Below are 70,473 nucleotides of genomic sequence, written 5' to 3' on the forward strand. Positions count from 1 at the left end.
AAGGGCGGAAGACAGGGCGCTGCCTTTCCCAGGTGGGGATGGGGTAGGGGTGTGGGTGGGAGTGGTCTGGCGTTGGAAGCCAGACAGCGGGGAGGTGGGGCTCTCCTAGGGAGAGCAGGAAGAGGGAGCACCAGAGCTGGAGAGCAGATGAGGTTTGGTCTATCAGACATGAAATCGTCCACCCAGTAAATGACTGAGGCAAAAATCTCAATCAAAGGAGGTTTATTAAACCACGATTTTGTGGAGGTGCCTGGTGTCAATGGAAAAAAAGGCCAAACTCTGCAAAATAATTTTAATTTCTTTTCTTTTCTTTTTTTTTTTTTTTGAGAAAGAGTCTCACTCTTGCCCGGGCTAGAGTGCTGTGGCGACAGCTTGGCTCACAGCAACCTCAAACTCCTGGGCTCAAGCGATCCTCCTGCCTCAGCCTCCCTAGTAGCTGGGACTATAGGCATGCGACACCATGCCTGGCTAATTTTTTTTCTATATATTTTTAGTTGTCCAGCTAATTTCTTTCTATTTTTAGTAGAGATGGGGTCTTGCTCTTGCTTAGGCTGGTCTCGAACTCCTGAGCTCAAACGATTCGCCCGCCTCAGCCTCCCAGAGTGCTACGATTACAGGCGTGAGCCACCGCGCCCGGCCAGGATACGTATTTTTTAATGAAAAATTTAATTTAAACATAAATGTATGTTTTGAGATATATGCATATACATATTTTTGCTTGTGTGTATAAATGTCTATGTGTGTATATGTCTATGTGTGTATATATGTTTTAAATATACAAATATTTTATGTTATAAATATGTTTTATATTTTATCTCATATTTTATATGTTTTATGTGTTATGAACATGTTATGTTTATGTATTAAAAAATCTGTTGTTATAAATCTGTTGTATAATGTCATATGTTGAAATGTTCTGTGTGTATATATTTATTAAACTGTTTTGACTGTAGATCTCAATCAGGAAATCTTGAAAGCTACGTGTTTAGAAGAGGGGATGACCTTCATGTCCCCTCATTGCTGTATTCACCATTAGAGACCCAGGGGTCAGAACACCACTTTGCAGGTGTGAGCTCTAACCCCAACAAAGGCATGGGCAGAAACATACTGTGGAACTTTTCCAGTGAAGCAGATCTTGGTGTGATGTCCAGAGGCCTCCCTGAGTGGGGTCCTGAGATCAGCCCGAGATCCTACTGCTGTGCTCTGTGATGGGATGCTGGGCAGAATTTTTAACATTGAAGATCACTGTGCTCCTGCTACAGTTATGCCTCTGACCCTGTTTCCTTTTCACCTTGGCTGCTGGGAAGCTCAGATCCTAACCACTTGCCCCAGGCATGCGTGTGGGGGCTTGCAAGTTTCTTGCTTGCCTCTCTTGGCTCTGCTCGGGTCATAACTTGTTTGCTTTCTTCCTCCCCTTGCCTTCTGGGACCCTCTGAGTCTCAGATTCCTAGGGTTGTGGTCCTTAACCCCTTTGTGCATAGATTTGGTGACTTGACTTCTTCCACTTTCCAATTCCTGGCCCTGCCTCTGGGCTCCTGGGAAGAGGTTTTGCCCTTGTCTACCTCTGTCTGGGTGTCTCTGTTCAGACCCCTCTCAGTTACTGCTGACAAGGCTCCCAGGAGGAATAACAGCTGCACCCCAGGGACCTAGGCCAGCAGTGGAGGAATGGCATGTCCTCATTTTTAAGGCTGACAGGTACATGTGACTGTGTTGTGATTTTAACTTTGGGTTTAATGACATCAGTGTGGTTGAATAGTCTCACCCAGGCACACAACCCTCCTCATTCACTCTGCAAGATCAATCAAACACTTGCACATCAGGGAGCCCTTGAACCAGATACTTCAGTGCTTTCATTTTGTTCTAAATGTCCAGATTGTTATCATTTGAAATTGGCACATTTACCACACTGAAAATATTCTCTACCCCAGTGCAGAAATTGGTAACAAAAAGCATCATTGACATAGTCACACACATTAAAGGATTGAAAACCACTATCTAATAAGCCATGCTTAAAGAAGAAATCATGGGCCAGGCGCGGTGGCTCACGCCTGTAATCCTAGCACTCTGGGAGGCTGAGGTGGATGGATCGCTCGAGGTCAGGAGTTCGAGACCAGCCTGAGCAAGAGTGAGACCCCCATCTCTACCAAAAATAGAAAGAAATTATTTGGACAGCTAAAAATCTATATAGAAAAAATTAGCTGGGCATGGTGGCGCATGCCTGTAGTCCCAGCTACTCGGGAGGCTGAGGCAGTAGGATCACTTAAGCCCAGGAGTCTGAGGTTGCTGTGAGCTAGGCTGACGCCACGGCACTCACTCTAACCCGGGCAACAAAGCAAGACTCTGTCTCAAAATAAAATAAAATAAAATAAAAAAAAAAAGAAGTCATGTTGGGAAATAAAATATCTAGAAATAGTTTTGGGTGTGATGGCTCATATCTGTAATCCCAGCACTTTGGGAGGCTGAGGAGGTGGGAGGATTGATTTCTTGAGGCTAGGAGTTTGAGACCAGCCTGAGCAAGAGTGAGACCCTGTTTCTACAAAAAATAGAAAAATTAGCTGGGCATCATGGTGTGCACCTGTAGTCCCAGCTACGCAGGAGGCTGAGGCACTAGGATGGCCTGAGCCCAGGAGTTTGAGATTGCAGTGAGCTATGGTGATGCCACTGTACTCCAGCCTGTGTGATAGAGCAAGACCCTGTATCCAAAAAGAATAAATAAATAAATAAAAGAAAAAAATCTAGAAATGATTAAAACTAAGATACTACCTATCAAAACTATTGAGGTGCAGCAAAAGCTGTACCTGGGAGAAATCTAGCCCTATATACTTGTATTAGGAAATAAGAAAGGTTAATGTTTTTGAATTAATATCAATTTCCTTAGGTATTAGAGTGATATTTGGTAAGTAGGAGGGAGACATTTTTCTCAGATCAGTGCTGAAGTTATTTTCGGGGGGAAATGGTGAGAAGTCTGAAGTTAACAAGCTCAGAGTCCAATCTAAGTATTTCAAAACACAACTAAAAGGAAAGAGACAGAACTAAGAGTGCACATTAATATTTATAATATTAATGAAATTAATAGAAATTAATAGAAAACCAAGATAAAATCAATAAGGCCAAACCTGTCTCTTTGAAAGAACCAAAATTAGACAAATCTCTGGCAGGACTGAATAAGAAAAGAAGATCTGTATATGAATAACATGAATGAAAAATGTGGCATAACTACAAGTAACCCAGATATTTTGAAAAATAAAAAGATAAGTGTTTCACTTCCAGTTAGTATGTGGAAAGAGTATGAAGCCATCCATCTTATCATAAAAACAAGAACAAATGGAATCTCATACAAAAATCATCAATGCTTTCACGTGCTTTGGAAGGAGGTAGGTGCAAGTGTGAGGGAGCGCCAGTCTCAGGGTGGCGGGGAGCGGGCCTGAGTCCACCCACAGGTGGAGGGCAGGTCAGCGTCAGCTGGGGCTGTATTGGGGTGGGGGACCTGCCATTTCTTGGTTCTTTTGTACGTAATTTCTGGCACACTACCAAAAATTATAAGAAATACAAGAGTATGATTTTTGACCAAGAGAAAAACTACACAATAGAAGCAGACACATAGATAACCCGAATATTGGAATTAACAGACAAATGCTTTATAATACTATTGTAAATATATTAAATAAAATGGAGAAGAAGACAAAATGGATGAAAAGATGAAGAATTTCAATAGAGAAATGAAAGCTATAAAAATAAGTGCTTATTATTGAACTAATTAATGCAACCTGAAATTAAGAACTTATTGGATGGGCAAGGACCCACCATCTTGGCTCGTCTTGTGGCCGCCTGTGACAGGGTTTCTGTTTGCCACATTGGAGACACCAGTTATTCTACCAAGGCTTTGACTGTGATGACATATTTTCAGATATGACCAGACAGCTTTGAGGAAGTGAGGTTGACTTTATAGAGCTGATAAAAGCCCCTTGGAAAGACTGGCCTGGTACCTTGTCTGTGGTTCCCTTACAAGGTTCCTGACCTGTGTTAAGTAAAGAATGTCATTTTCTGACAGGCTCAGGAACCTCAAGACATTTAGGGAGCTGGAGAAGAGGGCAATTCACTCAGCTCGAGCAAGTATTACAGGCACAGTCTCATGGCAAATACTTGGCTTGGCTTCTGGCCTTGAGGCTTTTAAGAAGTCCAACTGGAAATTCTTTATTAAAATTACAGCAAAGCCAATTTAAAAAGAGCCTATATGGCCAACCGCTATTCTTGTTGCACTTTATGCAAATAATCAGGGCAAGTATAAAGAGATCAAAATTTATTTTGCAAATAAATTGGTCCTACTACGATTTATCCTTGGTAGAAATGGGGAGACTGGGCCGGGTGTGTGGCCCATGCCTGTAATCCCAGCACTCTGAGAGGCCAATGGGGGAGGATTGCTTGAGCTCAGGATTTTGAGACCAGCCTGAGCAAGAGCGAGACCCTGTCTCTACTAAAAATAGAGAAATAGCCAGGCGCGGTGGTGTGTGCCTGTAGTCCCGGCTACTCGGGAGGCTGAGGGAGGAGGTTCACTTGAGCCCAGGAGTTTGAGGTTGCTGTGAGCTATGATGACACCACTGTACTCTACCTGGGATGACAGAGCAAGACTCTGTCTCACACACAAAAGAAGGCAGTGGGGTGGTGGTATACTGGAGAGAGAAAAAAAATATGTTTACAATTTGGACTAATTGAATTATTTCCTGGCTACAAGAAGTCTCTAAAGAAGAACTGGGTTTTAATTTTCTTCATGATGCTTTTGATGGGCTCCCTAATGGAGTCAATTGTTGTTCTGGCATGCAAATTCTCTTTTGGGTGTAATCTTTGTGTGCGTTATATTTCTACTATTCAAATTATTAATGGTATGTATCTCGTGTTTTACTTCTTCCGAGGAGACCAAAATCATGGTGTTCTGGAGACTAGAGAGATTCAACAAAGCCTGCAGATCTCCCTCATTTGGAATCCCGCTGGGCCCGACCTGTCCTCTATTGCCAACCCACTGCTGTTAAAGTGACACGTAATGGAGCACTGTCCCCTTAAAGCCATGTCAGATTGTAAGAGCTGAAATTAGAGGACAGAGTGTGGAGTGTGGAGGCTAAAGCAGCTCTGATTAACCCCTGTGCCAGGAATCCCTCTAGGATTTCTACCTTATCTGCTATTACGGTAAATCCTGCCCTTAGATCAGAAAAACCTTGATCATAAATCCTGCCCTTAGGCAGATTCACATAGCATTCTTGCCTCTCCCCGAGAGGTCACCGTCACTTGTCCTGCCCATCCTTCCCCACGGTGTAGAAGCCCTAGGACTGAGGACCACCATCTCTCAGCCACCTGGGAGACGGCTGCTGTTTCCAAGTCCCTGTTAATGTTAAAAAGAAAAAAAACTTATTGAATGGGCTTAAGAGCAGGCTAAATACTAGCAAAAAGGACTGACGGAGTTTAAGACAGGTCGATAGAAATTATCCAAAATGAAGCACAGAGACAGGGTAGAATTAACCACACAGAGCATGGAGCTACATGGCAGTGAGCCACAGTTTAACATGTGCATATTGGGGTCCCAGGAGAGGACCCCAGAAGCAATTTTTTTAATAGATAATAGCCTGTGTTCCAAAACTGATGAGACATGAACCGACAGATTCAATAAGCGTATTGACTCATGAAGAAAACTATACTTAAATCACATCATACTTAAATTGCTGAAACTAAAGGAAAAGGGAACAATCTTAAACGCAGCTGGGAGAAAAGGCACGTTACCTTTAGGAAAGCGCGGCATGACGGCTGTCCCCTCCATAGACACTGGAAGCCAGAGACAGACGCTGGCAAGAAACCAAACCGCCAGCTCGGCTCCCACACCAAGCAAAATTTCCTTCACACATGAAGGCAAAGGAAAGGCGTTTTTCAGATCAGTAGAAGCTGAAAGGAACCACTGCCAACTGCAAACTGCTGGGAGGAAGCGTGGCTTGTTATAATGTGTCCTTATTTGGAAGGTAAGTGTGGGAGGCGGCTGCTGGAGTAGATGCCGAACTGACCCTGGTGTGGGTTGTGCTGGGTTGTCTGCTGTTACCCCGCACACTGTGCTGCACAACTGTACAGCTCTGAGTTAGAATTTTTTAGAGAAAACTCACATGGGCCTGACTTGGAAGGCCAAGCAGAGCTATTCTGTTCCTGGGGTGGCTGTAGTTGGGTGCCCATGCATGTGGGAGCCACACAGAGGTCTTCCTGGCGCTCCTGGGGACACTGCTGCCGCAGACTGAGACAGAGGGTGGAAGCTGCTCAGGGACCTTGGGAACTGCAGCAACTTCCAGGAAAACTTATTTATTTATTTATCTTTTATTAATAGACTCTATCTTTAAAAACAGTGCTAGCTTTACAGGGAATTGAGACGATACTACAAGACTCCCCGCTTATCCCTTGCCTTCTCACAGTTTCCTCCTATTATTAATATCTTGTATTAATGTGTATTATTTGTTCTAACCAATGAACCAATATTGTCACATTGTTTTTAACCCAAGTTTATAGTTTACGTTAGGGCTCACTCTTTGTGTTACGTAGTCTACGGGTTTGACAAACGCGTAACGTCATGTGTCCACCATTATGATGTCACAGGATAGTTTCAGTGCCCTAAAAGTCCCCTGTGCTCCTCCCATTCATCCCTCTCCATCCCATGACCCCCTGGCCAACCCCTGCCAGGAAAACGTTTGCGACCTCCTGTCGGGTGCTTCAGACTGGTTGTCCACTGTCTGGTCCTCTTACTGCGGAGGCAGCTTCCCCAACATCCACGCTGCCGCCTCTTCCAGCAGCCATGCAGCCCCCCAAGTCTATATTCAGCCCCTTTTCCCACAATACATAGAAAGCAAGTGACCTTCCTTTGCCCACCAAACCCTGATCAATACAGTGTCCATCTCTTGGTGAAAGGGTGTACTCTCAAAAGTCAGCCAGTCCTGTTTGAATATTTTGTAACATGAAGACTAAATTTGTCAATTTCCAACATCAACTCTTATATAAAATAACAAGGTAGAGGAAGAGTGATAGAAGGAAATAAGTAACATATAAAAACATGGCACTGAAGAAAGTTCATGGCCGCTTGGTGTGGCTGGGCGGTGCCTCCCCAGATCTGTATGTTGAAGCCCTAACCACCCCCTCGGCCCCTGCACCTCAGAATGTGACTGTGTTTGGAGATGGGATCTATAAAGAGGTGATTCAGGTAAAATGAAGTCATTAGGTGGGCCCTAATCCTATGTACCTGGTGTCCTTACAGGAAGAGGAGATGAGGACACAGCCACCCACAGAGGCATGGCCATATGAGGACAGGGAGAAGACGCCATCCACACGCCAAGGAAGAGAGGCCTCAGAAGAAACGAACTCTGCTGACACCTTGATCTAGGACTCCAGCCTCCAGGACTGCGAGAAACACATTTCTGCTGTTTAAGCTGCCGGGTCCGTGGTATCCGTTACAGCAGCCTGAGCCCCCGGACACACAGCCGGAGCCCTCATTTCTAGGATGTCACACAATGCTGAGTGCAGCAACAACTTCCTTGGTGCACCGTCCATTCCTAAGTGTTTTCCGGCAGGGAGGGGGCTCTTTCCTGGCCAGAGAACAAAGCCTTCACTCAAGGGTCTGGACTTCAGCAACCTTGTCTCTTTCCAAGGGCTGTGGCTTTCCATTCACTTTTTCTCTTGGACGTGGAAGGAATAAGAGGTCCCAGAGGTCTTTGTCCCTTCCCCACGGTGTGGCACAAGCCTGTTTCCTTGGTGAGCAGGGTTGGCAGCCCTGACTGGGATGATGTCATCCATTGGAGGAAGAGCTCAGAACAGTGAGGGGTCAACTTCAATTTCCAAATCACAGGCCCCTCGTGGTGTCCCATGGTGGGAACATTTCTCCCTGAGGAATGGGATATCAGGCCCAGCACAGCTCAAACCTGCAGGGAAAGGAATAAAGAACTCCGGGAGTGGCGCTGCTGCAGAGTCTAGGTTTTAATCTAGGCACAGTAGTTCTCTAGGAAATTATTACTTAAATGCCCTTATGTTGGCATAAATCCCTATAACAACCACTATGAAAATACAGAGTATTAATGTTCTCCTAAGAAATTAAATGAAGCAAGAAAATTTTGACTCCTGCCTATGTACTTAAGGAAATTACACCAAGATCATCACGCCTCTTTCTTAGATTAAAAACAAAAAAATAGCACACATCTCAACAGACAGAACCTGGAAAATTTTCCAGGACTGCAAGAACTCACTTTAGCCTGAAAGCCTGCTTCCTTGCACCTTAACACAACTGGTAGGCGACAGAGAGTCCTGATGACTGAATGACCCAGAACTGGGAAAACAGACTTATCACCAGAATTGTCATAGCTCAGAATTGGAGAAATAGAGTTATCAGCAAGAGATGCAGGTGTTTCGCTTCAATGTGGGGTAGAAACACACAGGTGCGCAGGCACAGTCCTTGGCTGAGAAGCTGATGGGGGAAGCTGCCATCAGTGGGATTACGCGGATGCCTCGGAGCCAGAATCCCTCTGGGCAGAGCCATGCAGGGCCCCTTGGGGCCCAGCTGCCTGCTGGGATGCACTTTGGGTACCGCTTGTCCTGGAAAACAGGGTGCAGCAGGAAAGGCTGCCACCCCCTCACCCATCACTCAACGCAGGTTCGTGGGGAACATGGTGCCAAACCATTTGTGGACGACCTGCTTCTATGTAGCTGCCTCTCTGTGATCTACTGAAAGTCAGCCCTCGACACAAAGTGTTGTAATAAAGTAATTTAATAAATAAAATATAATTTTAAAAATATTTTCAAAGGTTAAAAAAGAAAAATACAGGGTCCGTAGGACAGAGAAATGCTTTGACAGATCCCTTTCACTTGGGTGTTATGAAATTTCCATTTCATTACATATTTTAAAAGAGCTTAAAAAAAGGTACTTTTTAAAACTCATCTAAAAAGCCATCTCCATACCCAAGGTCATCTAGGTTTTCTCACATATTACCTTCTAGCACTCTGGGAGGTCGAGGTGGGAGGATTGGTTGAGGCCAGGAGTTTGAGACCAGCCTGAGCAACATAGTGAGACCTTGTCTCTACAAGAAAAAAAAAAAAAAAAAGAAAGAAAAAATTAGTTGGGCATGGTGGCTTCTTGGGAGGCTGAGGCTGTCCTAGCTTCTTGGGAGGCTGAGGCAGGAGAATCACTTGAGCCCAGGAGTTTAAGGTTGCAGTGAGCTATGATAACACCACTATACTCCAGCCTGGGTGACTGAGAGAGACCCTGTCTCAAAAAAAAAAAAAAAAAAAAAAGGTAAAAAACTCACTGAATTCTGGATTGCCCTAGGAAAATTTTAGCTGCTTATATCCACATCTATTTATACTTTCTAGCAAGAAAAAGAAATACAGATTAAAAAGGAGCCACAATAGAGTCTCACCTTTCTCGTAACCTCAGCATACAAAGAAGATGGAAAATACCACGATGTCATTTACCTTGATGTAGAATAACAACCACCAGATTCTGGCAGAGCTGTCTTTGGGGCCATGCACTGTGGAGACTGGAGGCCAGAAGGAGGTGTGAGCAAAGGGACTGAGACGGACGGAGAACAGACAAGAATCACCCTCAGAAAGAGAACGTCCCCATACTGGTGTGAGATGCGGGAGAGCAGGGCTGAGATCTGGCAGGTCAGAGTGCTGGCTTCAGGGATCCGACTCCAGAGTGTGGGAACCAGGTAGCAGGAGGATACGCGTCCCTTTGTGGGGGAGCATACAATAGGTAGGGGGTGACGCGCTTGGAGGCTTGGTGGCAAAGGGAGAGAAGCTTGTAAGAAGGGGAAATTAAGAGCTGCAGCAGCAAAGGCGTACCGTAACACTGGAAGACAAGCCAAGCCCACCACCACCAAACCGGGACATCTGCTGACGCTGCACTTCACCGCGCAGGCAGAAGAGGGCGCTCCCGACACTAGGGCTCTAAGCAGGTGCGACTCTAGCTGCTAGCTTAGGGCTGTTCACGCCATCTCGCAAATACTAATAGAAAGCGATGTCTTCACCCACACAAAACTACTGTAAGGAGAAAAACGAGAATAAAACCTTTCTGTTGATGAAAAATTTCACAGAAAACCACCTCTGAAGCAGAACAAATCTGTAATACCCGAATTAAAACACTTGAAGATATGAAAAAACACACGCTTGCATCAGAAATTCAATACCTCAGAACAAAAATAGACAATAAAAAGGAAGATATGAAATGAAAACTGACCAAATTCAGGAAGAAATGAAAACATAAAAACCAAATTAGAAATAAATACTAAATTACAGGCTTAAGAGAGAATATATTTGTAATTATAATTTTTAAAACTGTGATAAGGGACACTGATATAGGGAAGGAAACAGCCAAGAGAAGAAAAATGACCAATTAAGAAGGCTCACTTTGTTCCTGGAAAAATGATCCAGCATGGTAACTCCAATACTGTCCTATTAAAATTTTTAGGTTAAAAGATACAGAAATAATCCTCAGAGCCTACAACCAGAAAGAAATTGTATGTAAAGAAAAAAATAGGTGAGCATCAGACTTCTTAACAGCAATATATAAAGCAAGAAAACAGTGAAGCAGAAATGAGTTTTAAAAACCTAAGGAAATAAAGTTTAACCAAATATGTTATATATAGTCAAGTTGTTCTTTGAGTATCGGTGCTATAGGAAAAGATTTAAAGCTCTAAATTTTGATTTCAGTGAAAAGGGGTGCAACAAGTATGAATTAAATTCCCAACTCAAAAAAAGATTGGAGAAAGAAAAACAAACAGAAGATAGCACAAGGAAGGAAATAATAACGATAAAAGAAGAACTTAATTATAAAGAGAAAAAAGTGAGACAAATTAAAACCTTGGTTCTCTGGGAAATTAAAATAACTAGATAAGCAGCTAGCTAACCTAATCAAGGAAGAGAGAAACAGTACAAATATAGAAAACAATAAGTACCAAGAATGAATTAACTATTGAAACAAAGGAAACTTTTTATAATCACATGAGACTACCTCATATACCTTTATAAAAATACAAGTGGGAATTTATCAAGAAAATACAGTTAAAACAAAATTTACCACAGTAAGGCCAGGTGCAGTGGCTCACTCCTGTAATCCCAGAACTTCGGTGGGAGGGTCTCTTGAGGCCAGGAGTTGGAGACCACCAGCCTGGGCAACATAGAGAGATCTTATCTCTACAAAAATAAAAAATTATCTGAGCGTGGTGGTGTGCATCTATAGTCCTAGCCACTGGAGAGCCTGAGGCAGGAGGATTGCATGAGCCCAGGAGTTTGAGATTACAGTGAGCTATGATTGCACCACTGCGCTTTAGCCAGGGCAACAGAGCGAGACCCTGTCTCTAAAATAAACAAGCAAAAAATTCCAAACTTTACCACCGTAGAGATAGCTTGAACAAATCAATTTCAGTGGAACGTGTTTCAGAGAAACACATAAGCATGAGAAGCTATCCTAGAAAAAAGGGCCAAGGTCAGACTAATTTGCACAAAAAATTCTACAAAACCTTTAAAGACCAGATTTTCCCAATGATGCATAGATTGTTTGAGAACGTAAAAAATGAGAGAATATTTCCAATTTTTTAAATAAAGCAGCATAATATTGATAACTAACTTAATAAAAGCTATAAAAATAAGGAAAATCGCCTATCAATAGTGCTTCAATATATCAATGCAAAAATCTTAAATAAATATGAACAAATAGTATCCACCAGCACGTTAAGAAAATAATACACTATAACAAAATAGGATTTATTCCAGGACTTTGATGATAATTAAATATTAGGGAATTCATTAATATAATTCATCATATTAATAGATATATGAGTAAGTGAACAAAATTTGAAAATACCTTTGAATAAATTAAATATCCTTTCTTAATTAAAGATATTCAAAAAAGTCTATACTTTCTTAAAGTCAATATCTTACATAAGAAAAATGCTAAAAGCATTCCCACCACTATTTTAAATTCAGTCAGAAGTATTCATCAATGCAATTAGAAAAGATTAAACAATTAGAGGCATTAAATTGAAAAAAATATGTAAAATCAGTAAATGATATGATAGCATGGCTGGAAATTTTAGAGAATAAATAATAAAAATAACAAATTTGGAAAACGATCAGTAATGACTCAGGGTGCAAATAAACATAAAATTCAGCAGCCACCAGAGGCTTCTGTCATTGCAGAGGTGAAGTAGAGGGTGGCCAAACGCCCCCCCCACCCCGCCCCCCGCTGGGGTCAAGAGGAAAAAACCAGACAGATTGCAAATGTCATATGTAAAATACACTGGACAGCTGTGACTGGAACAGAGGTGGGGAAAACCATCTGAGGTGAGCTGACAACTGTTGTCCTTTTTTTTCAGAGTATTTTTTCATTTCAGAATATATCAGGGGTACAAATGTTTAGGTTACACATATTGCCTTTGCGCCACCCGAGTCAGAGCTACAAGCATGTCCATCCCCCAGTGCTCACTGTACCCATTAGGTGTGAATACACCCATCCCCTCCTCCTCGCCCCCACCTGCCCGACACTCGATCAATGTTACTTCTATATGTGCACATAAGTGTTGATCAGTTAATGCCAATTTTATGGTGAGTACATGTGGTACTTGTTTTTCCATTCTTGTGATACTTCACTTAGTAGAATGGGCTCCAGCTCTACCCAGGATAATACAAGAGGTGCTAGCTCACCATTGTTTTTTGTGGCTGAGTAGCTCCGTGGTATACATATACCACGTTTTATTAATCCCTCATGTATTGATGGGCACTTGGGTTCTTTCCACATCTTTGCAATTGTGAATTGTGCTGCTATATACATTCAAGTGCAGATGTCTTTTTTATAGAATGTCTTTTTTTCCTTTGGGTAGTGCCCAGTAATGGGATTGCTGGATCAAATGGTAGATCTGCTTTTGGCTCTTTGAGGTATCTCCATACTACTTTCCACAGAGGTTGTACTAGCTTGCAGTCCCACCAGCAGTGTATGAATGTTCCTATCTCTCCACATCCATGCCAACATTTGTTGTCTTGTGCTTTTTGATAAAGGCCATACTCACTGAGTTAAGTGATATCTCATTGTGGTTTTGATTTACATTTCCCTGATGATTAGAGATGTTGAGCATTTTTCTCTCAGGCATTTGACAAATACAGGCATAAGCAAGGAACAGGTTTGGCCCACACAGAATGACTCAATTCTGGGAAAATGAAACCAGTGAGGATCTTATGACCAACTGGAAACGTGCAAAGCCACAAGAAGCACATGTTCATTTTCCCACACAGAACCTATGCTAAGGTCAAGAAGTGAGAGATGACAACCTTGGAGGGACCTACAAAAAGCGAGAGTGAAGCTCCCAGCAGTCTCAAGATTCTTAGGAATCAAATCCCCACGAGAGGAAGGAGGCCTGCTTCAAACACACATTCGATCTTGCTCTGAGGACGTTTGCCAGGTTTTGAAGCTGCAGAAGTCGTGAGTGGGAGGCTTGAATGTGAAGCATGAAGACACCAGTGAGCAGAACCGAATCTCCCACACTGTCCAGGCTGAGGAGACAGGACTGGCAGAATCCCACCCCGAAACTTGGAAGAGCCATGCTTAGGAAAGGGGACAAATGAGAAGTGACATGAGTCTTCTTAAAACTTCAACCCAGCCCCAACCAAGCTCAGCTTCTGATGGAGTTGAAGTGTTTGGTCGTTTACACTGATCAGGCTAAGAACAGAGACGAGGGACCCTGTCCTACAGATGCACCTGCAGCCTCCATGGTTCGTGTGCCTAGAACACAATGCAAAGTTTTTAGATATGAAATGGCAGGGAAATGTGACCAATGACAACAGGGAGGAAGAAAACCCAGACACACAGACCAACAAATGATTCAGATAATGGAGTTAACAGAAGAAGACTTTAAAATAACTATAATAAGAGTGTTCAGTAAAATAGAAAAAATGTGAACAGAATAAATGTAAAAACTGAGAATTTGACTCTATAAAACAAATCAAAGGAATATTCTGGGCCTTAGGGTACTCCCAAGAAACAGAACCAGTAGGATGTGTGTACAGCAAGAGCAGATGGTATAGCTCAAGGCCTAAGGCTGTCTGCTGCCGAATTCCCTCCTGCTTAGGGGAGGTTATTCTTTTGCTCTATTCAGGCCATCGCCTGATTTGATGAGGCCCACCCACATCATGGAGGGCAGTCCACTTTACTCAGTTCACTGATTTAAATGTCAACTTCATGCAAAAACACTATCACAGAAACATCCAGAATAGTATTTGACCATATAGCTGGGCACTGTGGCCAGCCAAGTGGACACAAAAATAACCATTATATTCTGGAATTAAAAAATAAAATATCTGAAGTCAAGAACTGATTTGAATGGGTTTAAGAACAAAAGACAGTTTGAAAGTCGGCAGACACACTGTCATGCTGCCTAGGTGGAGAAGCTCAGGGAGAAGAAACACGACAGAAGAAGAGATGGAAGTGTAAGAGCAGGTGAGGCACAAACGCTGAGACACACATGAGACGGGAGTAGCAAAAGGAAAGTAGAGAGAACGTGAGTAAATAAATACTTGAAGAAATAATGGTTAAATATTTTTCAAAATGGATGAAAGATTACCCACAGATTCACGAATCCCAGCAAACTTTCGGCAGAAAAAATGCAAAGCATGTTATCACAGATAGTCACGTTGCAACTAAAAGCTGAAAACCAAAAAGAGAATCCTCCTAGCAGCTGGTGGGGAGGGGAAAGACATATATAGAGGAACAAGTAAGACTGGGGGCTGACTGTTTCACAAACACTATGGAAGCCAGAAGAAAATGAAATTGCATCTTTAAAGTGATAAATGACAAAGTCTGCCAACCTGATTTCTATGTGAAGCGAAAAAAAAATTATTCAAAAATGTAGAAAACAAAAAAATGTTTAGACAATAGTTGAAATGACTCATTACTAGCAGACTCACACTACAATAAATAAAAAAGAAATTCTTCAAGCTAAAGTGTAATGATCTCAAATGGGAGTGTGAAAGTCTACGAAGGTAAGAGAAGCAGAAATAATAATTGTTTGGATAAATATAAAATAAGATCAATGGCGTAACAACATCTGGGAGGTTTATCACATATATAGGAGTAATATGAAGACTGCAAGAGTGCAGTGGAATGCAGGTAGGTGTACGGAGTTACACTGTGCAATGCTCTTGAACTGTTCATGGCATGCTAAGTACCAATTTAAGGTAGACTATAATAAGTTAAGGATGCATATTGTAATCTCTAAAATAACCACTAATGAATCATATCAAAATATATCAAAAAATAAAATAAAGAAGAAAAGGAAATATGAACATATTCCATAAATCCAAAAGACAGTTGGGATACATAAAGGCAAACAGCAAAATGATAAATTTTAACTCAACTATATTCGTTCTCATAATAAAGGTAAAAGAACCTAATATTCCAATTTAAAGACAAAAAGTTTTAGACTGGATAAAATAATAATAAACTGGTTACAACTCTCATTTTAAAGGCAAGTATATCCAATGGCTGAGGGAAAAGAATGGGAAAAGATACATCGTGCTACTAGTAATCCAAAGAAAGCTTGTTTCACCATATTAATGCCATGTAAAGCATACTTTAAGTATTTCTGAAATAAATAAGTAAAAAAGGATATTTTATAATGATAAAAGGGTCAATACAACAGGAAAATATATCAGTCTTACATTTGTACATATCTAATAACATACATTTAAAACATTTAAACAAAATATGGCAGAACTGAAAGTCAAGGCAAATTCACAATCACATTTAGATATTTTAATACAATCTTTGAGTAACTGATAGAACAAGCAGACAAAAAACAGAATATATGAGTTTGTACAAGATTGTAAATATTTAGCATAATGGATATATACAGAATAAGACCATGGCCTTACTTGGCTTTGTACACACCTTGCACCACTGAGGATTCTCCCATAAAGCAAAGAAAGCTTATGCATAGGGTATTTCAGCCCATTCTCCTTCGCTCTTGCAAAAGAGGTCCAATTGTAAAATGGTGAGTGATTTAGAGTCCCATGTGGTGGCCACTGTTCTCTGCCGTCCAGCTTGCACTGTGGCCAGGCGGTTGTGCAGAATAAGATCAAACCTTAGAGCGTCTGGATCAAACTCGTCCCAGTTTGAGAGAATGCGCCCCAAAGTGGTGTTAGGAGGGAAAGTAAGGGGAGGGGGTTAAAAAAAGGAGAGACTTTGCCAGCAGGGATTGGCCAGAGCCGGGTTTCTCTAGGTGATGACCACGTGGCCAAAGGGCAAAGGAGAAAGGGGAGAGGCTATACCCACCGAGGTCTGTCGGAGCTGAGCATCCCAGGTAACAGGCCGGGCCACATGGCAGAAGTACTAGTCCAGACGTTTCTTTTCCGATTAGCAGGAAGAGGGGCTGTGCACGACTCCTCCAAACTAGGAGCCTCTCATTGTTAAGCACCAGAACAAGGATATCTGTTGGTAAAACAACCTGGTTTGTTTATCAAAGCAAGAGTGATTAGGTGGCCAGCCACAATAAGGAAGGTGCTTCATGGGACGGAGTGGAAGAAGCAGCTTGAAGGTGAAGGAGAAAGGCCCTGTTAAAGCAGGAGTGTAGGTATTTGTGCCCCACGTGGGAGAGACATGGTGGGGACAGACGCAGAAGAGATGCCGCAAGGTAACCCCGATCTCTTCAAGTGCAAGCATATCCACGGGCTGTGTAAACCCTCAGCTTCTAAAAGGACTCATGGCGCTCAGTCTGGTCAGCTGGGCGTGCAGGAGCCCTGTCTGGAACAAAGGCCTCCGGGAGACTTTGTTTAGCACCAAATATAGAGCATTAGTCACTGGACATTCCTCCCACAGCCTCCCCGGTGGCTCCACTGATATCAGAGTCAAGTTCGATTTCCTGACCCTGGCTTTGGAAGCCAGAACCCTCCCTGTTCTCCTGCAGGACTTCCTCTCTCTGGAGTCCCCATCAGCTCCAGCCACAAGTCACTCCCTGCTGCCCTGCTCCAGGGCCTGGAGCCTGGGCCAGGTGTGCTCCCCCTGCCCACCACGGCTGCCACCTGGCAGCCTGGGGCTCTGGGTCCTTGCTCTCCCTGAGTGAGTGAGTACACATACAGCTAGCATCTGGAAGGCTCAGCAAACTTAAACCCAGAGGAAAACAGGTACCACCCTCTCACCTTCCCAGACCGGGTTATGGCATTATTGTCTCTTCTCCTGTGAGGTTTCTGGGTAGTTGTTTTACCTGGACGAGCTCATCCTGGGTCTGTATCCATCTGTCGTGTGTGTAAGTGCGCACACACACAAGCACACACTCCTCACTGAACAGCACACAGAGGCACTGACCATATGAGTGGATGCCACACCTAATGGCTGCAGAATTCTTCATCGTTTTGGGCCCTGGCTGCTGTTTCTGAGGGACTCCTGCCTGCTCTACCCCCCACTGTGCTGGAATATAGTCACAGTTCCCACTGGCACCTTCTCTACCTGGACGGAGTCACAGCCTCCTCCCGCACACCCTCTCCTGTGCCCATCCAGGTAACTCAGCAAGTGATGCTGGGGAGGTGGGCTCCGGCCACTGCCCCTCCCAGGCCCATAGTGACCTCTCTGCTGGGACAAGGCAGTGCCTGACACTGGCCTGCAAGGCTGGGTGTCCCCTGCACTCCCTCTCACCCCTCCCACCCCCCACCTCCCTGATGCTGGAATGTTCCAGACACCCTCTGCACAGGCTGCTTTCTCTTCCTTCCCAGATCCCTACATAATCAATTCCTCATGTTCTTTCCTGGTTTTGCTCACATGCCCCCTGTCCAGGGCCCAGCTTGACCATCCCACTGAAAATCGCAGCCTCCTGCCCACTGTGCCCAGAGGCCAGCTCAGCCCACTTCCTCCCCAGCACTCCTGTTTTCCGTGTAAGCCACTCACTCGTTCTGGTCATTCCTTCTCCGTCTCCTTGCGCTATGATAAAATATTTTATTACAGCAGAGAAATTTCTTTTTTTCTCTTGTGCAGTAGTCCAAGTACCTAGCACGCTGCCTGCCATAACCCTTGAGTGAATGGTGGGGGCGGTGGCTGGGGTGCCGCCCCAGGAATAGCTTATTTCCTAAAGATAATACCCTTGGGTTGCACTTGCTGGAACAAAAGGTAGGAATGTTTTTCTGGCTTCCTGACACAGCGTGCCAAATTACTTTCCAGACTTTACCAACTTCAATTCTCAACCTTATGTTTGAAGGAAACTCTTTAATCTCACACTCACTAGCACTGTGCATTTTAATTACAAAAAGTCTTTGTCTCTTTCCTTCCTCCCAAACCACTTGTCCTCGTTCTTCTGATTTGGCCTTGCGGACAAGTGCTGAGCTTTCAGTAACAGATTTGGTGTCCCTGGTTTGGTCCATTGGCTTCCCGGTAGAATGGCACCCTGTGACTGCTGGAAGAGGCAGGAAGCAGCTCCAGGATGAGCCGTGGGTGGGAGCTTCACATCCTCAGGTAGGAAAGAAAGGGATTCCTACCATGTGCTGGGGTGCGATTAGCTCCGAGGGGCCCCATGTCTTTCTGCCCAAATTGATGCAGCTCCAACCAACCTGAACTGATTTGAGGCTCTGATCTACCCCGTGCCAGAGGCTAGCAGCCGGCTGGGGAAACAGCCCAGTGCAGGGGTCCGGCCTGGGGCAACTAACACCAGCCACAGCCATTTTGATGCCCAGGGAGGAAAAACACCTGCCGCCTGACCACCCCCACCCCCGCCTGGTGCATGTGCTCACAGCTGTGTATCATGCCGGGCAGAATTCCTATCTGCCTTTGGTGTTTGCCTAGAGCAGGAGCAGGGTACTTAAGAAAGAAAATTCCTTTTTATTTACATGCTACCCCCAAGCGCCATGCGGGCCATCTGTGGCCACTATGAAGGCAGGCTCAGGGGATCAGGGATCCCCCCGTGATTTCTGGGCTTCACCCAGCCTGTGTGGGTGGAAAATTCGGCCTATGTGTGATCTTGGGAGAGCCACAGCTCACTGTCGTGTGGGAGAAGGGCAGACAGCCTGATGCCAGCCTGCCGAGAGCCACTGCCACTATGAGGGCCGGGTGTAGGTCGCGACTGACACTCTTCAGTCACGTGCCGCCTAAATTGGAACTTGGGATAGGAATGGTCTCTTCCACTAAGACCAGGCAGAAAACTCAATTTGGCCAGGGGACGTTTTGTAATCAGAAGGGGACAAATTACGTACAGTTAGTGTGTTTTTTGGAAAAAGGGCATTAAAAAGAAGATTGCCCAGAAGTCACAAAGGCCTCCAGACAGTAAGAAGAAAAAGTTTTTTTACGTCCAGGACTCAGATGGCAAAGGGGGCGCTGAGGCCCCTGCCTCCAACTATCCCCACAGGAGCCTTGGCCAAGATTGACAGTGGGAATTCAATGGGTGCCCACCTGCAGAGACAGAAGCCCATGGCCACAGCCCTGTCCCCAGCACCAGCCTCGCCCCAGCACACCCCCATACACACACCTGAACACACATCCACACAGGGACACCCCCATACACACACCTGAACACACATCTATCTACACAGGGACACCCCCATACACACACCTGAACACACATCTATCTACACAGGGACACCCCCATACATGCACCTGAACACACATCTATCTACACAGGGACACCCCCATACATGCACCTGAACACACATCTGTCTACACAGGGACACCCCCATACACACACCTGAACACACATCCACACAGGGACACCCCCATACACACACCTGAATACACATCTGTCTACATAGTTACACCCCCATACATGCACCTGAACACACATCTGTCTACACAGGGACACCCCCATACACACACCTGAACACACATCTGTCTACACAGACACACCCCCATACACGCATCTGAACACACGTCCACACACAGGTACACACCCATACACATCTGCACACGTGCACACACACCCTGTGTGTCTCGCTTGGAACTTTTTTAGGTTAATATTATATATTTAAATGTATTGCTCTAATACTTAAAAATATTTCATTTCATTTAATACATAAAAAGATTTTCCTGTATTTGTTCTTAAAATTTTTTTAAGTGTTAAAAAACTTTCCATCGTGGACACCCCTCTGTCCCAACACCGTCTGGGCACTGGGGTCCGCACTGGGCTGCTTCCTCGAGAACCCTGCATCAGTCCTCTCCCCCCAGGCCTCCTCCACCTACTGGGCTGGTTTTGAAGACACTTTTATCTTTTCATTTTGAAATCAGTTCACACTTATAAAGAAGTTGCAAAAATAACAGAATCCTGATATTCCCCTGACCAGCTTCTCCAAATGCTGACTTCTTGCATAACCACATGATCAAATCAAAATGCAGAAAATGGCCCTGACACCGGATTCCCCATGGATCACTGCAGCGGCCCTGCCGGCGCCTGGCCCCTGGCCCTGGCACCCCTCCCTGGCCCCAGCCCAAGCCCCAGCCACCACCGCCCCTCCTGAGGGCTCCTCCACCTTTCCCTGCCCTCCTGGCCTTGACTCACCTCCTAGGGTTTCAACCCCACCTTGTTTTAAGACCCCCCCCCCAGTTAGTTATCATCACCAGTACTCTTGACAATTGTGGCTCCCATGGATTTACCCACCTGTTCGTGAATTGGAAATGACCCCTGGGCCCTGCACACAGGGAAGTCCCAGATCAACCCTCCGAGGCCCAGCTGCTGGCCACACTCCATACAGAGTGCTGCCGCACACAGAGGCCTTAGGGGGTGCAGTGTGCACGGTGTGTGTGTGGGTGCAAGGTTTGTGCTCATGAATGATGCATGAGTGTGTCGACCCAAATAAATGACTGAGGCAAAAATCTCAATCAACAGAGGTTTATTAAACCAAGATCTTGAGGATGCACTGGGGAAAACACAAATGGCAGACAAGCCGTGGCTGTTTTCCCCAAGGGGAGGCGGGGACCTTCAGCGTTGTAAAGGCAGCAGAGAAGGAAAGGGCAGGGGGAGAAGGGCTGATGAGGTGGTGGTTACATTCTTGTGAGGCCCAAGAAATCCGCATTTTACGTAAAATAGGGGAGTGAGGAAGCATCAGTTATGCGGATGTCTCTGAGTAGGTGGAAGAATGTCTGACTCCGTCTTGTCTCCAGTTCTGTTACCTGTAAGATCAACTTGTAATTCATTCTTAGTGTGGAATCAAACAGGCTTTAGTTTCAGGTGCCAGACAAAGGCACAATTTGCACGTCCTTGCTTATGGGAGGTCATCGAGGAATTTCCTTAATGAATGACGTGTGGGGCCTGCTCTTCACGGTGCCTGAGGCTTCTACTTTCTCTTTTGCACGGAGTTGCGGGTGCAAGTGTCTGTGTGACTGTGTGCGTATGGGAGGGGGTGCCCACGTGATGTGGTGGGTGAACAGTGTACATGTGGTATGCACAGTGTGAGTGCAATGCATGTGTGCGTACTCGGTCTGGTGTGTGTGTATGTGGTGTGTGTGCATGCTGTGGGTGGGATGTGTGTGGTGTGCATGCATGCTGTGGTGGTTGTGTGTGTGTGTGTGCATGCCATGGTGGTTGTGTGTGTGCTGTGGCTGGTGTGTGTGGGGTGTGTGTCTGCATGTTGTGGTGGTTGTGTGTGTGCATGCTGTGGTTGGCATATATGTGGTGTGTGTGCATGCTGTGTGGGGGGTATGTGTGTGCATACTGTGGCTCATGTGTGCACATGGTATGTGTGCATGCTATGGGTGGGGCGTGTGTGTTTGTGATGTGTGTGCATGTGGAGGGTGTGCATGGTGTGGTGGCTGTGTGTGTGTGTGAGTGCTGTGGCTGGTGCCTGTGTGGTTTGTGTGTGCATGCTGTGGGTGAAGCATGAATGTGTGCATGCGGGGGATGTGTGTGTGCTGTAGGTGAAGTGTGTGTTGTGTGTGTGCATGCTGTGGGTAGGGTGTGAGTGTGTGTATGTGGTTGTGGGTGCATGTAGGGGTGTGTGCATGCTGTGGATAGTGTAGGGGAGGAACGGGGCCCAGGAAGGGGCCAAGCAGAGCTGGCACAGGCTCAGGGTGGGTGTAGCCCTGGCAGCCTTCAGTTTCTTTTTCCCGGAATTGCGCCTTAGCGCCTTCCCCACTAGCCACCCCCTCCTGGGGCCTGGAGCCCTGCCAGGATGGCGGAGGGAAAGCAAGAGTCCTGCCCCCACCCATCCAGAGGGCCAAGATGGGGTGGGGGGCCCTGATTAACAGACTTCCTTATCTTAAGTTAAAACATTTCAAACCTTTAGACAAAGCTTCCTTTCTTTAACCAATTATAAATCAAATAATCTTTAAACCCACTTATAACTTTTAACACCCCTGCTTTGAGATGCCTTGCTTTTTGGGGCCAACGTACACCCTCCACATATTGACTTAGGATCTTATGTGTAACTCCTATCTCCATGAATGTATAAAACCAAACTGTAACCCAGCTACCACAGGCACATTGTCTCAGGACCTCTTGAGGTCCTGTGCTCTGGGCCAGCCACACATATTCAGCTCAGAATAAATTATTTTACAGAGTTTGGGTTTTTTCCCATTAACGCTCATACCTGGGCTCTTTGTTCTGTTCCATTCAACTATGTGCCTGTTCTTATGCCAGTACCATGCTATTTTGGTTACTATAGCTTTGTAGTATATTTTTGGGACAGAGGCAACAGCCTGAAAAAGGGTAAAATGTTTTACAAGTTGTCTCTTTAAAACACACTCTTTTTTGGGAATTAAAACCTGCATCCCTGCTCAAGGCCCGTAATCAGAGGGGCAGGGGAGTGTTCTTTATACCTCAGGAGATGGTTCAACAGAATTGTCTGGGCAGAGGTTAGGAGATTGTCTTCACTGGGGATGCTACAGTTAAACAGCAAGAGCCCAGAGCTGAAAACTCCTTTTAAAAGCTCTGTATTTCTGCTTAAGGGAGGTTGATGGTACTTTAAGATGAGAGTCTGCCATCCTCCTCATTTGCTGGCAAATTAATAAACTTCTCTTTCCTCCTCCTCAAGCTACTTGTCCTCATTCTTCCTTTGGCTGCGGGGAAAAGTAGCAAACTTCCAGTAACATTTTGAAGTCAGGTGGTGTGATACCTCCAGCCTTGTTCTTTACGCTCAGAATTGCTTTGGCTATCTGGGGTATTTTTTTGGTTCCATACGAATTTTAGGATTTTTTTTCCTATTTCTGTGAAGAATGTTATTGGTATTTTGATAGGGATTAAATTGAATCTGCAGATTGCTTTCGGCAACATAGAGATTTTAACATTAACTCTTCCAATCCATGAACATGGGCTATCTTTCCATCTATTAGTGTTTGCTTTCATCAATATTTCATAGTTTTCAGTATAGAGATCTTTCATCTCCTTGGTTAAATTTATTCCTAAGTATTTTAGTTTTTTTCTGTGGCTTTTGTAAATGGGATTTTATTTCTTTCTCAGATGGTTTGCTGTTAACGTAGAGAAATGCTACTGATTTTTGTATGTTGATTTTGTATCCTGAAACTTCACTGAATTTGTTTATTAGTTCTAACAGTTTTTTTTCATGGCATTTTAGGGTTTTCTATACATAAGATCATGCTGTCTGTGAATAGGGACAACTCAACTTCTTCCTTTCCAATTTGGATGCATTTTATTTCTTTCCCTTGCCTAATTTCTCTGGTTAGGAATGTCAATGCTATGTTGAATAGAAGCGGTGAGAGTGGGTATCCTTGTATTGTTTCAGGTCTTAGAGGAAAATCTTTCAACTTTTCCCTGTTCAGTATGATATTAGCTGTGAGTTTGTCATATGTGCCCTTTATTATGTTGAGGTACATTCCTTCTGTACCTAAAAGGGGCCTGTGGGAGTGAGCTCTCTCTCTCTCTCTTCTGCTTTTCTGCCATGGGAGGACACAGTGTTCCTCTTCTCCAGAGGATGCAGCAATGAGGTGCCCTCTTGCAACCAGAGACAATCTGGTAGCTCCTTGATCTTGGACTTCTTGGCCTCCAGAACTGTGGGAAATAGATTTCTGTTGTGTATAAGCTGCCGGTCTGTAGCACTTTGTCATGGTAAGGGATGAGGAACCTGATCAGACATCAGGGGAGCAGATATTTAGGACGTGGGGCTCTTGCCAAGTTGACTGAGCAGGGTTCTTCCTAAAACTGGATTTTACAAGGAAGTGAATAGATGGGTCCAGGAGAAGGTTCAGGATCCTGACTAAAGTTTGGTCAAGCGAAGAATCTTTGTCATCTTAAAGGGCAATTCTGGTGAGGCCCAGAGAAAGAAAAGAGGAAAGTTGTAGAGAAAGCCTCAATTTTCTTAGTGGTCAAGAACAGAATTCGGTAGGAATATGGAGAGTAAAGGCCACTCTGATGAGGTCTCAGACGGCAACAAGGAACACGTTGCTGGAAACCGGAGGAAAGGTGATCTCTGTTACACAGTGGCAAAGAACTGGCTGAACTGTGTCCCGTCCTAGTGTTCTATGGATGGTGGAACTTGCAACTGAAGAAAGAGGTTATCTGGCTGAAAAATTTCTAAGCAAAGTGTTGAAGGTGTTGCTTGGTGCTCTTGAGGGCTTTGTAAAGGAAAAATAAAACTCTCAGGACCTTCCAAAATTCATTACACCAAAAGGGAGCTGAGCCTGAGAACTGAGCCACAGAAGCTCTGCCGTCTTCTCCCCAGGGAGGTGTGGGGGTTCCTGAGAAATGAGGAGGGGGGATGCTTAGAAAATGACTAAACAGGGCTTTTGGTGGACAGGATATGGGAGGGAGAAAGGAAGCCTGGCTGGCACGGTGGTCTTGTTATGCAGATGTCTCAGAATAATAGCCTCCAGGGAAACGTTTTTATTCAGATCTTTCAGCAAAACCTCAGATCAAACAGGGCATTCTGTGTCCCTCCAGGTCTACTTCTCATCTTCTTCCTCCACATGCCCAGGAAGGCCGGTAATGCAAGACCACACTTTGGTATAGTGTATTGGCTTGGCACCTCTGAAATTGTGCAAGTGCTATAAATTTAGACCCCAAATCTAGCTGAGGTTCAGATTCATGCATACATCCCTGGGCAGGTGCATTTTCTCCCAGCCAGAGCCCAGGCTGATACAGGCAAACTCCCTTTTCATCCCTCTGTGCTGCTGCGAAAGGCTTCTGTAGCCGACACCCACTTTGAGGGCGCAGACCTTCCACCAGCCGATTTCCCGTAGGGTCTCATTTTATGCCTTCCTTGCCACAGTGTGTCCCTGAGACCCTTTGCCAAGTACCCCGGGTTGCCACAGGCCGCCACAGCTGCTGCAAACTGCTCCGGGTCCCAGTGCCTCTGTTTCTGCAGCATGACACCAACTCGCCCCCAGATTTCCCTTTGTTTATTGTAGATTCAGTATACTTTTAACAGAATCCAACTTTTCCCAGTATCTTGTAGTGTCTTATAGCTCAAAATTTTGTCAAAAATGCAAGTCCCTTAAAATTCTTCCATCTTCTGTTTCAAATGATACTAAATAAATAGCATGATAAAATCCAGACCTTGCCTGAGTTCCTCTAACCTCTACTGGTGAGGGTTCATCCTTTGGATTGTTGCAGGGGCCGGAGCCCTGGCTCCACCCACTCTCTCACCCTCAGCAGGGACAGACAGGACCACAGCCCAGGCTCCCCCATCCCTTATCCCCCAGGGGCTGGGAATGAGGACAGTCCAGCCGGTTTCTCCTTTCCCACTGGGACACTAGGAGGCGAGCTGTCTGCCTTCCCTGGGAGAGATGTTACAAGTAAGTGAGGATGCAACAGGGCACTAAGCAAGAGAAAAAGGCAGCAAAGACGAAGACGGCTCCTGCAGGAACCTGACTTCCTGTAGCTCGTGGCTGCTCCTTGCTGGCTGCCCATGGCCACACCATCCAGACCCCCCCTCAAGAGAGCACAGCCGGGGAACCTCGGCTGCTGCAGTTTGCTGCTTCCTCCTGGCTGCTCCCAAGGATGACAGGGCATGAGGGGTATTTGAACTGGGCCAATTCTGCATGAGGTGAGAGTCCTCTGATGGGCAACTTTTGCTCGAGGATAACGCCCCGGGCTGGCTGAGGCTTTTTCACAACTGTGCTGAAGGTGGGAGCTCTTTCTAGGCAATACCCTCCCTGCGTCCTCTCTCACAGAAGCCTCTAAAGGTCTCCACGCCTCAACATGTCTTGCAAGCCTAGTGCCGTCTTGGAATCTACCTCTCAGAAGACCCAGGCAGGGCGTGGTGCAAGGAAGCAGCCAGTGACTGGGGTTTTAAGACTGGCCAGCCACAGCCTGCCTGGCGAGGGAGAGCCCACCCAGAGTGGGATGTGGGATGCAGATGGTCCCTGGCCTGCGGCAGTGGCCAGTCACAGGGTTTCACTGGTGGTGGCCCAAGCAAGTGTCCTAGTGGAGGGGATGCTTCTGCCCGTGCGATGGCTTAGGAACTTGGAGAGTCTTAGGGGCCAGTGCCCACAAGGGCAGCCACCACGCAGTCACACTGACCCCACAAGGTGATGACGACATGAGTCCTGCAAGTGTGCCTGCCAGGGCCCTGCAGAGGCCAGGCAGGGCTGAGGCCAACGTCCGAGCCTAACAGAGTCGCAGAGTCCTGGGAAGGTCTAATCCTCAGCCAGGTCTGTGTGTCCAGGTCAGGGCTCTGGCAGGGAGACCTGGATGCCTGAGGACACCCTGAGCCCTCAGAGCTCACAGAGACTCTTGCCCCGCAGCCAGCAGGTACATGCGGTATGTGACAACTGCCCCAGCTTCAGGACATACTCTGCTCTCCTGGCCTTCGTGGGTCATATGACTTGATTTCCATTATTATTAATGTGCTGTCTTGACCCAGTTTTGAGGCCCCAGCTGGAGGCCTGTCATCTCCCTTCTTGAGCAGCTGATCAAGTCCACACTGCAACCAATGCCTTATCCGCCTCTCACATCGCCCTGACTGCCCCAGGCCAAGAGCCAGACAGCTAGGGAGAGCCCTGTGCTGTGTGCCAAAATCATTCAAATTAGCCAGTCCATCGGGAGCCCACAAAACCTAGCTGCCCCAACCCTGCTGGCCATACACAAGCTGCCCCGACAGCCCCAGCTGGTTGGTACCCTGTCCCTGGGGTGCCCCCTGTGTGGCCCTGCCTGGCAGCCTTTCTTGTTTGGAGGCGTAAATGACAAAGAGTTCTGCCTTCCATCTCTCCAAGTGTCACTGTGCTATGTCCCATATCAAAATAATTCAAATCTCATATAACAGGTGACCAGGCCTGCCATGGTGTGCTTTTCTGTAATAAGTGACTGGGAATGAATTTATGGTATTTTATTTGAACTTTTTGCATCCATATTACTAAATGAATTAGAGTATTTTTTATACTATATCAAAAGTTGATAAGAAGTTTGTATTAGCTATTAACTGCAAAGTGATGAGGTTCATACATTTGGAAAGGAGAGCTTTATTTCTCATAAAAGGTTACAGCCTGGGGGTGGCCATTCCGACAGGCTGGGAAGCAGAACCCTGGCCAGAAGCCAGAACACATGTCAAGGCAGGGACAATGGAGACAGGAATTTATGCTGAGTGGGGTGGCCAAATGTACATATTTAACAAGCTATAGGAAGAGTCATGAATATTCAGGAATGGGGAACATGCACCTGTGCAATGCAGCCTTATGCCCTTTATGGGGTTCGTGTTTGGAACATGGCAGCCCTCTATGCAAAAGGTGAAGCAAGGACATGAACACCCTCTCTGAGCATGCTCCATAGACTGGGTAAACTACTCCATGGTTGGCGGGCTCTGAGCAGAAGAGAATGCAGGTCTGGATTGGTCACAACATTGCTTTCTGTTTCGCCCTCAGGAAAAAAGTCTGATAGCTGTTAGCAAGGGAGTGGGTATAATGAGGCGAGTCTTACCTCCCATCCTGTCATGGCTCGGAACTCAGTTTTAAGTATTCTCTGGGGTCCCCTTGGCCAAGAAGGGGTCTGTTCAGCCAGCAAGGATTTAGGATTTTATTTTATTTCACTTAGCTATCTAAAATGTGAAATTTTCCATTCCTTTCTATTTTCTGGAATATTTTTAGTAATACTAGAAGAACCTGTTCCTTACCAACTAGAAAGACTCAGCTTTAAAACCATCTGGTCTTGGCACCTTTTGCAATAATAAATCTTTTTTTTTTCTTTTTCATGACATCCTACCATTGAATGCAATAATAAATCTGAACCAAACTTGCCAATTTCTTCCTTTATCATTGAATTACCCAAGTTTTCCACATATTCTGCTGATATATTTCACGTGTGTGTGTATGGCAAATTTCTTGCCATAAAATTGTACATAATATTGTATAAATCACTTAATCGCTTCCTTTTCTATAGTTATATCTTTGTTTTCATTCCTAGCTGTGGTGTTTTTAAAGTATGTTTACAAATTCTTTGATACTCCTCCTTTCAAAAGGCAGAATCAGTCTTAAAAGCTCACTTCTGACAAATAAAATGTGGCAGTGACACTGGGTGACTTCAGAGACCAGGTTGCAAAGAACACCACAGCTTCTGCCATGCTCTCTGGGACACCCCATCTGAGGAAGCCAGCTGCTGCAACGTGAGGACACTCAAGGAACCCTTTGGGGAGCACCACGTAAGAAGAACCTGAGGCCTCCTGCCAACAGCCAGCACCAACTTGCCGGCAACGCCAGGGCACCATGCCAGAAGCAGGTCCTCCCGCTCCAGTTGACCCTTCAGATGACCCCACTCCCGACATCTTGGCTCACTACCCACAGCAGAACCACCAACTAGGCCACTTCTAAACAACCCACAGATAATAAATCTGTGAGATAAGAAATGTTTATTGCTATTGTAAATCCCTAAGTTTCAGAGTCACATTTTTATAACTAATGCACCAGTATTGACTTATTTTCTCCCTCCAATTTATTTTCAGGTCTGCCAGAGCACAGCAGTCAGTCTGTGGAGCTGATCTTGGAGGCAGGGAGGAAGGAAACAGCCCAGCGCTGCCCTGGGTACAGGTCCTCTTCCCCTTGCTCCAGGGCTGGGGGAAGGAGGCTGGCACACACACCCGGTTAGGATTGAGAAAAGAAAAGAACTTTTATCTGAGGAATGTGAGTCCTTTTAAATTATCAGGCCCAGAAAGACATTAAGATGAGAGAGCAATCACATCCTAGTCCCATCAAGCTGTGTATCGTTTCTGGAAACTGCTTGCTATTGCACATGTAGCTACAGATTAACACAACACTGCCACACCAGACACTATAACCCATACCCAATAGCCAACCGCTAGTCAGTGTTACTTCTGTAAACCAGTTCCTAACACACAACTTTGCATCAGCCACTCCTGTCAAAGTCCCACGTAACTGCTGCTACTCAGTGTGTATATTCAGGGCAGCATGAATCTGTGCTCTGGGGGTGCAATCCTCAAGCGTGGCCCAAATAAACTGTTGGGACTCAGAAAACTGTGCCTCAAAACAAAGGCCTCAGAAGCCAAAGTGTCTCTCTGACTTTCTCCTACCCTCCTGCCTCAGTCCCCTTCTCCCCGAGGCTGGCCATAGGAACAGGAATCCCTCTTCCCCATGTGGGTCATAGGAACTAGAACCCCTTTTCCTCAAAGCCAGTGACAAAACCTAAAAATATTACTCTAAATACCCGCCCGCCCCACCTCTCTGTGTAAAAACTGGCTGTAATGAAATCATCTGACCTATTTCATTTGACGGTAGGTCATGAGACCCCCATTCCAGAGAGGGTCCTGCCCCACTCTTAGGAGGAAGCCAAGAATCCAGACAGTCAGGCCTTGCTGGCTTCCCTACTCAGTCTGCTAGCGTTGGTCATACCCTTTTGTCCAATTGTACTTTTATAAGGCCCTGGGTGCTTTGTTAAACCTTAACATAAAAATGGACAATTTCCCCTGTATTTTTGGGTCTTCGTTCTGAAGGCTCCTGTGTACACGTTAAATGAATTTGTATGTCTTTTCTCTAATTAATCTGCCTTTTGTGAGTTGATTTTTTAGCAAACCTTCAGAGGGTGAAGGGGAACTTTCCCATGGCCCCTACAAAACTTTCTACTTCTATTAATTTTGCCTCAGCGTCTTCCTTTTAGGTTGACAGGAGAGACTTCCTGGAGGAAAGGGGCCCATCCCTGGGAGAAAGCACACAGCTTTGGGGGTGCAGCGCTGGGGCTGTGTGAGGAGCTGGTCCCGGACCCCCAGGACCCTCAACCTGGAACATCCAGGCACTCACCCCCGCTGACCAGTCTGCAGGCCAGGAGCGGGGCCTGAGGGTGAAGCCAGCTGGGAGGGAGGCTGGCAGTCCCCCCAGCCAGTGTCCTGACTCGTGCTTGGCAGCTGTGGGAGAGCCCAGCTCTGGGTAGCCCCAGGGAAGGGCAAACAGCCCCCCAGGCTAATGAGGAGATGCAGAGTCCCCACCCCGGGTCACTCCCAACACCACTGCTACGGTGTGGGGCCCCAGCAGGAGGGCCAACGGCCCAGTGGGAGGTGGTGGCTGTCAGGAGGAGCACACCAGGCTGGCAGAGGCTGGCGGGAACGCAGTACCTTTTGCCAAACAGGAGGTGGTGAGTTCTTCAGACATGCCTGGGCAGGTAGTTAGCGGGGTGTTGCTGTAAGAAGGTCCTGCCCCCTGTGTCTCCTCAGCCACCACTGGGCAGCCCAGGCCCCAGCGCCCCTCTCTATGCAGGTCAGGGTTTACCTGCTGAGCCCCTCATCTTGGTCCAAAGGGAAACGAGCCTCCTTAACCAAGAGAAATTTCAAAGACAAAGCCTCAACTCACAAGAGTCTTAATGTTCTACTCCGGGACAACCCTGTGATTTCAGTTAAGTGTCTTCATTGTTTTCTGGAACAAATACTGGACTGGGTTTCAAGGAGTTACGGTGCCTGCCTAAGAGCCCTTCTCAGGATTGCTGACATGTGAAGCCCTGCTCTCCCCTCGCGGAGGCGCTCCTGGGCCCAGCTGGCCACGGGGCAGTTCATGGAGGGTCTGAACACACAGAGCCTGTGGTCCTGGCGTGTGAAGGAACTGGCGCACGGGGGTCCCCCGCCCCTCCTTTCTGCCACACCATCCTTACAGACAACACCATGCTTTTAAATTCTAGGCTTGTGGTTTTTGTTCGCACAATACCATCCCTCATGTATTTCCATTCAAATTCATCAAAGTAGTGTGCCCACCACAGACGTGTGGGGACACGGCCGTGAGCACACAGGAATGGGTTCCATCTCTCATGGAGCCTAAAACCAAGTGGGGGTGACTGAAGTGGGGGGCCAGCGAAGACCTCCCTGACGTGGGCACTGGCGCAGGGAGGCCAACTTCTGTGCCAGGTTTGGGAACAGCCAGTGCAAAGGCCCCGAGAGGGAGTGTGAGTTAGAGGAAGCACCCAGGGTCCCAGTGGTGGGAGCAGACTCTATGAAGTCGCTTGAGCACACTGCACTGTGCCCAGAGACAGGCGGGAGCAGAGCCTAAGAAGGGGGCACTGAGCGCTGCACGCTGAGATGTGGGGACTGGGCCTGGAGAGGTCAGGCCGAGCTGGGCAGCACCAGCCCCTGCTCAGGCTGCTCTCCCTGCACTGAGCTGAAGCCGGGAGATGGCCTCCCTCCCGCTAGAGCCTGGGCAAAGCCCCGCATGCCCCACCTTGCCCTCTGCCCCAGCCAGTCAGGCCTGGTGGGTCAGCTCGAGGATCCCTTCCCTGCAAGAGACACAGGAAGTGGGAGAAGCCACTCACTGGGGGAGGACATGGCAGGACGAGGCCTACAGCTCCTGGCCATGGGCAGATCTCAGGCGGCTGATGCACCCAACCAGGCCTGGAGTGGGAAGAGCTGCTTCCCTTTTAAGCCAAGATGCCAATGTCAGGGTATGTGTTACCTTATCTGAGGCCTCAGGACCCCACTAAGTGTGGGGTGATGTGAGACTCCATCAGCTTGCTGACCCTGTTAATGCCCACCAGCAGCTGGGGCACTAGCCTGCAGGTGGGGACAGTGGCACCAATCTCTCCTGGCTGCCCCAGCTGGGGCTCTGATCAGGACCCTCCTGACCTGCTCATGCCTGGGTCCAGGCCCAGGACAGGACTGGGAGGCATCCCGCAGCACATGAGCCCCGCAAATTGCAAGTGCTCCCAATCCAAACCTCAGAAGCCTCTGCAAGGACAAAGGACTGGTAGGAGGAGTAGGCAGCATGAAGGTTTGCACCCGCTCCCACGGGGCCACCACCTCCTCAGCCCTTCTGCCCTGCTGGGCTTCCCCCGCCTTCCGCCACGGTCTCCCTGTGTCTGGAGAACATGTCGCTATCCCAGGACACCTACCGAGGATGGAGACTTGCCCACTGTGGCAGACAACAGGCCTCTGCAGGCTTCTGGCACCCTCAGCTCAGGGAGGCACTGCCAGGGAGGAAGTGGGTGTGGTGTTATGATATATATTAGGTTTTCGTCCCTGCTTTCAGGCTCATACGCCCCACAGCCCGTGTTATAGTCTTGTTATAATGTTGGGTGCTTTAGGCCCTGGGAAAAAGAATCTCTCTGACCTTTTCCTGCCCTTTCACCTGCCCAAGGCAGGATCTACTCTTCTCCACCTTTCTGACTGTGGGTCATGAGACCCTCATCCCAGAGTGGCCTGCGCCATACCCTGGAGGAAGGAATGCCATGTACTGAAGTCTCCATACAAACCCAGAAGGACAAGCCTGGGGAGCTTCGGAGGGCTGAACTCACAGAGGTTCCTAGAGGGCAGGGTGTCCGGTAGGGGACATGGAGGCTCCGTCCCTTCCCCATACCTGTACCCCTCTTCACCTGTACCTTTCATAATATCCTTTAGAATAAACCAATAAGCATCTTTCCCTGAGTTCTGTGAGGCACTCCAAATCAAACCCAAAGAGGGTGTCATGGGAACCCCAACTTGAAGCTGGTCAGGAGTTCCGGAGGCTCAGACCTGCAACTGGTGTCTTGGGGGGGCATCTTGGGGACTGAGCCGTTACCCTGTGGTATCTGACACTATCTCCGGGTAGATGGTGTGGGATAGATGGTGTGGGATAGGAATGGACTGACACCCAGCTGGTGTCCTCTGCAGAGCTGCTTCCTTGCTCCTGGTGGGGAGAGATCCCCTGCTTTTGGTGAGGGAAGTCTGTGTTGATGTTGTGTCGTGTGCAGTTGGTGACAGAGTAGCAGGATTTGCTAGGGCAGACCCAGCTCACAGAAACATATGGCTTGGGAAGAGAAAAGAGGAAAGGGTGGGGGTGGGGAACCTCTGACTCCCAGGTGGCCACGTGGTCATGCACGATATGGAGCCATGGCTATGGTGCTAAGTTACCAAAAGGAAAAGCTACTAATGGAATTAAGAGATGGTGGTCGACCCAACTCCTGAGGAGCTGGCTCATGGGACATGCAAGGAAATGCTAAATAATGAGAAGTTGTGTGTCTGAAACAGCTTAAAGGAAAGTGCTGGGTTGGCCTTGAGGCTGGACCAAGCTCAGATGTGGGCCTGTCTGAGCTCAGGCCAGCAGCCTCAAACCCACAAAAGGGAAAATTATGCAGGGAGAACAGAAAGTACCTCTGAAACCTGTGGTCACCAAGAAGGCAGCCAATGAGGTAGAGGACAAAACCAAGTGACAACTGAAACCAGAGGCTGCAGTGTGAAGGAACTGCTCCATTTTGTAGATCAGTGTCATCAGCTTCCGGAGGAGCCTTTTCTAAAAGTGATTGTGAGAGTAACTAGTTTAGGGGCAGTGTCTCCGGTTTTAATGCTGCAGAGCGGCAGAATGTGTTTGGGTTGATGCGGGACCCACGGCTCACGACTGCACACTCACAGATGGGTATGTATGATCCCAACACAGCAGGTTATTCCTGAGGGGACAGCCGGCCTGGTGGGCTGGATAAAAGCCGCCGTAAGGTCTGTTTACCGTGAGAAGGGGGACTGCCCGGCACCCCCTGCAAACTTAGATTGGAGCATCCCGGATGCAGCAGCTGACATGCTTTGGATGCAAGCCACACGGGACTCGGCTGTTCACCCCATGACTATGCCCGGGACCCAGGTCATAGTAACTGCTGTGACTTATTCTGCTTCTACGTGGGTGCCCCGTGTGACGTCACTGCTGCAAACTGAACTACCCACAGACAACCCTTATCTAATTTGCTACCTCAGTTTCCTCTCAAGGGTTTTACAGATGCTGATAAAACGTTGGCATGCACAAGAGAATAGGGGAAGGCAAAAGGGACAGTGAAAGGACTCATCCCAGAAAGGTGGAAATTTTTAAAGTTATTAAGAAATAAGGTGAATAAAGACAACATTGATAGGGATGACACTAAGGGGAAAAGAAAGGGCAGAGCTATGGGACTCGTTCAACAGGCTGGGGATCCTTAGCTGTCACTAAGAAAGGGGATGAATCACCTGGGAATTGATGGGTGTGGAGACAGGGGTGACTGCACCACAGATGCTGATCTGCCACGTCGACCTGACTAACCCCAGTCCCATGAACGCCTCCTGATCCTGCTTTATTGACTGTCCTGAGTGTCAGAACACGCACTAACTGTAAATCCTGCCTTTGGATCAAAGCACCCTTGATGTTATCGCACAAATCATAGGCTGTGCCACACGTCGCATTCCTGCCTGCTCTGGAGGGCTGTCCCCAGGTGTCCCTGGAGAGCATGTGCACCTCTCCCCAGGTGTGCAAGCCCTGAGTCTGTGGAGTAGCGATGCACAAGTCTATCTGTCTTGCTGTCCCCAAGACCACGCTTCTATCTGTAAGTCCCCCAGTAAATCACCCTTTACTGACAAACTGGGTTTGTCTGCCTCCTTCTTTGGTTTCGAGGCTCCTTCTGCATTTGGGAGTTGCTTTGCATATACAGCCCTTTCACAGGACAATGGGGTTAAAACAAAGATCTTAATACAACACTATCAAGGCTTTGGTTGGAACCTTAGTAAAGTCCACCCCTACCCCACACTGGCTTCTCCAAACGTTAGGCAAATTTGGGTTGGCAGTACTGCTGCTTGTTTTATAAATGCTACAACAACGTAAATGCTCTGACAGATACGATCGTTTAACTGTAAGGGATCCATGCTTGAAAACCAGGCGGTGCCTATGGTGTCACACACACACATACTGGTTTTTGTTTCTGGTTCCTGGAACATAACTCCCACAGCCCATACTGCATGCAGTCTTTTGTTATAATGTTGAGTGCTTTAGGCCTCAGAAAATAGAATCTCTCTGACCTTCTCCTGCCCTCCTTTCACTTGCCCAAGGCAGGAGTCTACTCTTTCCTGCCTCTCTGATTATAGGTCAGAAGACCCGTGCTCTGGAGGAAGGAATGCCATAAAGAAGCTTCCCTAAAAACCCAGGAGGACTGGTTCCAGGAGCTTCCAGATAGCTGAACCGGAGGCTTCCTGCTTTCCCACCGGTGTCTCACTGGAGCGCTCTTCCGTCACCTGCGTGGAAAATGGTGGTGGTCAGGGGTGCAGAGCACCGTCAGAGGGGGCCCAAGGCCACATGATGAGTCTGCAACTTCTAAATCACAAGACGTGTGAGGGCCAAAGGGGCACTGGGGCACTGGGGCACATGGGTGAAGCCAGAACAGGAGAGGGCCCTGCAGCACAGGGGTGCGTGTGGAAAGAGCAACCACAGCATTGCAGTGGGAGACCCTCCTTTGGCCTGGGCAGCCGGGGGTAGTTGAGCCGGCAGGAAGGGAATGTGAGCGGGTCCATCATGGCTGGGGGCCTGTTAACGGAGACTCTCTGGCATCACTCCAGACCCAGGGAATGTGTGCTGGCTGGCGACCCCTGGGTATGCAAGCCACCTAGGGAGGGGCTTCTTTTCTGAAAAATGGCCCCTAACATCACATCCTGGGTCTGCTGCAGTTTGAGGGAGGGGCCCACACTCACTGCTCAGACATTCCCCACTACTCACAGAATCCAGGGAGCCAGCCAGGCCCCCACCCCGTCGCGCGTTTCAAGGAATGACCCCACAGATTCCATCATCTGGCACTGCACAAACCCCTGGCTTGGCCATGCACAGCCAGGATCATTTAGATACAATGTTTTCAAGGGATTCTGAGTCTCATGGCTGGTCCACAGCAGTGAGCATGAGGACATTGTGAGCTGGATGTCCAGAATCACCAGGGCCCCCCTCCAGTGCAGCTGTGTTCTGAATCAGAGGGTCCTGTCTTGAATGGGCAAAGCCCACCCATGCTCTTGTCCCATACATACTCACTGGGCACCTGCCACAGTGTTGGCCCTGGGTGCTGGTGCACAGACCAAACCCCAGCCCTCAAGAGCTGGCGATCTAGGAGGGGACACTGAGCAAGTAGCAAATATAAAAGCTGACGGGAAATGCCAAGATAAAATGTGCTTGCCCCCTAAGGAGACTGAAATTCATCAAATTACATTGGGAGTGGTGGGGGGTGGTAAGGGGTGGGGTACCACAGTAGTTGGGAGAAGCTTTCAAGCTCTCCTGTTCAGGACTAGGCCGAAGTTCATGATGTACAAGAAAAAATGCTCCAGGGATGGACAGGAGACAGCCTCGCCCAGATAGGCCCGCCTATCCCCTGCGGTGAGACCCAGATGTGGGGAGAGATCACCAAGGACCTGGACGCAGAGGGACACCCTGGGCCACAGCCTGCTGGATGTCTCTTGTCCTTGGGGACAGCTGGGGCATCACCCCCAAAGCTGTGGAACTCCCACCCAAGTGTCAAAGGAAAAGAAGCCAAACTGTGTCAAATAATTTAAAGAGGTTTATTCTGAGCCAGATTTGAGGACCATGGGTTGGAACCACGCCAAAGAAGCCTTGAGCAAGTGGACTCCGTGGCTGAGTTACAGTTTGGTTTTATACATTTCAGGGAGACAGGGGTTACAGGTGAGGTTGTAAATCAATACAGGGAAGGTGTACACAGGATGGGCCCCAAAAGGTGGGACATCTCAAGTGGGGGCGCTTTCTGGTTATACGTGGGTTTAGACTCTTTGACTTGCAATTGGTTATTGCAATTGGTTAAAATGAAGCTTCGGTCTAAAGTCTGGGAATGTTTTAAGATAAACAAGTCTGTTAATCAGAGACAAGCCACAGGCCATGTATTTGTCGTATAAATTGTGGACCTGCAGGTTTATCTTGTATGGCCTTAGGCCTGTTAAGGTGTTAGGGAGGATGTTTCCAAGAAAGGAGGGGGCATGGTGAGGCATCTCTGACCTCCCCACTCATGGCAGGCAGCTCAGTTTTAGGGTATCCCCTTTGCCAAGAGGGGGGTCCATTCAGTCAGCTGGGGGGGAGCCTTAAGATTTTTAGTTCACAGGAGGATGTCACCACACTGTGGCAGGGACATCTTGTGACACAGAGTCCCAGCTTCAGCCTCTATACTTACACACATGCCACACATACACCACACACCACCTCCACACTCACACATACCAAACTCACACACACACACACACACACACACACACACACACACACGGCCCCACAAACTCACACACACCACACACCAAACACACACACACCACATGCCCCCCCCACTCTCACACACACACTCACACACACACACTCACATCACACTGAATGCACCCCCAGACCTGCCCCTGTGACTGGTCCCCTGTTACAGGGTGTCTCTCTGCCCCAGCTCCATCCTGGCTACCCTGTCACCCTGCCTCAGGCCTCCTTGAACCTCCCCCTGCCTCTTCCTCCCCTCCCCTGTGCATAGTTAACAAGTCCCTTCCCTGGGGCCCTTGCTGTCACCATAGCTGCCACCCAGAACACTGAGAAGTGCCAGTTGCAACAGCTCCTGACAGGAAGTGTGCTGTGAAGACGGCGGTATGCGGCCACTTGTCCACGAGGCCAAAAGAACGAGAACAAGCGGTTAGAGGAGGAAGGAAAAAGACATTTACTTTGCCAACAAAGGAGAAAATATGGTAGACCTTCCAGTCTCGAGATCGCAGATTTCCTGAACATAGGCAGAAATACAGAGCTTTTAAAGGGAGGGTTCTGGGCTTCAGGCAATTACTGTGGTTAACTATTCTAATCATCCCATCTCTGCCAAAAACAAAACCTGTGAGCTCCGCCAGCCGCCCACCTGGGGGCCTGGCACCCCCTGGGAGTTTTAACAAAAGACTTAACCTGCCTCAGGGATGCAGGCCAGAACGCAGTTCCCAAAAAGAGTGCAGGAAGTTTTCAAAAGACAGAAAAATCTCTTTGCTATTTTTCTAACTCAGCCCATTCCCTCTCTTACAGCTCTGGACAACAAGCAGGTGGCAGAGATCCAGCAGCCCATAACCCCGTGGGAGGGGCTTTGCAGGGCTGGCAGAGGGGGACCTCCAGCCCCTCCAGGCTGCTGCGGGCTCCCCCCAGCCCTGTCCCGAGATGCCGAGCAGGACCACACAGCAGGAGCTCCGCAAATACCGGCAGATGGAAAGGCACTAGTGTGCACTGAGAGACAGAAGGCCTGAAAGGTATCCGTGAAAGGTCAGGCTAAGGATTCGGGACTTCGTTCTAACAGGGGCTTCCCAGATCTACACTGAGGGGCCAGATCGGGCTGACTTTGTCGAAGGACCTCTGTGACAGCTGACCGGCTGTTGGGTCCGGCCCAGGCTGAGGGGGTCCTGGCCCAGGTTGCGGGGTGGGCAGGAGGCGCCCTGCGCTTCGGGGGAGGGGGTGCTCCAGCCCGGCCCAGCTCTCCTGGTCAGACCTGTGTCACAGAAGCCACAGAAACCAGAACCCACGTTTGCAACCTCCCGATCCTTGCTCGATCTCCCCACCCCTACCTGTGGGATGACCAAGGAACAACTTCGCTTGGAGCCGGCACGGGACGGGAAGACCTCAGGAAGCCCGAGGCTTAGGGGGCGCGGTGCTGAATCCATCAGCCCTGCGTCCTCACCCCCGAACCCCACTCTGCAGAAGGGATTCCTAGGTCTGCTCGTCGCCCCCTCTGCGCTCAGCCCCAAAACGCGTCTGGTTACCTGTGGGCCTCCTGGCCTGCGAGGGAGCACCACCCGCCCTCCACCCCCTGGCCAGAACGAGGTGTCAGTGACTGTCACACTGACCTGGTCACATGTCCAACCTCGCCAGGTCTGTCCCGCGATGTCACCACTCTCAAGAGAACTAGAAGGACCGGCCGGCGCACAGCAGGGCCGGGTAGGAGGACCGGCCGTGCCTCAGGCCCCACTTCGCTGGGGTATTTAGGGGGCTCTCAGGCCCTCTCCGGGCTTCAGCCTCCCCCTCTGTCACTGGGACCTGGGGGGGCCCAGGTGGCTACGGGGAAGCCCAGCGCGCACTGGCGGACGCTGGGCGCCGGTCAGAGTCCGGGGGTAGAGGGGATGGCGCTCGCGCAACAGGGCTGCAGTCCCAGGTCCCCTGGAATGGGTGCCGCGGGGACCCGGGCCCAGCCGGCGTCAAGGCCCCTGACTCCGCCCCCAGGCCCCGCCCGACGCCCGCCCCCGCATCCGCCCAGCGCGCGGCCTGCCTGGGAGTCGCTGCTGCTCCTGCCTCTGCTGTCCCGAACGCGCGAGGCCGCTGGCATCTGGGTCCGCCGGGCGGTGAGTCCGCGGGCCTGGGGCCCGGGGTGCCTTCGCAGCCTGCGGGGACGCGCTGGGACAGGGCGGCCTGCGCCGCGGTGCGCGCGTTCCCCGGCCCAGACCGCGCGGGACGGAAGGCGCCCTACGGGGGGCCGGGGACTAGGAGAGGGGAGAGGGGAGCAAGGCGCAGGCGCAGGAGAGGGGCTTGGGGAAACTGGGGTCCGGGGCTGCCGGCGGGCCAGTCCCCAGGGAGCTGAGCCTCTGTTCCCATCCCCGCAGGGATCGCGGGCGGGAGCGGGCGGCGATTGCTGCAAGACGCCCTCCCGGCTAGGTGGCCCAGGGCTGCGCACCCACTGGGGTCCAGTCGTCTGACTCTAGACACCCCTGAGTTCCCAACATGGGACTGGGAAAGGACAGCCTTCTTGACTGGAGGAAGGGGCGCGGGTTCCTGGGGAAGCTCCTGGCAGGAAGGAGAGAATTAACTGCCCTGGTGGGTTACCCTGGGGGGCTGGAACCTGCCCTGGGGAAGAGGGCGGAAGCTCTTTGTTCAGCGTTGACGGTGCTGGCAAGTGAGGTGCCTGGGAGCCCAGGTCTCCTGAGGTAGACCACCTTTCCCTTCCCATCCCAGGAGACCAGGAGAGGCTCCTTTCTCTCTTGCGGCTGGGCACCCATTAGATGCCTGGCTTTCCCAGGAGTCAGCTCCTGTGAGCCTGCGTCCCAGGTGGCGCTGCCCCCACAGCCTGCTGGCTCCCTTTGCGCATCCGAAAGCTCCAAAGAGTCCTGCCCGACCCTACTAACTGCCCTTCCACTCCGCCAGTGCCTTAACTCCGCCTGGCAGCCCGCTTGGTTAGGTGCCTTGTGGTGGACAGGTGGCAGTGCCAGCTGGACCTGTTTGTGGCCCTGCATGCCAGGGCTACCTTGGAGACAGCTCAGTGCTCCTCCACACCAAAACCTCACTTTATGGGGGAGGAGTTAGAGACTCCTTATTCCTTGGGCTGCCTGGAGGTGGGGAGAGGCCCCAGCTGCCCTTGGGACTGTTCTTGGCCATCTGGGGCCCTTCTCCCAACTCCATGTTGTCAGCCCAGGTCTTGGGCCTCACCTGCTGCTTTCCCCTTCGAGGCCTCTGCCAGCCCCTCCCCAGGTGTATCTTTCCTTGGCATTCTCCTTCCCCTCCAGTGGCCCTTGGGCTCCCCAGGCCTGGACCACCCCTGCCACCAGGGTTGTCTCTGGCTGGAGTAGCAGGCTCCTCCTTCAACACTCCGCCACATACAAAATAGAGAAGCAGAACACCGGCTGGTCGTGTTCCAGGCTCTTTCTCCACCCAGTGCATGGGCTCCTGCCTGAGGACGGGTCCTGATGCAGCTCCCCAAGGAGCAGGCCCCGAGATGCGCTAGTTGAGGCTCATCTGTGCCCCTTCCTGCTGGTTTGGCTGGGAGCACACAGCTTTGTCTCTCTGAGCCCATTTCCCAGCCACAGAATGGGGGACAGCAGATGCTTAGGGGCTGTTGTCTTCAGAACTGAATGACATAAAGAATGGGAAGGCTCCCTCCTGAGTCATGCTCCCAGCACAGCCTCCTGCTCTGCACACTGGGGGAGTTGCCTGGAATCGAGGCACGGAGCTGGCTGAAGGAAAGTTCTGGGTACAGATTAGCTAATATTGTTTCTGACCTCTATTCCCCACCTCCAGGAACACAGGCAGGTCTACTCCCTCTGCCCCCTTTTCTGTGCGATTCTGAGAATGTTGGCCAGTTCCCTGTCTGGCCTCTAGTGCCCCCCCCCGCCCCCGCCCCTGGGTTTAGGAGCCACCAACTAGAAGGTGCCTGCACTGAGTAAGGGGCAGGTTAGGAATGAAGCGGAAACACCCTCTGTGTGCTGGCTCTGTGGCGGGCATGGCAAATCCATGCCCCTCTTTGTCTCCATGTCCCCATTTACAACATGGGACACATGGCCCTTGGGATTAATGAGGCCCTGCCCAGCCCTGGAGCCTGGCACTGGTGTGAGCCAGGGTCCTGGGCATGGGATTGCCTGGTCCTCTGACAAGCTGTGTCTCTCCAGAGCAGGATAGGCTTCTTTGGCTTTGGAGCTCCTAGACAGGACATCTGTCCCCTCCAGAATGAAGGTCTTCTTGGCAGTGCTGCTGGCTGCGCTTCTGGGTGTGGAGCAAGGTGAGATCCCTCGGGGCCCCCAGACCTTTGCAGGGCTGCGCCCTCCTCCTGGACTCCCTCTCCCCCTTCTCTCCTGAGTAGATGCCCTGGGGGCCTTCCAGGCCAGCTCCCATGTGACCCTCCTGGTCTCTCTCTCCCCAGCGAAGTGAAATGAGTCACTTGGCTGTTCCCACTGGGGGTCTCAGTCCTGGCCCGGCCACACTGTGGTCACTCAGCTGAGCTGCTCGATGGCTAGGGTCTGATGTCATAATCTTTCCTTGGTCCCCAGCCCAGGGCCTAGCTTATAATAGCTTCTCAATAAATGTTTGCAAATGATTGGGTTTGAGTGCCAGGGTCACACCTGGGAGTGGATGCTGGAGGCTTCCCCAGGCATGACACAGGTATTACCTCCCTCGGCAGCCCACTCGCTGATGTGCTTCTCCTGCACGAATCAGAACAGCAACTGGTACTGCCTGAAGCCGACCATCTGCTCTGACTCGGACAACTACTGTGTGACGGTGTCTGCTGCTGCTGGCATTGGTGAGTGCTGAAGGGGGGCCCAGAGCCTGCTGTCCGTGCCTGGCCACTCCCCAACCATGGCCAGGCTGTCTCCCCTCACAACCTTGTTATCCCCCACAGGGAAGGTCGTAGACTTCGGCCACAGCCTGAACAAGGGCTGCTCCCCGATCTGTCCGGGCCCAAGTGTCGATATTGGTGTGGCGTCCGTGGGCACCCGCTGCTGCCAGAGCTTCCTGTGCAATTTCAGCGCAGCCGACGGTGGGCTGCGGGCCAGCACTGCCCTGCTGGCCCTGGGGCTACTGCTCAGCCTGCTGCCAGCCCTGCTGCGACCTGGCCCCTGACCACTCGGACCTGTGCCCCCACCCCCACCCAGCTCAGGAAGGAAAGCCCAGCCCCTCCCAGACTCCTCACCGTGCCTGACACCCCTGCTTGGCCCCAGGGTCAGGCCCATCCCCTCCACTTGCCCCAGCCCTTGCCCAGGTGGAGTCAGCTATCCTCACTTTCAGAGTCAGTGATGTGACCTTCCTCAGGGGACTGGGGAAGGGATGAGATGTCTTAGGGTGCTGGGGTCAGAACTGAGTCCTGTGGACATACGGGACCCTTCCTAAGTCCCAGGCCCTGGCGGCCCTTAGGCTGGCTGCACCAGATGGGGTGCCCGTGAATGTGGGGGGGCTGTGGTCGTGGGTGGTAATGGGCTCTGCAGGTGTGAGTGAGGCTGTGTTTGGGGGAGGGAGGGTGGGAGCAGCCTGCAGAGCCCCAAGCCCACAGAGCCCCAAGCCCACAGAGCCCCTTCCCTGGCGTTGCTGTGCCCCCAGTGCACTCCTTTGACAGCAGCCCCTGTGAGGCAGGGCTTCCTCTGCTTCCCAGTTTAGGCTCCCACCCCTAAATCTACCAGCCCTGCCTGCCCCCTCCCACCCCCACTGGAGCCCTCCTGCTGCTTTGGTGCCTCAAATAAACACATGTCCCCACCCCTTCTTGCTCTGGGTGTGGCTGCCCCCCCCCCCCCGCCTGGGAGCCCCCTCCAATCAGGGTCCCGATGCGGGAGGGAAGAGCAGAGAGCCCAGGTTCAAGGGGTCTGGGGGAGTCCTCTGTGGCACAGTCCCAAACTGAGGCCCACTTGGGGCACTGAGGGAGGAGGAGAGGCCCCCCAGCTCACAGCCAGCTGCTCCCCAGGCATAGAAAGGCACCCTACTGCCATGTTTTGTACTTTCTCCTCCCCAGGCTGGGCAGGTCAAGGGAGTTCAGCCTCCCACACAGGAGGGGGAGTTTAGGGGGGCTGTAGGAGAGAAAGGAGGAGTCTCCCAGCCCAGAACCTGCAGGAAGGAGCATGCACATGGGGCGGGGCAGCAACCAGGGTGCTAGGACTTGGGAACACAGGGTGCCTGGGCCAGCTGGGGTGGAGGGGGCAGGACCAGACCTCTGGAGTTAAGTGGGTGGGTCAGTGGCGCCTGTCCCAGGGCCTGTGGGAGGAGCAGGGGGCTCCCACACGGGACAGGTGGACACTGTCTGGGCCGGGCATCCCTCCCTAGCCTGACCATTCCCAGGACTGGCAGGCGTGCCACTACCCATGTCCTCTTTGCAGGCCACATTGTGGTTTGAACTTGAATGGAACTGACCAGAAGGGGACCCAGGACAGCGTCTGCAGTCAGGGTGTTTGGGGTATTTGGTGTTTGGGGTGTTTTGGCACTCTTTGCTTCTGGCTGGTGAGAAAACAAGAACAAGGAATGCGTGAAACAGGCTCTTCTCGGTCTGCTGCTCTGTGGAAGTTGAGTCATTTATTTCTCCGGACATTCCCAAGCGTCCAGGATGGTGGAAAGGAACCTGGCAGGGTCTGATCTGGAGGCTCCCAGCCTGCTTGTCCCATGCTGGCCGGGGGCTGTGCTGTGTGTGTCAGGGTCCGAGGGGCAGGGTGTCTAGCAGGGTGGAGGTTCGAGATTGCAGCCCCCACCAGCTAATGACGGTCAGGGCTGTCTCCCCGGGTCCCTGTGAAACACATGAATGCAGTGTCATTGTTGCCTCCTCAGGGGGACATGACTGGGACTCAAGTGCTAGTGTCCTGGCTGAGAGCGCCACAGCCCCCCAACACAGCGGCAGGGGGACGGGCTAGCCACAGGAAGCCAGCAGACCCTGTGCGACTCTCCACAGGTGGTGAAAACACTTGATTTGTGTGAGTGCGTCGCTCCAGCATTAGGAAGTGAGGAAAAGAGAAAGAACAGAGAGGGTGGCAATCAGACCGCCCTTGAAGGAGCTCCAGGCACTGTGGCCAGTGGGATCAGTGTTGCGGTGTCCGGGTCCCAGCGTGGCAGGCTCTCACCGCATTGCTCACTCAACATAAATTGCAAGGATCCTTACTGCAGGGACAGGGACCAGGGAACCCTGGTTGGGGGTGGTGAGAAGAAGCTGTACCCAAAAGCTGTCACCAGGAATTTGGATTTGATTCCAAGGACACTGGAGCCCCAGGGGGCACAAGCAGTGATAGGAATTTCTGTAACAAACGCTCCCTTCCTAGTAAAGCTAGTTTACGCTTCCATCTCTGGGCATTTCCTGCTACTTTCCAGGTGATATTGTTTGTTGTTTCTCTTCTCACCACACTGAGAGGTGAGTGGTTATCCCATTTTACAGAAGGGAAAACTGAGGGTTGAGTTGAAGCTACTTGCTCTACTGGGGTGTGTGACCCTCCGGGCTGCGTTCCCTCTGCTCTGTTGGAGGGCAAAATCCTTTCAGGGCTGAGCTGAGCCGGAGGCAGCCCTGACCTGGGGCTGCTGGTGGTCCTGCCCGGTCCCCGCTGCCCCTCCCTGAGGAGGTGGGAGGCCTAGAGAGGGCAGGTGGTGCCAGCAGCAGAGGGAGCCTGGGGGGCAGTGGGAGGAGTGCAGGATGTTGAGTTTCCATTTCCTGGAGCCTGGGGGAGGGAGGTGTGATGTGGAGGAGGGCCAAGGTAGGGCTTGGGGGAAGGGGTGAGAGGGGGAGGAGCCTATGGTGCTGAGTTTCTGTTTCCTAAAGCAGAAGGAGGAAGGGTGGGGAGGGGAAAGGAAGGGCCGCCTTTCTCGGGCCCTGGGTCTGGACCCTCCCCTGCCCTGGGGCCCGCCCAGGCCCAGCCCACACTCTGCTCAGCGGCTGGGATCTGCTGGCTCAACGCCCGGGTGTAAGGGCCGCCCTCCACTTCTCTGCCGCCAGACTTGGCTCCCTGCTTCCCAGCATCTGCCCGCAGATAAGTCTGGAGGGTGAGTGGCGACCCCTGCCCGCTTTCCAGCTGCTCTGTGCTCCTGAGGAAGCCTCTGGTGGTCAGCCCAGGGAGGGCTCTGTGCCCCTTCGCCAAATCCACAGGATCTGCCCCTCCACAGCCCTGTCCCTGCCCCTGCTGGGACTTTCAGGGGTCCCCAGCTTGCTCTCCTGGGCCCCTCCCTTAGGTCCCCTGGAAACCTGGTGGCTACTGTCCTGCCTGGGCCTGTGATGTCCCAGCCTCCTGGGTCTTCTCAGTCCCCTCCTGAGTCCACACAGGGCTGGGGAACCCACATCCCTCTTCTCTTGTCCCCCCTGCCAAACCCCACACAGCAAGTCTTCCCGGGGGGACAGAGTGCCAAGACCATCCAGGCTGCTCCTGGACCTCAGGGGCTGGTGGTTGCACAATCCTGGATGGAAAATTAGCCCATGGCCTGGGGGCTGCCTGGGGAAGGTCACCCTCTCTGAGCCTCACCCCGGGGACTTTGCTGGGGCCCCTCCAAGGCCACAGGCCAGACCCCGCTGTCACCACTGGTTATAACCTGTGATTAAGCACCTGGGGGTTCCTCTGGAGAAATCTGAAGAGAGCAGAACAAAGTTCTTGGGCTTTAGAAGCTGTTTGCTGTTTGCTCTCTGGGCCAGCAAGTGACAAGGCTGCATGCAGCCTTTCTTGGGGCATCCCTGTGTGGCCTCAGGCTGATGGGAAGCTGAGGGCTGGACTGGCAGCACTCTGCTCTCCTCTGTAACCTAGCCACCTGGGGTCGGCAGGGCCCACAGGAGGGTGGGCCCAGGATGAGCAGGGAGTCCCCCTCTACCCCCCAGCCAGGCCCCAGAGACCGAGCTCCACTCCCTGGCAGAGAGTGTTTTCACAGCAGGTCACACTCAGCTTTTCAAACTTCAAGTCAGTCTGTCCAACCTGCCTTTGTATGGGGAAAGACTCCAGGAACAGGTGGAGAGATGCTGTCACAGTCTGCACATACCAAGGGCCACAACCCTTGCTAATACAGCTGACCTTCCTCCCTGTGGGCAAGAGAGGAGGAGGCAGCACTGGAGGCCCCGAGGCCGTGCTGAGTCTGGGACCAGTGGGATCGAGGTCCCTGAGCCCTGCCCCATCCCTGACCTTCCACTTGCCGGGCCCTCAAAGCAGAGCCCACACTTGCCCCTCACTACCTACAAACCCCACCTGTGGCTCTCCAGTGCGGTGCCAGCAACCACAGAAGGTGCAGGGGCCGAGGGCAAACCCCCTCCAGCCTCTGAAGGTCCTGGAAAAATCAACCCACAAAAGGCAGATTAATTGGAGCAAAGACATGCACATACATTTAACGTGTACACAGAAGCCTTCGGAACGAAGACAGACAGACACGGGAAACAGTCCATTTTATGCTTAGCTTCCACAAAGCATGGACAGCCATGCAGAAACCTTGCACAAAAGGGTATGACCTAACGCTAGCAGACAGAGTGGGGAAGCCAGCAAGGCCTGACTGTCTAGATTCTTGGCCTCTCGGAGCAGCATCCTTCCTCCTGGGGGTGGGGCAGGACCCTCTCTGGAATGGGGGTCTCATGACCTACAGTCAAAGTAGGTCAGATGATTTCCTTATGGTCAGTTTTTACACAAATAAGGTGGAGGGAAAGTTAGCAATAATTTTAGGTTTTATGGCTGCCTTTGGGGAAAAGGGGTTCCCTTGGGGAAGAGGGTTTCTAGTTTCCATGGCAGCCTCCAGAGCGAATGGGACCGAGAGATAGGAGGGCGGGAGAAGTTCAGAGACAAACCTTGGCTTCTGAGGCCTTCTTTTTGGGGTCTTGTTTTCTGAGTCCCAGCAAAAGACAGCTTCGAGCCTCTATGGGACAGTGGCGAGGTGGCACCAGTGAGGGTCCAGGGCATCATAGTGGGGAAAGCACTCAGTGGCCAGACGGGGCCAGGTGGGAGGACACAGGTCGGGCGGGAGGCTGGCAGGGTGGGTTCCAGTCCATCACCAGCATGGGCAGAAGGCCCTTCCCTGGGTGCCTGGGTGGTAGGGTGGGGAGCTCTTGGCGCCCACTGGGCCCTCAGAAGTGTGGGCAGTGGGTCCCACTGGCATCTGGAGCCCTTGGCGTCAGGGGAGCCCACTCCCATGTTCACACACGCCCCGTCCTTGCCCCTTCACCCCGCCCCTACCCAGCACCCCGGCTTCACCTGCGGCAGCGCAGTGAGGACGGGGGCTTTCCCCTGGGTGAGGGGAGGAAGGACACCTGACAGGGAGAAATTTTACTCGCCGGCTCCTGGGGGAGGAGGGTTCTGGGCCTGGAGCCTCTGCGTTTCAGCTTCCTGGTACACCATGGTATTGAAAGCAGAAGAGAAGAGCAGCTGTGAGATTCCGAGGTCCTGCCTTGGGCCAGGCAGGACCACCCTGCCCAGGAAGGGGGTCTCCTGCCGACCCCCTGCAGCAGGCCACTCTGCAGGAGGAGCCTGGGAGGGGCAGGAGGGTGAAGCTGAGTCAAGCTCCGGCACTGAGACCCTGGACCAGGCACCCCAGCTTCCTGCACCCAGGGGCCAGGCCGTCAGGGAGCAGAAACATCTGTGACGGGATGGGTGGTGTGGGAGTGCCCTCATGGAGGCCGCCTTCTACATGGCCTGTCCTTCCCAGTCAGTGCCTCTGGCCGTCCCCAACACACCCAGTCCCATGCTGTGTTCTCCAGGGAGAATCGGAAGACAGGAGATGGGCCAGGTGGGCCACACCGGATGCACCAGAGGTGACTGCAGACTCCCCCCAGGGGCTGGACAGAGGGAAGGGAGGGCTGTGTGGGATGAGGGGATGGGACCCTTGATGAAGAAGACAGATAAAGAGGGCAGAGCTGCATAAAGGAGGGTCATATCCCTGGGGACTGGACTCTTCCACATGGTAGAATCGGGATTGGACCCTTGGAAGTCCCAGGCCTGGCAGTGACGCCCCTGCATGCAGCTCCTCCCGCCCAGGTGGGATGGAGGCACCTCGTGATGTGTGGGGAGGGCAAGGCGGAGCTGGGGCATCGGGTGCAGAGACCCCCTGCTGACTCAGGGCAGGCCCAGGCCTTCAGAGACCTGACTGCCCGCCAGGCACCGCCCCCCGAGCACAGGGCGGTAAGACCTGACGGGGCAGTGCCAGCCGGCCCGTGGCAAGTGTGGCCACGTTGCTCAGATGTTCCTGATTACAGCTGAGCTGGACACAGTAACACCAGGTAACAGAGGAGTTAAAATAGGGTATTGCTGAGATCAAGTCTTGTAGTGTCGTATTTTTGAATCTTTATTTATTTTTTTTTTTGAATCTTTAAATATATTTTTTACTCTGACCCTCAATAAAAAATGTATTTTACGTGGCAGTAAGAGCACATACATACCAGAGAGGTACATATGTTGTGTGCATGTCTATGTACAACTGTAGCAAGAGTTTCACTAAGCAACAATTATCCTTATGTCATGTGATGAACCAAAATTCTTTGAGAAAGTGTGGGCTGGGTTCCACCCCATAGCTTTCACACCCTCTAATGCAGACAGTCCCCAGCTAAAAAAGACACAAGTGCTTCCTTTCCATTTTCTTGCCTCCCGGCCACTATTCCGCCCGCAAAGGCCAAGGAGCATCATCTGGGAGAGTGAGCCCTCCCCATGGGAGAAGTCGGGATACCTGCCTTCCCTTGCATGCAGCAGAGGGACCTGTGGAAAATCCATCTGGTGGATTCCTCCTCTTGATGCCCTGACTCATACTCAAAAATAGAAAAAGTAGGCTGGGCATGGTGGCTCATGCCTGCAATTACAGCACTTTGGGAGGCTGAAGCAGGAGGATCACTTAAGGCTAGGAGTTTGAGAACAACCTGGGCAGTATAGCAAGACCCTGTCTCTGTCAGGCTCATTCAAATTCCAGAGAACTCTTAATCTCTGTCCCCAGATCCATTCATCCTCCCTAGTGATCTTTTATTGCCCCTCAACAGAATTCCTCTCCTCCCCCTCCCACACCTGCTTGGCCAGGATGGTGTATAAGCTTCCGAACCCCACTGGGGAGTAATCACTCTGTGGTTCCCGCAACCCACCCCGTGTACACAGTGATAAGTTGTATCCCTTTTCTCTGATTAATCTGCTTTTTATGATTGGTTTTTCATCAAACCTTCAGAAGGCAAAGGGGAAGTTTTTCCTTTGGTCCCTACAAGACCTTCATATTCATATATTTAAAAAAAAAGATTCAACATTAATGAATGAAGCATTCATCACAGGAAGTTATAGAAAGAATAGTAAAATGAATCCAAAAAATGCAGAAAAAAGGAACGGATAAAAGTGAGAGCAGAAATTAGTGATACATGCGTGCAATACATCTTCAACCAAAATAGTTGCTTCTTTGCAAAAACTAGTACCATGGGTAACTGGTGAGAGACTAGTCGAGAGAGAGAGAGAGAGAGAGAGAGAAATACCCAGAACAGGCCGGGCGCGGTGGCTCACGCCTGTAATCCTAGCTCTGGGAGGCCGAGGCGGGTGGATCGCTCGAGGTCAGGAGTTCGAGACCAGCCTGAGCAAGAGTGAGACCCCGTCTCTACTAAAAATAGAAAGAAATTATCTGGCCAACTAAAAATATATATACAAAAAAATTAGCCGGGCATGGTGGCTCATGCCTGTAGTCCCAGCTACTCGGGAGGCTGAGGCAGGAGGATCACTTAAGCCCAGGAGTCTGAGGTTGCTGTGAGCTAGGCTGATGCCACGGCACTCACTCTAGCCCGGGCAACAAAGTGAGACTCTGTCTCAAAAAAAAAAAAAAAAAAAAAAAAAAAGAAATACCCAGAACAGCAATGGGCAATCAGGATCGACAGAGGTCTCAAACATCGTAGAGGGCATCGCTAACAGCTTTAGTGGGAAAATTTAAATAAGAAAGTTCAATTATTTATTAAAAGTTTATAAAAAGTGACACAATGAAAAATAGAAAACACAAATAGCTGTGATTTAAAAAAACTATTTTACTCTGAAATAATTACAGAATCACAGGAAGTTGCGGAGATAGCCCAGAGTGGTCCCAAACCCCCTTCACCTAGTTGCTCCCATTGGTGACATCTTCCATTCCCTAGGAAAATATAACAGCCAGGCAACTGACACTGGTATGACGTGTGTCCAGTTCCATGTCATTGCGTTACACATGTGGAGTCCACATAGCCACTACCTGCTTCAATATGTAGAACTGTCCCACCCCAGAAAGATCGCTCCCCTGGCTGCGCCTTCATGGACATGTCCACCCTCCCACTCCCCACACCACGACCTCCTGGCAACTTCCAAACTGTTCTGCACTGCTGCTATTTTGCCATGTTGTGGATGTTACTTAAACGCAGTCATACGGTAGGTGGTGTTGGAGGTTGACCTTTTCCACACAGCACAGTGCCCTGGAGAACCCTCCAGAGTTGTGTCTTTACGTCGAGTAGGATTCCACGGTGTGGCTGCATCACACTTTGCTTTATCTTTTACCCATTGAAGGGCATCTGGATCGTTTCCACTTTGGGGCTACTACAAACAAAGCTGCAGTGAACAATCGTGTATAGTTTTTTGTGTGTGCACATAGGTTTTCATTTCTCTGGGATAAATTCCCAGGATTGCAATTGCTGGGTCTTATGGTCAAGTGCACACTTAGTTTTAAAAGAAAATGCCAAACTCTTCCAGAGTGGTCGTACCACTTCGCATTCCCATAAGCAATGTGTGAGTGGTCCAGGCTCCCCACTTTCTCACCAGCATGTGGAGTGGCCACTGTTTTTTATTTTGGCCATTCTGATGGGTGTGTGGGGCCACCTTGTCCCAGGGTTAACTTGCCTTCCTCGTGGTTCATGGTGTTGGACAGCTCTTCCTGTGCTTGTGATCTGTATTGTCCTCTTTGGTGAAAAGTTTCTTCATGTTTTTTGGCTATTTTCTAATTGAATTGTTTGAGTTTTTTTTCCCCCCAACTCTTCAGTTTGGAAAGTATATATAAAAACTATATAACAATTTGTCCCCTCCAGAACTCATGTTGACATTTAATTCCCAGTGGGGTAGTATTGAGAAGTGGGGTCTTTAAGAGGTGATTGGGTCATGAGGACTCTGCTCTCATGAATGGATCAATCCATTCATGGATTAATGGGTTAATGGATTAATGGGTTATCATGGAAGCGGGACTGGTGGCTTTACAAGAAGAGGAAAAGAGACCTTAGCCAGCACACTCTGCCCCCTGGCCATGTGATGCCCAGTGCCCCCTGGGGACTCTGCAGAGAGGCCTCACCCGACGCAGCCCCTCCTCCTTGGGCTGCTCAGCTTCATAACTGGAAGAAGTAAATTCCTTCTATTTATAAATTACCCAGTTTCATGTATCCTGTTATAAGCAACAGAAAATAGACTAAGAGCTATATTTAGATATTAGTTCTTTTCCAGATATGTGGTTTGCAAATATTTCTCCCAGTCTACACCTTGCCTTTTCATCCTCTTACAGGGTCTTTCACAGTGCAAAAGGTTTTCATTCTGATAAAGCCCAATTTATCGCCTTTTTTTCTTTTATGGATCATGCTTTTTCTTTTTTGGATCAAGTGTAAGAATTCTTCACTAAGCCTTAGGTCCTGAAGATTTTGCCTTATGCTTTCTTCTAAAAGTTTAATAGTTTAGAGTTTTACATTTAAATATACGAGCCATTTTGAGTTAATTTTTGTATAAGTTATGAGGTTTAGGTTGAGGTACCTGTGGATATCCATCGTTTAAGCACCATTTGTTGGAAAGACTCTCCTTCCTCCATTAAAGTGCTTTTGCATCTCTGCCAAATATCAGTTGCCTGGACTTGTGTGGGGCTATTTCTGGGTGCTTTGTTCTGTCCCAGTGGTCTATGTGTCTGTCCCACCGGCAAGACCACGCTGTCGTCACTACTGTAGCTATATAGCAAGTCTCGAAACTAGGCAGACTAATTTCTCCCATTTTATTCTTTTTTTAGTATAAAGTTTTGTAGTTATTTTAATTCTTTGGCCTTTTCATGTAAATTTTAGAATTATCTTGTCTGTATGTAGAAAGAATCTTACTGGGCCTTTGATAGGGATTGCATTAAGAGTATATACAAACTTGGAGAAAACAGACGTCTTTACAATGTTGAGTCTACCAGTCTGCTAATAGTCTGTATGTCCATCTATGTAGGTTTTCTTTTATTTTTTCAACAGCATTTATAATTTTCAGCACACAGATCTTGTACATATTTTGTTAAACTTATACTTAAGCATTTCATTTTCTTTGGCATAGATGCAAATAGTATTGTGACTTTCATTTCTGTTTCCATATGCTCATTGTGAATAAATAGACATGTGCTAGATTTTTGTGTTGATCTTTTATATCCTGTGATATTGCTGAATTTATTACTTCTAAGAATTTTTTGGTAGATTCTTTGGGATTTTCAACACAGGCAATTATGCCATCTGCAAATAGGAAGAGTTTTATGTTTTCTTTCCAGTCTATATGTCTTTTATTTCTTTTTCTTGCCTTGTTACACAAGCTGAACTTCCAGTACCATGTTGAATAACGTAGCAAGAGTGACCATTCTTGCTTTGTCCCTTGCCTTGGTAGGAAAGCAGACAGTCTTTACCATAAAGTGTCATGGTAGTTGTAGAGATTTGGTAGATGTCATTTATTTATTTATGTTTTGAGACAGATCTCACTCTGTTGCCTGAGCTAGAGGGCCGTGGCATTAGCCTAGCACACGGCAACCTCAAACTCCTGGGCTCAAGCGATCCTCCTGTGTCAGCCTCCTCAGTAGCTGGGACTACAGGCACATGCCACCATGCCGGCTAATTTTTTTTTTTTTTTTTTGCTATTTTTAGTGGTCTGGCTAACTTTTGTTTTCTATTTTTAGTAGAGATGGGGTCTTGCTCTTGCTCAGGCTGGTCTCAAACTCCTGAGCTCAAGCAATCCTCCTGCCTTAGCCTCCCAGAGTGCTAGGATTACAGGTGTGAGCCATCATGCCTGGCCAAATGATGTTATTTATCAGTTGAGGAAGTTTTGCTCCATTCCTAACTTGTTGAGAGATTTTTTAAAAACTCGTGAATGGATGTTGTATTTTAACAAATGCTTTTTTTATATTAATTGATACACTCATGCAATTTTTATTCTGTAGCCTATTAATATGATAAAATGTGTTGGTTCTTAGAATATTGAACAAATCTTGGATCTCTGAAATAAACCTCACTTGGTTATGGTATTTGCTTTTAAAAAATATATTGCTGAATTTTATTTGCTAATGTTTTAAGGATTTTTTTGAGTCTATGTTCATGAGTGACATTGGTCTGTAGTTTTGTGTATGTGTGAATATGTGCATGTGTTTGTACTGTAATGTGTATGTGTGCAATGCATACACAGCATGTATGGTGTGTGTATATACATGCTGTGTGTGTGGTATGTGTTGTGTGTGGGATGTACATGTGTGTGTCATGTGTATGCATGTGTGTGGGGTGTGAGTGTACATGTGTTGTGTGGTGTGTGGGGGGTGTGAACATGGTGTGTGCATGAATGTGTATTGTGTATGTGTGATGTGTGTGTTGTGTGTGCTCCAGGCCCAATGCCCCGAGCTCTGGACGGGGACTCCAGCTCCCTGCCTGCCCTGCCCTGTGATGAGGACCCACCTGCCTTGGCTGCTACCTCTGTTCCTGCTGGTGTGGCCGGGTGAGCCAATGGGCGTCCTTGCTGTGGGTGCCTGGGGACCCAGCTGCCCTCCAGAGAGCCTGGCCTGGCCTAGCTGGCCAAGCCTCTGCCGTGTTGGGGGAAGCCTGGGCATGGGGGACAGGGCTCGCCAGAGGCCCACAGCAGGTGCAGCCTGAGCTGGGAGGAGGATCCAGCCCTTGAACCCGGCTCCACTCCCAGCCCCCAAGCTACCTGCACCTCTCTATCTTCCTTACTCACCCAGAAGTGCCGTGGGATGTGCTGTTGCCTTTGCGTGGTCCTGAGGAGCATTTCCCCTGCTGGCCTGGGGGGCTTCCCCAGGGCTGCTGCAAGGCGGTGGGGGTCAGGAATTGCCTGGCAGCCTCAGAGCCTTGGTTTCCTAAATGGGGCACTGCACCAGTGATTCCCAGTGACCTCCCCAGACAGCAGTGCCGGGCTGTGAGTCTGAGCCACTTCCTCACATGGAGCTCGGGTGTCCACGTAGCAGAGGATGAGGTGCAGGGCTTGGCGAGCCAGTGCTTTCCAGAGTGCAGGGTCCACACCTGTGGGGTTGAGGTGTGGAGGCCAAGGCAGGGACCAGACAGGACTTGGTCTCTGACCACCAGCCGTGCCTCCCCCGGCCCAGGCACTGAGACGTCATGAGTGCTCCATGACAGGGAATTGTTTCCAGCCCACATCTTGCCAAAACAACACCCGCTATTGCCTGACCACCTGGAACAGTGAGAGCCTCCCCTTGGTAGGCAGGTAGGCAGGGTGGCACCAGGTGGGGCACACAGACCTGGCACCTGGGCCTCAGCGGGGGTTGGGGAGTGGTGGGAAGATCAGAGGGGGCTGGGGAGACCCCACCTCTAACCCAGGCTCTGACATTTGCCAGCAATGCCTCAAGCAGATGGCCCTCCTTCTCCTCCCTCCAAAATGGGAGCTACACTGTTGCCTCCATGCTAACAGTGGACAAGCTAATCTGAAGCTATCCTGCAGTGCTGGCACAGGGAACACCCAGTTTAAATTGTTACAATTACTGGATGGAGGGTGCAGACTGCTCAGAAAGGATGAAGGAGAAAAGTGGGGAGTGGCTAAGAGCCTAGACCCTGGTCACAGGCCGAGCCCTGACCCCACTTACCTCTTGCTGCACATCCCTGTAGGATGGGAGAACAATGAGGGAGAGTCAGGCAGGCCTGGGATTTCTGAGAGGGACAGAAGTGAATTTCACACGTCTCAATAAGTAGCCCTCTGTCCCGTGTTTTCCAAGTCCACCAGGCCAGCAAACAATTGTTGTGAAATCACGTGCTTACACCTGCCTTGGCTTCCGAGAGAGCCTTCGGGCTGTGTCCAGGGCCTGCTGCTGCAATGCGGATCTCAGCAACAGCACAGCAAGAGCAGCACCAGCACGGTGTCTGGGGTGCCTACCTCAGCAGATAGCGGCGGGGTCAGCCCCAGGTGCGCTCAAGAGCTGCAAAATTAGGAGTCTAGAGCCACGACCAATCAGGTACTGACCTGCTTTGTGACCTTAGGCACAGCGCTTCCTCTCTGTGGGCCCTGCCTCCAACCGGAAGGAATCCGTGAGAGAATGGACTGGCACACGGGCATCACAGATGTGGTGGACACATCTGCTCGCAGTCCTTGCTGCTGTCCAGGGTGCTGGATTCTGATCACTGCAGAGAGCTGGGCCACCTGGTGGCCTCCAGGGGCCAGCTCAGTTAGCCACAGCAATAAACCTGTTAATGATGCCAGGGGCCAAGGCAGGCACCTCTGAAAGCCCAGGCCATTGCGGTGGGGCCTTCATCTTTACCTACATTCCAAGCCTCAACCCTCCTGAGAACCTGGGGTCATGCTTCACCACTTCAGCTGAGGGGGAGCCCCCGAGGGGTGGACACTCACCTGCCACCTCTTTGCCCACACTCAATGGCCAAAGACCATTGGCCACTGGAAACCCTCTGTAGGCGCCCCCTGTATGGTGTGCAGGGGAAGGGCAACTGCCCACATGGGGACAGGTGCACCCCCAGAGTATGGGCTGGGGAACCTCCAGTTCATGTAGCTCCTGAAGAACTCCACCCCCAGGGGCTGGGCCCTGGGGATGCCCTCCTGGGTGGAAGCACCGACCCCCACCAGAATCTCAGCTCCTATGAACTCCACTCTGCTCTAGACTCCGAGGGCACCCTGGAGAAGGAAGACCAAGGGCCCGGCTTCAGCCAGCTGGGAGACTGGATTTCAGGGCTGAGGCACCGCCCCCGCCCCCCAACACCGACTGCCTGCAGGCCCAGGCTGATGGTCTTGGTCAGTTGTTAATCCTCATGATCTGTGTGTCCTACGATTGAAATGCCTCACTGGAGGCACTGCCTCCTAACTGAGTGTGCAGTTGGCTCTGTCCCCAGAGCTCTGACCCCCCTACAGCAACACTGCCTCCGGTTCTCTTCAGTGGGACCCCTTGGACAAGCAGTTGTGAACAGAGCAGGCTTCACTGAAATTTCTCTGGAGGGACATTGGGGAGCTTCACCATGTGTGAGATGTGCACTGCCTCCTCCTCCTGCCCCTCTCTCCACCTGCCATGCCTTCTCCTTCAGAAGGGTCGTGTGCATGGGGTCCTCTCACTTTCTGCAGCCCTGGGGCTGGCCGGGCCAGGCTGGGGTCACCTCTGACTCTAAGCATTGTCAGGGCCACCTTCCTAACAAAGCCAGGGCTCTTCCTCAGCCTTGGCACACGAGGAGGGCAATCGTGGGCTGGTGGCACTCCGCAGCAGGGAAGGCTGGCATCACCCACCACCTCAGCAGCCCTCAAGCGTGCGTGGGCTCTTGAGATTAAACGAGCCTGCAGTTGGCTCCAGGCTCCACCTCCTGCTGAGACCAAATACCTCTTCCCCCTGAGAGCCAGGTGGTTCTCAGTCACAAGGACCAGTCACCTGCGCACTTTGAGTGTCCGGCAGTGGCTGTGCATGGGAGTTGAGTGTGTGTGCAGCTGGGCACTGGGAACCAACTGTGACCACCAGCACAGCTGCTCCATCAGTGCCAGTTAGCGGGTGGAAGTGTCATTGACTTCGACCAGTGGAGCTGAGCTGGGCCGTGTGCAGGTATGGGGCTCTCCCACGTGCAGGGACCCTCTGAACTCGCCTCCCAGGGGCCAGAGCTCCTCTGGATGGGAGGTCATCAAAAGGGACTTCCGTGAAGTCCCAGCGCTCCCCCTGCCCAACCCACCTGAACCAGTCCCTAGCAGGGAGATGGAGGCCCACCTAGCCCAGGCATAGGCTCTGATGGCCAGAGCCCTCTGCCCTGCATCTGGATTGGTGCTTGGTAAGTGTCTCATTAGGCTGTGAGGTCCCCGAAGCCTGTGTCCCCAGCAGGCCAGCTCAGGGTAGGTGTGTTTGAGTGTGTGTGGGTGTGTTTGAGTGTGTGTGGGTGTGTGGGTTTGTGTGAGTGTGTGGGGGTGTGTTTGAGTGTGTATAGGTGTGTGTGGGTGTGTGTGAGTGTGTGTGGATGTGTATGAGTGTGTGCGGGTGTGTGTGTTGGTGTGTTTGAATGTGTGTGGATGTGTGTGTGGGTGTGTTTTTTTTGTGTGTGTGTGTTGGTGTGTTTGAATGTGTGTGGATGTGTGTGTGTGTGGGTGTGTGTGAGTGTGTGTGGGTGTATTTGACTGTGTGTGGGTGTGTGTGGGTGTGTTTGAGTGTGTGTGGGTGTGTGGGGGTGTGTGTGAGTGTGTGTCGGTGTTATCTGTGCAGAAAGTTAAGAATCTTTATGATCACCAGCCATATGACTCCAGTGTGGCAATTATAGAGAAGCAAATAAGGGGACAGTGGCTATTATTATTAATGTTTTTAGCTGGGCTTGTGCCTTTGCAGAGTTTTAGGCCTTTCCCACAGTTCTCACCTTGCACCCCTCTGTTGATTTGTAAAGGGCATTTTCACTATTACCTGTTATTATCTTTATTTGGGAATTAAGTGTGGTTTACGGAGATGCATGTGAGTTGCAGGTTGACAAGGGCTAGATTTATGGAGTTACTTTTAGGTATTGTAAGGGCCAGGGGAAAACTTCCCCTTCACCCCCTGAGGTTTGCTGAAAATCACAGACAAGAGGCAGGTTAATAGAAGAAGAGATTTATCTGATCATAGTTTTATGTGACTTGGGAGCCTTCAGAATGAAGACCCAAAATACAGGGGAAATCGTCCATTTTTACGCTTAGGTTCCACAAAGAATTGTCAGCCCTGTAGAAATAGGATTGGACAAAAAGAGTGCGATCTAATGCTAACAGACCAACTGGGACAGCCATTGAGGCCGTCTGGATTCTTCTGGGCCTCTCTGAGCAGCATTCCTTCCTTCTGGGGGTGGGGCAGGACCCTCTTTGGAATGCGGGTCTTATCACCTACAGTTGAACACCATAGGTCAGATAATTTCTTTATGACTGGTTTGCACACAGACAGATGGGGAGGGGTACAAAGTTAGAGGAATATTTTTAGGTTTTGTGTCTGGCTTTGGGGAAAAAAGGTCCTGGTTTCTATGGCCGGCCTTGAGGAAGAGGGATTCCCGTTCCTGTGGACAGCCTGGGGCTGGGGGGAACTGAGGGACAGGAGGGCAGGAGAATGTCCGAGAAAAACTTTGGCTTCTGAGGCCTTCATTTTAGGGTATTGCTTTCTGAGGCACAGCAGTGTCAACTTGACTGGATTAAGGATGTGAAAAGAAAATGGCAGCCTCAGGCACCATGAAGAGCAGGCCCCACAGGTCATTCATTAAGGAAATTCTTCACTGATCTCCCATAAGCAAGGACATGCATATTGTACCTTTGTCTGGCACAAAGACAATCTGGCTCATCTCAGTAATTGGCTTTCTGTGCAGTGAGCAACATTGAACCCCACTTGTGGGTTCGTTAACAATTTGGGGGCTTGTCCTGGATTTGTTGCTCCTGGCTTGGTGGCCGTGGAGCAGGGATAGACTTTAAAGCCTCCCTAGCAGCTGCCCGGCTGAGTCTCTGCAGGAGGTTGGCTTTGGTTTGTCCCACTGACTTCACTGTCACCAGCCCCTAAAGCATCCCTGACTGTCGGGGAAGAATGGACATTTGACCCTTGGATTTTCGCATTCACGTCCTGACAGGTGAGTGCTGTTTGAAGGGACCACACAGCAGAGCAACTTCTCTCTCCATTTAGGAAGTTTCTCTGGGATTCCCATTTGGGCTGGAGGCCTCAACCATCTGGGTGAGCAGGACCTCTGGCTGTTTGCATTTGGCACTCCTTAGGCCTATTTGTTGGAACTGCAGTGCCTTTGGTGTGTGCGTGACTATGGGAAATAAGAATTTGATCGCTGAATGTAAAAGTAACTCTTTTGACTGCATTCTTCAAAACTAGTGTGCACATTGGAAATCCTCGGTCTCTGCCATTTGGGCTTTTATGTCATTTGGACCTAGGTCGTTTGCAGTACCGGTTGGTTTGAGATAAGATACAGCCCCATGTGGCTGGACTCAACTTACAGAGAACTATTCAGACACTAGTCCAAAGCTGCCCTGTATGCTTGAAAAATAACCCAAAGCCTCCCAGAGCCTGCAGCCAGCCCTAAAGGAAGGAATACAATGCAGAGGGAGTTTCCCAGGAGAAGACTGGCAGGTAGACTTTACCATGATGCCGCGAGTCCCTGGAAATTTTCGGTATTTGCTGGTCTTTGTTGACACTTTTCCAGGACAGGTTAAAGCTTACCCCACCAGGACTCAATGGGCATCGAAAGTCACTAAGGCCCTTTAAAAAATTATTCCTAGGTTTGGAATTCCATCAACTCTCCAAAGTAATAATGGAGAAGACTTTGTTGCCAAGATCACCCAAGAAATATCCAGGATTTTAGAAATTGTTTGGAAACTGCACTCATCACAGAGACCCCAGTCTTGGGGAAAAACTTGATAAATGAATAAAACTTTAAAACACTCTCTCCAAAATTTGTCAAGAGACCAATTTAACTTGGGACAAAGTGTTGTCCCTGCCCTGCTGAGAATTTGGGTGTCCCCTAGAAGAAAGCTGGCCCTTAGCCCCTTTGACATTTTATACAGGAGACCATTCCTAAGAGCTCCCAGCCGGGACTCACCCAGCGACTGTCTGCCCCCAGAGATGAGGGCTCATATGTAAAACAGCTCGGTAATAAGCTAACTATGATTTCTGAGTTTGCTCCCAACAGGCTGCAGTTTCCAATGGACGTGCCCCTTCACCCCATAAAGCCAGGAGACAAGGCGTTACTAACAACCTGGTGAAACCAGCATCCTGAGGACCGACTACAGCCACAGTGGATCGGCCCATTTGAGGTGCTCCTGACAACTCACTGTCAGTCAGACTCGCAGGAGTTGAACCATGGATTCATCACCCTCGGATAAAAGAGGCAGCCCTGCCAGAGACCCCATGCCTCTAGGATTCATCACCTTCTGAGTGACTGGAGGAGCAGTGGGCTTGTGAGCCCTTAGGGGACCTAAAGTTACTCTTCCGCAAAAGAGATAAGTAACATGAAGTTATATAACCTATGCATCTCACTTGTTCCTTGGGAATTTTTGTTTGCCTGGCGAGACAACTCTTCAGGTAGGATTTCTCAAACTGTCGCCTCCTCGGCTAACCTGTCTTGCTGCTGCATTGTCATCCTAAACCTCGTTCAGTGCAAGACCATTCTGATCCTATAGTGGTCCCTGTATACAATTTCACTAACGTACCCTCCTGTACGTTGAACTTACGGAAGCCTGTCTCTTGGATCACCTACAGGGTACAGTTAATAACTCCATGTCAGGCCCCATGTTTCTTTCTTACCCAACCCCTTATCAGACATTATATACAAGGTGACAGTAGGGACCCATACTCTCACAAGTGTACTTTCTACTGGGCAATTGGTCTCTCTCCGTTGACTCTATTGTAAAAACTCGACTGTTACAGTCTTTTCAGCACCCTCTTTAAATTATCTTATTAAGAAATGCTTTAACCCCTCAGATAAGGACGGTGGGACCACTATCTCTGCCATAGTACGCCAGCAGAAATGTACCCCAAGGCTTAGGGAGACCAGCAGCAGCCTGTCAGCTCCTGGAGGGACAGGATCAACTCCCTAATACAGACCCTTGGTTTAAAAATATAACCCTAATGTTACCTAAAACGTTTCTAGAAACCTTCAAACTGGAGTAGGTACTGTTTGTGCACCCCTTGGATATATTTTTTTCTGTGGAGACAGGAAAGGACCTCCTTGGGCTTGTGATTGCTTAGACAGCTGGTCAGTGAGGGGCACGTGTTTATTAGGACTCCTCATGCCTCCCTCCTCAGTCCACAGCAGATCTGAAGTCGTTCATTGGACCAGCTCCCTAACATTGTTCTCATGAATAACTAGGGGAATTTTAGAGGGAGATTCTATCTGGGGAGCCGCAAAGCAGTACTTCCCAGGGGGAACCCAGATGGAGATGAGTACTTCTTTGGGTACACCCTGCTACCCTGGTGGGGAGTGGCAGCTCATCAACATGTGCTCTGCAACCTACCCATAACCCTGGCGTGCAGAGTGGACCCCATGAGCCCCTGGCCCACTGTGACATCCCAGACAAACAGGACAGTAAAGGCACAAGGAGTGGGGTTTACAACCCAGGGGATGGCAGAACCACAGGGCACAGGAGCCCGGAAGAAAGGTGCAGTCACCAGAGATGCAGCTGGCAGAAAGCCTTTCCTCCCCAGCCAGAGTGGGAGCCAGGCAGTCCCAGGGGCCATAGCCCTTGCTGGGTTCTTGGAAAGCAGGGGGACAGCTGAGGCCACACTTGCTGGGGGGCCTGGGCCTCATCTGCTGGGTCCAGATCTTGAGTTCATGCCCCTTTCAGGGTAGGGAGGGGGCCTTGGCCAGGGGACACAATGGCAGAGCAGGCATAGAGTTACCCCTCTGTCTTTCCCCTTGTGGCTCTACGGATGCCAGCAGGGGCAAGCTTGGAAGAGGAGCATCACGTCCCCAGCTCTGCTCTGAGGTTTTTCATTTCCAGAGCTCTGTGTCTGTGAGCTCAGGCACCCTCTCGGCTGTGAGGGAGAAGGCAGGTGGCTTCTCTGTAGACACAGCCTATGGCTTCAGGTCCCATTTCTTCACCTCTCCCAGCAGAAGGCAGATGGGCACGCCCAAAGTGCTGAGTACACACAGCAGAAAGGACAGGTCTTCTCCGAGCCTGTGGTGCTCAGCTCAGAGCCTGGCTTGGAGGGTTGTGCGATCCTGTGGGCAGACGGGGCCCGGGGAAGCCTCTGGAGGCTGCAATGCCCTGCGGGCAGCACCACCTTGCTGGTTCTGCTGCAGAGGCCAGGCTGGCACGTGGGCTGGGGCTGGCACTCCTGACACCTGGACTCTGGCAGGTCTCCGAGGTTACAAACAGAAAACAGTTAAGGCTCTGACGCTGAAGCCACTCATTTATTCATTCACTCCACAAATACTTCTTGCACCTCCTACATGCTGGGCGCTGTGCTGGGTATTGGCCACAGTGGTCTTGGCCGGGTTCAGGAGGGCCAGTGTCTCTTCCAGGAAAGGGCCACAGCCTGGGGGGCACAGGGGGCTAAGAGTGCAGCAGCAGGGAAGGGCCCCCACCTGGGGAGTGTGTTTCCCACAGCCCAGCCGCTGAGCAGACCTCTGGATGACCTGGCACACCTGCCATGCCCTCCCAGCGTGAAGCCCTGGGCCACTGCCCACTCACTCTCATCATCTTTGCCACAGGGGCCCCGGCACAGCCATGCTGGGTGGCACTCGTGCAGATCTCATGGATGATGCCAACAGGTGCCGCCTGCGCCCATGCCCATGCCCGGTTCCCAGAGTGGCGGCTGCACATCTGTGGCTGAGTTTGCTCTTGGTCTGGATTCCATTTCCTCCCAGCAAGGTGTGCCAGCAATGCCAGGAAGATGAGTGTCCCCAGAGTCACTGAGTCCCCAACAGTGACAGTGGCGTTGGAGAGCACCTGCCCCACCTCCTTGCCCAGGTGGGGTGGTTCTGAGGTGAGGGCTCTGCAGGGCCTGCGGTGCCTGGGGGATGGAGCCCATGGCCTGCAGGGGTGGATGGCACTGTGGTGCCTTCCCTGCTCCGTCTCCCTGGAGATGTCCATCCACCTCCTGAATAAACCATTTGTTCTCTAACCTGCATCTCGGGGGGAATCCAAGCCCAGTACCCACAGTATCGGGCAGATAGTTGACCAACAAGCAGCAGCTATGGCAATGACCATGATGACTATTGTTCCAGAATTATGGGGGCTCTCTGGGAGGGTGCAGATCGGACATCTCTCCTCCTGTGGCACAGGATCCGGGAACTATGGTTTGGTTTTGACAAACAAAAGACATTGGCTCTACCGCTCTCTACTTGGCCCAAGTTTCAGATGCTGGACACATTCTTGTGGGAGAACTCATGACTCCATGCACCTGTGCCAGCTGGCGGGTGAAATGCAAGTTCCTCCAGTGGAGATACTTACCTCCTGTCTTCTGGAATCTGGCAGAAAGAGCTTGAGGAAGGGTGGCCATGGCACCTGTCCCACTGGAACAGGAGTGTCCCCAGGACGGTGCTCCACTGACCCATGCTGAGGAGTCCTTCACTGCATGAACATCTTGCCCCAATCATTCAGTCTCCCCCACTGTTACTGGGTCCCCTGAAAGGTCAGAAGCACCTGAGCACACCCTCTTTATGGTTTATGGTGGACCTCGGTCCCTTCCCCATCAACACTGAAGCCCTCAGAGGTGAAGAGGAGTAGAGGAAAAGAGTGATTGTCAACAATAACCAGAGTTACAAGGTTTGATTTCAAAGAGAAGACCTTGTCACCAAATCCTCTACCACGAGATTTGGACTTGCTCTGAATGCAAGCTGAGGAGGCCCTGGGCTCAGAGCCAACTGCACTTGACCCCACCCTCTCCCGAGAAGTCAGACCAAGAGGTAATCAATGGAAAGAAGTTTAATGCAACAGGTTCCAACAGTCTGCAGTGAGTCCGAGCTCTAGGAGGCTCAGCCACGGCACTGCTTGTAGCTCATGGCAGGCCAAGGCCACCTATGGTGGCGGTGAATGCCAGAAAAGTGGCCAGCCTGGCACTGCCACGGCTCACCTCACTCGCTCTGCCAGTGTATTGTCTGAACACTGTATAGTCCATGGCTGGCCCCACTTCATTGCATAAGTTGCTTCTACGACACAGTACATACAAGAAGGGTGTAGGCCCTTCTAGTATAAACCACTTGGACCGAGCTTGGCTGGGTTCCTCAATTACTGGACACCATCTCGTGCACTGCTTTGAAATCATGAAGAAACGCGAAAATATTTCTAATAGGAAATAAAGACAGAGAGAGAAGAAGAAAATCACGTGAATCGAAGCTCCAACACAACGCTTTTCTGTCTGTGTCTGTCAAACCCTCACCCTTTGGGGGCCCCTTTCAGAGGGGCACACCCAGTGGGGGAGTCAGGAGCCAGCAGCAAGAGCGCCAGGCCTTTGTGTTTAAAGCTGCCCCAGTGAGGGGGCTGGCTTGTGTGTGATGTGGCTGTCAGGTGCCCCCAGCCCCGGCCTGTCCCTCTGCACTGGGAATGTGGGTCTGGGGATGGCTGTCTGGGAACCTACAAGCTCTTTCTGCCTCAACTTCTCAGACACAGACAGACACTTTGGAGCAAGGACTCTCCACCATCCTGGCCCCTGCCCAGGGCACCGAGCTGGCTTCTCAGTGGGCCAGGCTCAGCTCTGGGCTAGGGCTCATCTTATCACCTCACCTCGTCTCCTACTCCACTGTGCAAATCATTTTTCCATATTATGTTATAACGTCCATGTTGGCTGACCTGAGCCTTAGCCATCGCCTCAGCGTCCCGCAGACTTCCTGGAGCACAGAAGGCCTGGACAGCGAATCTGAATTCTCAACTCCTGAAGATGGCGCTGAGGGCACAATGTCCTGGGTGTTCAGATTCCCCTTGGGGAGGGTTTTGTGTGCCCACAAGTTCTCAGGAGAATTGCAACTGACAGAGCAGTGGTCTCCAAACTTTCTGAAGCATGCACCCTCCTTTGAGAACGTATTTTTACCCGTCCACCTAGTTTTGTGCCTCTCTTGTAAAGGCTCTCTAGACACTATTTTCAGTGGGGCATTTAACCTTATAAAAGCTTACCTTTTCATTTAAAAAGTGAATGAAACGAAACTTGGATTTTCTCTCTACCCCCCAGTATTTTATCGTTACCCACTGTTGAGGGTGCCACCCTACGCTGGCCAGACCCCCGCCAGCCCCCACCTCTCAGAGCTTTGCTCTTCCAGGTTGAAAGAAAAAGTCACGTTTTATTAGTTATTTTCTGTTGAAGAAAACTAGACAGACCCTGACTCCTGAAAGGATTCTATCCATCTGCCTGCGGGCCCCTCGCAACTTGAATGAAGGTACTCACTTATGGTAATGATACCACAAAACTTGTCAGCTTGATTACACTGCTGTACATTCTTGCAGCTGAAATCGTTCTCTTGCTCACAAACGTGGCAGCTCAGCGGGGCGTCTATGAGGAAGAAGGAAAGAAGGTAGAACCTCAGCCGCTCCCACCGTTCCCACCCGGTTTCGCCTGAGTTCTCTGTCTTTGCTCCTGGGGGTTCCCTCCTCCACCCACAAAGTATCTCTCACTCAGGCGCCTGCACCCACACACACAACCTGCACACATGCACGCACACCCCCAAACATGCACCTCTGCGCCCAGACACACAGTGACATCACGGAAGATGTGTTCTACGTAAGAGACCCCGGGATTCGGTGCCTGCTCCCAGGTGCCTCCTGACCCCCTTCCTGACCCACCATAAGTGGTACCATAAGTGAGTACCTTGTCCGCAGGCCCTGCACCCCGGGAAGTAGGCTCTCTTGGGTCGGGGTCAGACTAGCTCTGGGGGAGAAGCTGCTCATCCCCGGCGCTCTTCCGGTTGGTCCTCAGGCAGCACTGGAAGGCCCGAGGCCAGGCCAGCCTTCGCTTCCAGCCCGACCGCTCCGGGGAGGTGGAGCCGCTGAGGACAGCGGGGCTCTGGGCAACCCCCAATGGGAAGCCCCCGCGAGGCGCCCAGGTGCTGCGGGCCCCCCGCGCTCTGTGCCCCGGGACGCCTGAGCGCGCCCCGCCGCGCTCCGCCCCGGGAACCCGGTTATCCCTGGCCCAGGGTGCAGGGACTAACCTCGCCTGGCAGTCCCGTTGGTGTCAGCCTGCGCGTGCGGCAGGCCCACGACCAGGAGGAGCAAGGCTAGCAGGGCCATCTCTTCAGTGGGCGCCAGACCCTGGGCTGGAGGACGCACTCACGTCAGCGCCGCGGCTCAGGGGCTGCGGTCCCCCACCCCGGGCGCCTCACCCTTCAGCCTGGGACCCCGTCACCCCTCACCCGGCGGCCTCTCATCCCCTACCCCGGGCCACCACCCCCCGCGCACCCCAGGACCCCTGACCCCACAATGCCTATCCCGGGTGCCCCCAACTGCGGGCCCCCTCACCCTTCACCCCGGGACCCCTGACCGCCTAGTCCCCACGCGGGCCCACCCCACACCCCAGGTTCCCCTCAACGCCCCCGACTCCTGGCCCCCAGCCCCCACTCTGGGCCTCCCCACGCCGGTCCCCCCCTCACCCTACAGCCCCTGTCTATCTCGGGCCCCCCGCCCTGCGGCGCCCACCGGCCTCAGCAGAGATCCCAACGTCCCAGGGCCCGTCCCGGCTCCCCACACTGCCACCTCCTGGGCGCTACCCCAGCTCCTTCTGGAACCTTCCCGGGCTTCCCCGCCCCGCCCCGTGGGGCCTGTCTCCCTGCGGCCCGGCAGGGGGCGGCCGAGGACTGGGGCCGCCGGTCCGTTCCCAGCCAGCCTGCTCCTCCCGGACTTGCTCCCTGCCCGCAGGACGCGCCTGCCTGCCGGGGCCTCTGCCGCTACAGCGGCCCCCGACCGCCCCCCGCGCCCCCTCAGCCGCCCACGCCCGGGCAGGGGTCGGTCCGCTGGGTTCCGGGTGCGGGTGCGGGCGCGGCCGAGAGCGCGGGGAGGGCGCCTCGTGACGGGCCCGCCGTCCCCACTGCTCAGCGGGCTCTCCCGGATTGTGACAATCCCATCTGGATGTACATTCCGATTTTCCCTTTTCTGTGACACCAGAGGACTTTCCGCATGCACCGTCCTCCACCTTGCGTTCTCCCCACCGCCCTCTGTGGAGATGGTCCCTGTTAACACCTGCAGAGCTTTCACATTCATTTCTCATTTCTTTAAGGCTTGCATTGTGTTCCGTGGCCTGGATGTACGATCCTGTGTTTTAATGTTCTCCTTTAATGAACGTTTGTGTTGTTCACAGTGTTTTTATATTTCACATGTCAAAAGAAAAATAAAATAAAATATAGGGATGAATCTTAAAAGTTTTTGAGGGGGAAGCAGAATTGCAATCTGGGGCACAGGTACAGAACAGGGTAGTCTTCAGAGTGTCCAAAGAACAAAGAGAAGGCTGGGGGTTTTAGTAGAGAAATGTTTGTTACATGTTGATTCAAACAAGGCTCATGGGCACTTTGCAGGGTCCCGGAGCTGGTAAGCTCAGCTTGGTGAGTGACAGCGGTGGGCAAAACTGGTCTTAGGGTTTCAGCAGCCGGGTTGCAAATAATTCTTGGAGTGCGTGCTCTGTGCCTGAGTGTTTTTCCCCATCCCTCCACTCTGATTTAATTGGGTGTGACAAGAATAATCAGGTTTGGGAAATCAACTTTCACATACACAACACTGCAATTGTCCCTAATGTCATCCCTCACACATGCAGCTCTGCCAGAAGGGCAACTTGCCAGAACTGAGATTGAAAGTCAGAGGTTACATGTATTTGCAGCCCAGTGGCTCTGTCTCCCTTGGACAATTTTGTCCTCTCCTAATTGAGAAGTGAGTGCCTGTTTTCATGGCACTGTCGAAGAGAATGTATTCATATTCATCCTTTGGATTTTCACTAGTCTGATAGATGAAAATCATATCCTGGTAGATTTTAAACTTGCATTCTTTAATTACGAGTGAGGTTGAGCAAGTTTTCATATTTCTAGTGGATATCTGTATTCCTTTCTCTGTGATCTCTCTACCGATGTCTATTGTCCGTTTTCTTGGTAATCTCTTTATGTATGATGAGATTAGTCTTTGTCAGCGATAAAATTTCCAAAAAAGCCTTTTTCCCATTTAATATCAGACTTGGTATTTTTGCCAAGTAAGTGTTTGTTTTTAACGATGTGTCTTAGTCTGTTTGGGCTGCTATAACAAAATACCTGTGACTGGATCATTTACAAACAACAGAAATGTATTTCTCACAGTTATGGAGCCTGGAAGTGCGAGATGAAGGTGCTGGCAGGCTTGTTGTCTAGTGAGGGCCTATTCCTCATAGACAGAACCCCCAGGTGTCCTCACGTGGTGGAAGGGACAGAAGAACCCAAATCACTCCCTCAAGCCCTTTATAAGGGCACTAATCCAGGATCTACTTGGAGCTTGTCCTGCAAAGTTATATTTTTTTCCCCCGGTGCCTAGTCAGTTACATCAACACCATTTATTGTAACGTTCATCCTACCTCCTGTTGATTTGAGATGTCTCCGTCATATGCATCTGGTCTCTTTGTGGATTGTTGGTGTTCTTTCCGTTGTTTTGTCTGTCAATTCATGGACTAACACCATTGTTTCAATGACCAGGTCTGCAGAGCATACTTTTTAATGTGTGGTGGGCCCTCACCCTGCTTTTCAGAATTTACTTCTGCTTCATTCTTTTTCAGTTTGTCCGGTTAGGAAGTAGAAAGCCACGAGAGAACATCTCTCCCACCCTAACAGCAACAAGGACAAGAGAAAGCTGGATAACCTACAAATGCATAACCTCTCAGCCCACCAGGAAGCTGAGGGTGCAAGGCAGCCCGGTGAACAGAACTCCAGAGTGGCCCGTGCTTTGGTTGAGAGATGTGGCCCTGAGCTATTGCCCTGGGCAGACCAGAGGAGCAGGCAATGAGTGCTGTAAAAGTGGATTTGAGGAGACCTCACAAGCTAACAGTATAACAAGCTCTCAGAGATCAGATGTAGATGAGCACGAAAGTGTAGAAACCTTGGGAGCCCCGGACACAAGGAGAATCGAAACCTCCCGTGGAGCTCTCTAAGCAGGTGTCCAGCGGGGGCTCACAAGAAAGCTCGGGGATGGGGAGGCCAACAGGGAGGTGGTGTGTGAGGACGATACCCCCAAGGAAATCAGCAGTTTACAAATGGATAATTTCATTTTAAGAGGGGATGAGACGATGTTGAAAACGAAGCCTGCAGCAACAGACCCTCCACATCAATCTGCGAGGAAAAAATGAATGTTGCTTGTGCCCTTCACTGCAGGGTGAGGCAGTGAAGGAAACCCCCATTTAAGGCCTGGCACTGCCTTTCAAGCTTCCCTTCAAAAGATGCTCCCTCCATATCTACTTTGGGGCAGGCACCTGCCCTGGAGAGGATAACAGGGTTCCTGATGCCCTGGGAATGGGCCCCTGGGAATGCTAATGCAGGTGACTAGTCTCTGCTTATTATTTGTGTGTTTCTGTCAGTGTCTCCTCACACCTTCAGGTGGTTGCTGCGCCATTTTGTGCATAGATATTCATAACTGTCACAGCTTCATTGTGAATTGTGGTTTTCAGCAATAGAAGTGTTCTTTAGTCCACGTTTGGTCTTTAATATCAGGTACTTCTTTTTACATCCTTTTATTTCAGTCTTCGTGAATCACTGTGTTTTAGGTATGTCTCTTGTTCACATTATGTAGTGTGTTCTTGCTGATGAACTCAATGGAAATCTTTTTCTTTAGTAGCCAAGCCATTCACACTTATCGGTATGATTGTGTTTGGCTTCCTTTCTCTCCTGGACGCTTTCGGTATTGTGATTACTCTGCGTGTCGTGGTCCGTTTGCACTGCTGTAAAGGCACGCCTGAGCTGGGTACTCTATCTATAAAGGCAAGAGGTTTATTGGCTCTTGGATCTCAGGGCTGCACAAGAAGCAGGGCAGCGGCACATGCTTGCGGGGAGGGCTTCCGGGGACTCGCGCTCCTGGCGGAAGGTGCAGAGGAGCTGGTGTGTGCAGAGACCACAGGGAAAGAGAGAAGCCAGAGAGGAGGAGGTTTCAGGGGCTGACTGCGGAGGTAACCCGGGTCAGTTCCTGACAGGAGGGCCTCCCTGGGACCCCAGGAGAGGGGGCTGAGGGACAGGGTGGGGCTAAGATCCCCAGCGGAGCCCTCAGAGGCTGCAGGGTGTGGGTGGAACCGACAGGTGTCCTGAGGAGCAGAGGCTTTCGGTTCCTCCTGCCGCCAGGGCCCTGGGCTTCTAGAACATTCCCCAGCACTCCTGAGAGGCGCGCGGATCCAGCCAGGGCAGCGGGGATTTCCGTGAGAGGCGTTTTCCCCTCCGAGTCCGCGAAGGGCCCCTGGCAGTTTGGAGAGCGGGTGAGGGGAGGGCGCTTTGTGCCGGGCGGGGTGGGGTAGAGCGCCTCTGCGGAAGGTTCCAGAAAGGGGCCGGGTCGCGGCCAGGGCCGGCTCAGAAGCTCTAGGCGTGGGCGCCAGGGCGGACTGGTCCCGGGCCCAGGTCAGGGTCTGGGCGGGGTCCCCCGGGGCGGGCCTGGGGTTTGCCTCCTCCCGCACCAGCGCCTCGGGCGGGGGCC

The 70,473-nt window shown here is 50.7% G+C and overlaps 1 protein-coding gene and 3 long non-coding RNA genes across 5 annotated transcripts; 2 read left to right on the plus strand and 2 right to left on the minus strand.

Annotated features, from left to right (window-relative positions):
• Nucleotides 1-6,329: 6,329 nt before the first annotated feature.
• On the minus strand, nucleotides 6,330-9,037 carry LOC123644924. The gene is made up of 2 exons (XR_006737304.1): nucleotides 8,996-9,037; nucleotides 6,330-7,934 (listed from the first exon to the last, which is right to left on the minus strand). It is a non-coding gene; the product is annotated as an uncharacterized LOC123644924 (long non-coding RNA).
• A 349-nt stretch (nucleotides 9,038-9,386) lies between these two features.
• Nucleotides 9,387-39,309, minus strand: LOC123644926. Its single transcript, XR_006737305.1, has 3 exons — nucleotides 38,926-39,309; nucleotides 16,328-16,483; nucleotides 9,387-10,047 (listed from the first exon to the last, which is right to left on the minus strand). It is a non-coding gene; the product is annotated as an uncharacterized LOC123644926 (long non-coding RNA).
• On the plus strand, nucleotides 37,705-39,248 carry LOC123644927. The gene is made up of 3 exons (XR_006737306.1): nucleotides 37,705-37,744; nucleotides 38,117-38,334; nucleotides 38,951-39,248. It is a non-coding gene; the product is annotated as an uncharacterized LOC123644927 (long non-coding RNA).
• On the plus strand, nucleotides 39,309-43,030 carry LY6E (lymphocyte antigen 6 family member E). 2 transcript variants are annotated; one of them, XM_045561370.1, is made up of 4 exons: nucleotides 39,309-39,417; nucleotides 41,452-41,561; nucleotides 41,961-42,080; nucleotides 42,180-43,030. In XM_045561370.1, exons 2-4 carry the CDS (start codon nucleotides 41,510-41,512, stop codon nucleotides 42,398-42,400), a joined length of 393 nt encoding a protein of 130 aa, XP_045417326.1. In that variant the 5' UTR covers nucleotides 39,309-39,417; nucleotides 41,452-41,509; the 3' UTR covers nucleotides 42,401-43,030. The 2 variants fall into 2 exon arrangements, with proteins under 2 accessions (XP_045417326.1, XP_045417327.1); XM_045561371.1 differs by having other exon boundaries at nucleotides 39,314-39,417; nucleotides 41,457-41,561.
• Nucleotides 43,031-70,473: the final 27,443 nt, after the last annotated feature.

This window comes from Lemur catta, chromosome 9 (assembly GCF_020740605.2).
Source record: "Lemur catta isolate mLemCat1 chromosome 9, mLemCat1.pri, whole genome shotgun sequence".
NCBI classification, from domain to species: domain Eukaryota; kingdom Metazoa; phylum Chordata; class Mammalia; order Primates; family Lemuridae; genus Lemur; species Lemur catta.

Excerpts from the sequence above, each read along its gene's own strand:
- LY6E (XM_045561370.1), top strand. The coding sequence starts at position 41,510 with ATGAAGGTCTTCTTGGCAGTGCTGCTGGCTGCGCTTCTGGGTGTGGAG. Across the intron at positions 41,562-41,960 it reads GCTTCTGGGTGTGGAGCAAG|CCCACTCGCTGATGTGCTTC; the intron begins GTGAGATCCCTC and ends CTCCCTCGGCAG. Across the intron at positions 42,081-42,179 it reads GTCTGCTGCTGCTGGCATTG|GGAAGGTCGTAGACTTCGGC; the intron begins GTGAGTGCTGAA and ends TATCCCCCACAG.